We start from the raw sequence: 72,089 nt of genomic DNA, 5'->3' as shown, positions 1-72,089 counted from the left end.
TAATTATCGTGACAATATCGATAGAGGTATTTGGTCAAAATATCCTGATGTTTGATTTTGTCCATATCACCCAGCCCTCCTTGTGGTTAATATATCCATTTCATCATCTCAACCCCTTGCACAAATACTGTATTTCTTTGTCATTTAGCATTGGCAAGTCAGTTTCCATTATTTATTTAAAATGTAATTAGAGGATAAGCCCTTTGAGATGAAGCATCTCGTTTTCGATGGGGTCCTCGAGCACAATACACAAGAAAATAATCCAACAACAACACAGCACGGGAAAAAAACAAAGAACATCAACAAGGACATACACATAAGGGCACTCCCACCATCTCAAACCAAACTACATCAGATCAGTTACCACCAGTATAATCTAAAACAAAGTAGGCTAAATTGAAATATTGAAAATAAAAATAAAAATCAATAAAGATGCCAAAATCAGTGTTTTGATCATAAGCAAGGTCTCAATACTTGTGGTTTGGTAACTATATTATTTAATTTCTGTTTCGTGTGTAAACTACATGTTACCCACTCCAAAGGGAGGGAAATGGCATCAACTGATTGGTGAAATGAGACACGTGATGATTCTTATCTCCTGTCCCGCTAAAAGTAGCCTACTAAAGTGACAAAGTTCAGTGCTTGTTTATGAATCACAGTTCTGCAGCCAAACAGCAACCTCCTTATAGTACTGTAGTAGTCAGTGGTGGAAAAAGTACAAAAATTCTTTACTTAAGTAAAAGTACCAATACTGCAATATAGAAATACTCTGTTACAAGTAAAAGTCCAGTATTAAACATTGACTTGAGTAAAAGTACAAAAGTATTGGCATCAAAATGTACTTAAAGTACCAAAAGTAAAAGTACAAAAATATTTGAAAATAGCAGCTCTACAAGCTCACAATACATCATGATGCAGCGTTGTGAGCTTGTAGATCGGCTATTTTCAAATAGCCTATGTATAAAATAGGGCTAAAGTGGTAAATGTATCTTTTCATAATATCATAATTTATATCTGTAAAGTAGCTAGTAACTAAAGTTTTCAAATAATTGTTGTGGAGTAAAAGTAGAATGTTTGCCTCTGAGATGTAGTGGAGTAGAAGTAAAAGTATTGGAAGTTGGAAATACTCAAGTAAAGTACAAATACCTCACAATTGTACTTAAGTACAGTACTTAAGTAAATATACTTAGGTACTTTCCACCACTGCTGGTAGTTTGTGTTAAACTGTACAGAAGTTCCTGCATGGATTTATGTTGAGTTGTGAACCCTTATCAAAAACACTTATGATTGATTGATGATTGATTGATTATTTTATTTTTGTGTCCTGTACACAAGTGCCCAACGCTTATGTTTGTATTAAAAATACAAATTAGTCTACATTTTGTCCATTGATGTGCCGTGGCAGGCCTGTCACTCTGGTTCAATAAAACCCTAAAGTCCAGTTTATAGACGACATACACAGAAATTACCTTTCACATGCGCAAGGCATCTTTATTGACAAACAAGGGAGATTCCCTCTATACTATGTGAATAAAAGAACAGCAAATTAATGATAAAACAAAATACGACCTGATATTTTACGAAGGCAATTCGTTCCACATCTAGGTCTGCATGCAAACAAGCGTTCGGTTGAGCGCCTGGAGAATTCTGAAGTTCTTATCTATTACATTCAGTATATCAACGCTGTGGCTATCAAGGCCTGTCTTCTGACTGCACTCTATAAAGTAAAGGTTGACGGCCCAAGGTTCCACAATGGACCATCAACCCCTCCTTGGGTACGAATTTAGTACCCACAACAACACAAGATTAAAATCTAAACAGTACTTTATAGCAATTATCATCTAGCATAACATATTTCATGTTTTTAAAAAATCAGGTCCCATTTTCTCTTTTTGAGTCATGTGAGCCGAGGAAAACCCTTTTCTTTGAAGGGGAAACTCTGAACTAGGCTGGGGCAGTCCCAAACCTACCATCTGGACATGAGCTCTTATTGGGGACAATTACATCATTTGATTCCATATTGCATTGCTAAACTTAGGGTCCCTCAGTGGGGCATTCCCACTGAGTTTTCCTTTACAAGCAACTATTCTAACATGTGTAATATATATATATATTTTTTAAAAAATCATTTATCTTGTTCTCTGTGTGCATTTTTGGTTTCTTCTCCAATTCCTCTGGTTGAGGTGGTCACTTTTCCGAGCCCGGAGGAGGAGGTTCCGACAGAGCCCAAGACTAGGCCCCCCCCTCCCCCAACCCATCCAGTGCCATTAACAAATGTACTTGGCACTGAATGAGCTAAGAGACGGAGGTCCCACTCCCGAGCCCCCGGGTCCGTACCCTCCTGGGGCCTGAGACCGGAGCCCCCCGTATTATACACAGGGGCCCCAACCCCCAAGCGCCAGTCAGATCCGTACCCTCCTTGAGGTCGAAAGTCGGGGCGTAGATATTGTGCAGGGGTGTTCTTCGTCAAGTTCAGCATGGGGGCCCTGGTGGCGCTACGCTACAATGTTTAGGGGGTGTGAATTGGGATTCTTCTGTATCTGCTCTCTTCACTTGCCATGTGCGAAGGGCAACACAGCCTATACTTAATGTGCCTAAAGCTGCCAGGGAGATCGCTACGATCAGATTACGTCCCCCAACATTACTATCAAAATCAAAAATCAAAATTTGTTGGACAACATGGTTGTTGGGTCTTGGGAAGCTCTCTCTTTTTGGTTTCTTATTCTTTCTTCTGGCGGAGAGTGACATTGGTACTAGTCAAATTAATTGTGTAGTGTCCCTCCTTTATATAAAAAAAATGTGTAGTATATATTGTCTAGTGGCAAGTCTTTCACTTAGGTCTTTGGTCCGTATTATGCTTTGGACTTTAATTATACTATCTCGACTATCGACTGTATTTGTACTATTATACTATCTAATTTGTGGCGTGCTTGTGTGTGAGAGTGTGTGCGTGTCACTGTCTCTCCTTCCTTACACTTAAGTGTCTCTGTAATGGTCACTCTGCCATAGGTCTAAGCACATTCATTTAACAAAAATTAACGGCAACACTTTGACATGAAAGTTTCTACAAGTCACTTTAGTATAGTCACTTAACATTAAGGCTACTATGTCACTTAATATGAATCTGCTATCATACTATTTCCCTCCTTGACCTGACACCCGGCAGGGCACACAGCATAGGAATGTGCAGAGGCCAGGGTGCCACCCTCCTTTACCTAACTAAATGTGACTAAATGAAAAATGGTTCAAAGACTTATCTACAATTATTCAATCAAAGTGATACTGGGTTGCAGTTAAAGTTAACAAGTTAGTTAATTTTCATTCACCTTTTTTTGACATACACAACAACACATATCTTTGTGTGCAACATGTAATTGGAAACACAACAAAACAACTTTCCTGTGCTTTATGCACAGGTCAATTGACATTATTCTCGGGCTGTACAAAATTGTACAATTCTCTTCTGCAACCCATGACCTGTTTCAGAGAAATGGAAGGTTAACGACAGCAAAATTGTATACGTCTCTCCTGCAAGCAGTCGACCTGTTTTAGAGAAATGGAAGGTTAACGACAGCATAAACAACTTTAATCACACCTTGGTCAATCAGTGGTCTCATGGTAATTGAAATAACCGTTAGGTCAATGATGAGCAAGATATTTGGATACATTTTACACTGCTCGGTTGCTGATGTAAAGTATGACCTCTTTTGAAGGTAGTGTAGTTTTCAGCCAGTCCACCGCAACTGGCAACAAGCTGCAAAGCAAATGTCAGCAATGTATGTAATCACTTGACCACTCTGCACCCAAAACCCGGCATGTTCTCATAATGTACACCAAACGCACTGACCATTAACATGAGAGGGAGATATGCTGAGCAGCACACACAAACACCTCACTTCGCTGTATGTGAATCAAATCAAGGCAGAGCACAGAAGGAGCCAACACGCACACAGCCCCGAAGTGTGCACCCTTCTGAGGCCATGGACCGTGCAGCTACCCCCGTGGTCATAAATGTTCTGCTAAGCGCGTCCAACGTGCTTGTGAGTCCCTCGACAACACAGCCTAACTTAAATGCAACAGAACTCCCTACATCAACTACCTTTCAATTCACGTAACTAATTTAGATAGGCATTTATGATATTTTGGTATCTTGTAAGAGCCTAAATGTCCCCAGTAGGTATGATATCTATTGTTTATGTTATAAACTTATCTTGCTATGGTTCACCCTGTCCACCCTGCCACAGTGTGATCAATTTATCGCTCCAACAATCCATACTCTCCTAATGTTGGAATGCACACTATTTATGTTTCTCTTCGCTTAAATAACTTTATTACTCTGCCATTCATGTAACATAAAAATAATGAACACTTAACCCTGCCCTATTTTAGCTATAGCCAGACAATAATTCTCATTTCAATACAGCCTTTGCTTAATTATTTTCACAACTCTGAGGTTCCCTTGTGCACTTCAGTCTCGTTCATCTGTGCCTGTCTTGTTGACACAGCCACTGAATTGGGTGAGACAGCTGAACTGTAAACATCTTGATAAGAAAGGACATCTATTGCACAGTGTCGATATGGAAAAACTAGAGCTGCTCGCCACTAAAATCATCTTAATGTCCTCCCTTAATTTTTCCTACATGTATTGTCTTTATTCAAAAACTATAATATGTTCACACTTATAACTTAATTAGTCGTTACATGTGCCTTCATAGTTTCAGATTGAGACGTGCATGCCTCTGAAAAGCATGTGGAAATATTTTAAATGACGACGCTATTCATTAACATCACTCACTTAATTTATTATCAATTCACTTATATTGGAGTACTAGCACTCATTTAAGACTTGATTGATGTTTCCGTTCAGTTAACTAATTTGACATTATTAATTGATGAATAGGAAAAGATATATAGTTTGATTGTGGCATTCTATTTAACACTACACAACAGTTTATCGCGTCAATTTGGTTGTTTTGTCCGCCATTTCAAATATGTTAGTCTACGATGTCACTACACATAAGATGTAATATTAATTTACTAGTGGGGCACTATTATTTTTTGATCTTTTGAAGCTTCAATCTATGCAGAATCAAGGTTACTCTATAATGTATTAGTGCAACTCCTATGTGTCAAAACGTGTATGTCTAATAAGTATCATGTTTCACACTTCTCTAGTGCCTGTTATTTGTAAAAAATAAAAATAAAAATAAAAAATAGAATAGAAAATGTATTTGTTTACACATGTCGAGGCCCCAACAACAACGATTAGCAGTAAGTCAACCTTGCTTCATATATTCCACTCCTTGCTTAGAAAGTGTGTCCTTCACCATGGCATAGTAGTTCCAGTGTCTGTAACAGATAAAAGTTTGTAAAAAGTCATGCAAGCTTTCCCAAGGCTTGCTCTCTGGTCGCCATAAGTGTCACCGGAAGTGAGTCTCGTGAACACTGCAGTTTGCAATGTTGGTGCCCCTCTGCATCAGCATGTCGATCAGACTGCATTATATCGTGGTCTTTCACATGTCTCTTTCAGTTTTCATTCAATGCACTTCAAGTGCATGTTTCCAGTTCATAGAACGAAAATGACCGTCCGCCAAACATTGTTGCAGTCCTCGAATGTGAAACAAACCCACTTCTAAAGTCTGAGATAGTAGTTAAAAAAAAAAAAAAGATATATACTATATATATATGTAATGATAGTGTAAAATAATTGCAGATACTGTGTATGTGAGACCATAAGTTAATTTCTCTTTTGATAACAGTGTACTGTAAGTGGCACACTCACTATCGTGCACCATGCCTAATATGTATTTCTCATTCTAAATTATCTCCATTGAAGTGTCCTGGCCTTCCATTGCATGCACTGTCACTTGTTTGGTCTATCACAACTAATGTTTGCACTATCTGGACTCCAGAATGCGTCTCGCCACCAAGAGAGACTACTGGCCCTGGCACGGAAAGAAATGATGAGGTGTTCATTCAATGCCTAAGTAGGGTATCAATACTTAGAAGCTTTTGGGCTTTCTGTCATTTGCTTACATTCTTAAAATTATTATTATTATTATTATTATTATTATTATTATTACACTTATTATATATATATGTATTTATTTGAAACCAAAAACTCTACTATCTTATTACTGGTCAACTTGGCGTAATTTTATATATAGTTTTGTTTGTCTAGAATCACTTCTGCTGGCTGGTCCTCCTATGAAAGTAAACACTGACTTGTTGTACACCATAATTAATTTTAGCGAAAATATAATTACACAATATAGTTGCCCCATACCTAAAAATACAGATTAATTTGAATATTATGTATGCAAGCTACTGTTTTCTTTAATTCTGCAGAATTCTCTGAAGAAACTAATTTATTTGAACGTAATTTCTCTCACTTCACCTCTGACCTCGCTTCTCTTTTTTTCTTCTTCTTCTTATTTTCTTTTTTAAATAACTGACTCCATTTTTCTAATTCACAGGTTAAATCACTTAATTTCAGACTGCTCATAACTTTAACAAAAATAACAGATCTACTTGCTTGTAGAAGTATTAAGGATATAAACTGGATTGGTCACAGTACCTTATTTCTGCATTTATTTTATTATTTTACAGAGAATTTAGTTGATCTACACACTTATGTTGGGTCACTAATTTCAACCAGATTTACTTCCACTGTCCATGACTACATTTTAGCTGGGAGCATTCACATGAAAAAAAAACATTTGTTTTCCTTTTCCACTGACAGTGTTGTGGGAATCTTATCAGTGTGTGTGTGCCACTGCTACAGGCAGCTGGTAATGGGTGAAGGTCACAGCGCCTTCCTTCCCCCCCATTCTTTCAACTGTCTATTTTAACAGATTTAAAGAATAAGCAATTTCTCTCCCTCAATGCATGGCTCAACAGCCTTTTGTAATTCATGAACTGAAATTATCTCCTATTTTTTTCTTTTTTTTTCCCTTTAACTCTGAAAGTACTAGTCAACCTGACGTTGGATAACTGCAGTATGTAAATGCTCAGGGGTATAGGCTTCAATATAACTCAAAAATTTTTAAATCAGCAAAAAAAGAGCAGTAGTAGGTGTCTTGGATGCACCTTACGTGAATGTGGGGTATATCTGAGTCTCTTTCTCCTCCCCCTGGAAAATATTCCCCTAGTGTCTCAGTCCTCAGGCCTTCACGCCGTTCACTCAGAAGTAAATCACTGTGCCCCACTGAGTCAGACTCAAAATGGTACGCAGCCATGCACTTGTGAATGCACCACAGTAACCAGAATCAGTAGTACTCTACAAGGCCACCCCAAGCAGAACTATATGATTTGTGTTCAACCCAATTACATATATGGACCCAGGAACGGCAACGATCAAGGGGCACATATGAAAAATGTTGAACCACGGTCCTAATGTATAAAGTGGGTGCGCCTGTCATTCATACGCTCACAATTCCTAATGCATTCACCTCTAACACTTACCCCAAATTGGGACACACATACAGCTGCAGCAGGCACACGGTCAGTCACCACTTGTCAGGCATTCAATGTAAAAACCAGTTGGGGATGTGTCCGGTGGCGTAACGAACATATACAGAACGGACCAGCAGTCTGTGTGCAGCACACCTCCTGCTTACAGTAGATACAAACATGTACACTTAACAATGACACAATATACCAACATTGTTACATACAAGACAAAACAAACAAACAGGACTTACAGAGACCTTCATTCATTCGGATGACATACATATAACATACATATAAAGACACATATTTTTTGGGGGGGGGGTGGTTTTTTTTTTTTTTTTTTTTTTAAAGCTTCACTACAAGCCTTAACAGTATAATATTGCACCTCGGTCGCAGTGCATATATTTTTTTTTTAAAACTTCACTGTAAGTCTAGACCTTCACTCGGTCGCAGTGTATATATTTTTTTTAAAGACTTCACTGTAAGTCTAGACCTTCACTCGGTCGCATACAAGACAAAACAAACAAACAAACAAACACAAACAACGACATATAACGAGACAACTTAGGCTACACGCTATCTTCTCCCATGTACCCGGCGTGGTTTGCGGTTTAGAGATCCTAGTAAAGGCCACTTAGTGTATTGTCTCAGTAAACTATTGGATCATAGAATACAGAGAGACAGTGTAGTGTCTCAGTAAACTATTGGACCACAGAATACAGAGAAACAGTGTAGTGTCTCAGTAAACTATTGGACCACAGAATACAGAGAAACAATGTAGTGTCTCAGTAAACTATTGGACCACAGAATACAGAGAAACAGTGTAGTGTCTCAGTAAACTATTAGTACATTATGACAATTGTAAGGATATATTCATGCAGGCACACAGACAAACCCCCTACATCTAGTGTAAAACTAATATTAGATAAATTCACCCGCACCGAAAACCAAAGCGTGAAAAAGTGGTATTTCGAGGTACAACAAAAATAAATCCATATATTTATATATATAGCCATGCATTGCTCGAACACCCAAGTTGAATCGTGGGTTATTCTAGAGGCCTTGACATGAATATATATATAAATAAAGACAAATAACTGATAGTAACAGCTGATAGTTAAACATCCGTGTAAAAAAAAAAAAAAACGTCGGGGTGTCTCCGGTGGTCTCATAAACATATACAGAGACAGTTGCTGGGAGGATCAACTCGGTCCACCCAGCCACGCTAACAGGACATCATGGGGTATAGGAAGTACAGAGCCTAAGTATTGAACACAAAGGTCATTCAATCTGCTGTTCAGTGGTGACTTCACATGTATGCAATCATATTTACACATTGTCTTTAATAATTGACCTAAATTTGGTATAATACAATTCACATATAGCACCGCGTGTACCCTTCCTGGGGCCCCAAGGAATTGTAGCACATAGTGTATGGGCGAATTGTTATTTGGATCTTATGGATCCAGCGGTCGTCTGGACTGGACAGGGTCACGGTCGGGGTCACCAGCTGATGTGCCGTGGCAGGCCTGTCACTCTGGTTCAATAAAACCCTAAAGTCCAGTTTATAGACGACATACACAGAAATTACCTTTCACATGCGCAAGGCATCTTTATTGACAAACAAGGGAGATTCCCTCTATACTATGTGAATAAAAGAACAGCAAATTAATGATAAAACAAAATACGACCTGATATTTTACGAAGGCAATTCGTTCCACATCTAGGTCTGCATGCAAACAAGCGTTCGGTTGAGCGCCTGGAGAATTCTGAAGTTCTTATCTATTACATTCAGTATATCAACGCTGTGGCTATCAAGCCTGTCTTCTGACTGCACTCTATAAAGTAAAGGTTGACGGCCCAAGGTTCCACAATGGACCATCACCATAAAGCCTATAATAAGAAGGTGATTCTTTGATTTCATTGAACTTTGTATTATAATTTTTTTACATTGTAGAGTCACACACTGTCAAGGAAACTCTAGTATAAAGTCGTCTGAAATACTTTTTTAATGACTTTTAGCTGTAGACATTTGATCACACTGGTTTAAAGGATTTCAGTTCATTGATAATGACGCCTGTCAGTTTGAGTTTCGAAACTCTAACTGACAGGCCTCATTTGACACTGATCAGAACTACAAGATAGCCTATTATTCTAAATGAATTAGAACAGATTTCTGCTAAGTTACCTCTACCTCTAGTACTTATCTTGATTCTTGATACAAAACTTTAATAGATTTTTCTGTTGTAATTAACATTACCAGTCCAGATGCGTCTCTCAGCTCCAGTCCAGTTCATATATTTTCTTGTCTTCATGCAAAAACGCGCCGACTTGACGTCCCAATTCAGCGACAACCCTCTTCTCTGCCCACGTCACTTACACTTTAGCCATGGATCCAAGGCGGTCATCTGTCACGACCGTCATGGATGAACTTCAACCTGGTGTTTGCACGTTCTCCCTTTTTGGCCCGTACATCTACTTAAACGTTCAGATTCCAAATATAAAGTGCTTACCTGATGGCCATGGATGTTTTAATTATGTACGGGCTCCCAAAAGTACCCGTATCTTCCGTATTGTTAAATATATATATTTTTTTAAATCCAATCGGTGGTCATTTTCTCATAGAGTTATAATGTATCAGAGTGCAATACACCTCCCAACCAATAGGGTCGCGTAGTTGAAAATTCGGAGAAAATGGCCACCAATCGGATTAAAATGCTTTTTATTGAACAATACGGAAGATACAGGTACTTCTGGGGGTCCGTACATAATTATAACATCTGTGGCCACGGGGTCAGCACGTTGTATTTGAAATCTGAACGTTTATGTAAATGGTGAAAGTGCAAATACAAAGTTGAAGTTCATCCATGACAGTCATTGCGAACGCAGCGGAAGGAGGCGCGCCGAAGGCGCGCCTCCGCGCAAGTGGAGCTTACTATGAAACCGTGCTCGGGTTGTGTCTCCGTATCTCCGTATCTCTGTGTGCGTGTCTCTGTATCTCTGTGTGCAGTATGTGGCTCAAATCCTCAGCCCTGTGTGCAGCCAAGTAAATGTCCAATATAGACGTACCATACATCAAATGAAAGGTCTTTGAAAACTGAACACACCTGTCAAGGTTGCGTTTAAGCCCGCCCCTTCCCCCGGAAGCCACGCCCCGGAGAAGGCTCCTAAAAACTCCCCATTGAAACCCCATGTTAAATGAAAAGTGCCCGAATCGCTCCCAAACTTTTTCTACCCCCCCTAAGTGGGGGTCTACGAACAAATACTTTGGGCTCGGATTTTGGCTCCGCCCCCCGGAAGTGGGTGAAACAGGCACTTCAAACACTTTGTTGAATTGTTCAAAAACATTCAACGTTTTTTTTTTGTGAATTTGTATTTTTCTAAGATGCTCCTTTTAACGCAGATTTTTTTTAATTTATTTTGTATTTTTTTATTGGTTACTTTTTTTTAAATATTTTTTTTCATAATTTTTTTTATTTTTTTGCGTTCGCTTACCGCGTTCGCGCGTCTTACTTGTGATATGACAGTCATGATTCTGGGCCAGGTCTACTAGTACTTATCCTTATCCAAAGCGTCTGCCCACGTTACACTTTAACCTGCCGGGTCAACAAACCATCCATAGATGTCGCTGTTGACAAATAAAGCGTTCACTGTGTGTGTGTGTGTGTGTGTGTGTGTGTGTGTGTGTGTGTGTGTGTGTGTGTGTGTGTGTGTGTGTGTGTGTGTGTGTGTGTGTGTGTGTGCGTGTGTGTGTGTGTGTGTGTGTGCATCACTCTGTCCCGGGCAATCTTTTTTTAAATGTTTTAATAGGGTTTTTTTTTTTCAGAGTTATCATCATATTCAGCATTTCACATAAAGTGGTTGGGGCTTTACAAGATAGAAGTCATGACAATATGATGATAATAATCATCATCATAATCAATCACCTTGAAGTGCGATGGCAGTGTGGGTTGCTTCCATTCTAAAAGTATTAGTCTTGCAAGCAGGGTTGTGAACGGCATGGTATCTAGCATTATTTTATTTAAATGAGTATTGGTGGGTGCTAGTCCAAAGAGTGGACCTAAACCTTAAGTTTTCCTGTTTTTAATCTCCTATCGAACATTTCCTACCCTCTGTGTAGCCTACATAGGTGTAAATATTCTCGCTGTATGTCCTTGTCTCCTATATGGATACATGCTACGTGCTTTATACATGATTAGTGTTTCTGCGTTTTTTGATTTGTTTTGATTTGATGTATTGCTTTGTTTTTTTACCACAACTAAGGTTGTGTACAAATGTGCTCTATAAATAAAGTTTGATTGATTGAAAGAGTGAGGCCAATGGGCATGGTTCTATTTGTGTTTCATACATTTCCAAAAATATAGATTTGGAAATAATAGATATAATGAGACATGAGACACTGGAGCATTTGAGCATTGTAAGTGTTGCCGGAGCAACCTTGAACATGGAGTTGGAGACATAAAGGTGTTACATGCATGCTTGCAACAAAGTTTAGAGTTGACTTTTTATGTATTAGTTTCAGTAATCAGTAGTGTATGTATGAATTGTGAAGTGGTGGATGCAAAAAGGAAGCAACCAAACAATTTAAGAGAGAGAGAGAGAGAGAGAGAGAGAGAGAGAGAGAGAGAGAGAGAGAGAGAGAGAGAGAGAGAGAGAACTCCCTGAGCAGACTCTGCTTAAATAGGGGGAGAAGGCCAGAAAAACACTCCCTTCTCAGATGGCCAGCATTTCACTGACGTGCCCCAAAATGGACACTGCTGGAAACAAACAGACATCGGCCATTAGACAATCCACCAATGTGAATAGGAAACAGAAAGAGATAGATAAGAGAAAGAAGAGAGCAGTAGGGACCCGTCACAAAGGGGACATAACACAGATGCTTCTTTTTACCTGAGACAGTGACCGTGATGAGTAACACCAGTGGATGGTTCAGCTGCCCACCAACCAGGATTCACTAACGCAGTGACAAGAACTGTCAATGTTTTTTGTTGTTGTTTTTTTTGTTTTTGTTTTTCAAAAATCAAAAGGTGATGCATGCATGACTTGAACCAGTGTCTCTGTCCATCCAGAGGGTCCATCATCATCATCATCATCCCGTCTTTACATATTATTTCCTCACACACTTCTTTTTGTTCTTTCTGTACTTGTCTTCATTAGGCAATGCCAGGGCCGCCATCTCTCTAAACATATTATCAGACTTCCAATCAATGTCTTTTACAAACTTGAAATCGGGCTCGGCTTGAGGTGATGGAGGTGAAGTGTTGATGATGTTTGTATCTCTTGCCATCTTTGATTTGCCAAAGAAACGCCTTTTCTCCCTCTTCCAATAACTGGCTGTAATGCATGGCCGCCCTTGTGCACCTCACCGTCTCTGTACTCTGACTCTGCACTCTGTCCAGCGACCCAGAGGGCATGCTGATGTATGAAGCTTTTGACCGTTTCCTTTGTGTGCGCTGGGACACTGGGTGGGATATTTGTCTCTGTGGTGGGCGCTCTTCCAGCATTGCCCACATACAGTGCAGGGTCAGGCATACACCTTCTCACTGGCATCAGATGAGGTTGGTAACTCCTTCCTTCATCTTCCTCATTAGTCTTCTTAGACCTGTACTTCAGGTCCACCAGTTTCTGACAAATGTAATCTTTTGCTAACATGAAGTAGGGCTGGGCTTGAGGTGATGGAGGTGGAGTGCTAATAATGTTTGCATCACTTGTCCTCTTTGATTTGCCACGGAATCGCTTCTTTGCCCCCCTCAGGAAACGGGCTGTTTTTCCTGCCCTCCCCTCCCTGGCTCCAGGCGTGGTGTTAGTGGTGGTGGACAGCTGAGTGGATGGCACAAGCTCTGACACGTCCTCAAACCCGGACACGTAGTCTTCCGCACTGCACTGTCTCGATCCTGGAGCAGCGTCTGTGCTGTGCTGTGCCTGCGCTGCCGTGACGTGCCTTCTCCCAGCGTCCATATACAGTGCAGGGTCGGTGAGACACTTCCTCACAGGCTGAAGCTCATTATTCCTCTTGGCCCTGCACTTCAGGTCTACTAGTTTCTGACAGATGTAATCCTTTACCAACTTTAAGTGGAACTTGTGTCTGTCAGAGTGGGGGGTGGCAGATGGTTGAGTCTCCTCTGAGGTGAAGGTTCCTGCAGACATTGGTTCATCCTGGGCTTGAGGCAACTGAGGCGGAGTGCTGATGATGTTGGCATCGCTCGTCCCCTTTGATTTGCCAAAGACACGCTTCTTCCCCCGGCTTAGTAAACGGGCTGTTTTTTTCTTCACCCCCCTCAGGAAATGTGCAGTTTTTCCTGTCCCCCTCTCACTCAATCCAGGTGTGCCGTTGGTGGCGGTGTGTGACTGGACAAACAAATGCTTCTTCACCCTCCTCTGGAAACAAGCCGTTTTTCTCTTCACCTCCCTCAGGAAATGGACTGATTTTCCTGTCCTCTCCTCACTGGATCCAGGCATCGAGTTAGTGGCGGAGGAAAGCTCATGCACGGTTGATGCTACAAGCGCGGACACTTCCTCATAATCGGGCATGTTCACTCCTGCAATGCGCTCTCTAGATCCTGGAGCAGCGTCTGTGTTGTTCTCCAGTTTAATCTCCAAAGTGAAGGTCTCCACAGGCGTAGTCAAATTGAAGGTCTCCACAGGCATAGTTTCAGGCCATTCCGTGAGACTGTGACCTTTATGCACCTGACGGTCCTGGTACTCCACAGGCATAGTTTCGGGCCATTCTGTGAAACTATGGCCCTTATGCACCTGACCGCCCGGGTACTTGTCTTCATCAGGTGTCAGGGTTGCGTCCGCTTTAAACTTACTCTGGGCCTTCCTATCAGTGTTAGACTGCAAATCTGTTTTCTGTCTGAAAGACACTCTCTTCCAGGGTAATTTCCTGATCTTCTCCATTATTTGCTTCCTCTTCCTCCAGCCAGGGCTGCCTCCTTTGTTGACTTCATCTCTTTCTTGAAAAGCATGCTTTCCATCGGCCCAAAGGTGCAGCTCCGTTTTCAATAAATAAATGAACTCCTTCAAATGTCATCACTGAGACACCATATACTGTACTGTATATGGAGTGGAACAGTTACGTCACTAGGAGTTCTATGTCTGTTTTGTCATAGCCCATAGCAACAGTTCTAATCTTCTATTCTAATTTTCTCTCAATGAAAATTATGGCAAATAAAAAGATTTTAATTTAAAACACTTCTAGGGTAATTTTAACATCTATTCTCGCATTTGTGTGCACGCCACACAGTTTTTAAATTGCTTGATTCAATATTTGAATATTAGATTTTCATTTTAGCAGAAACGCCTCCTCCTACAGTAGGCCTATATTGAACTTCAAACTTAATTTGAACCATATTAAACTGAAACTGAAGACACGTCCCTGGTTCTGGTGACTCCTATTGTCTTTGTATTTTTCATTTTCTAAAAGTAAAAATAAAAAAGTAATTGAAAAAAGACGGCGCCCTCATACATTACAAAGACAATATTAGTCACCAAAAGCAGGGGCGTGTGTTTTCAATGAGTCTAACATGGTTAAAATGGAGTTTGAAGTTCAATGGGTTTATATACTAGGACTGTCTGATAACATTTATAGCAAAATCCATATCAAAATATTGAATCAAGCAACTTTAAAACTGTCTGGGGTGCACAAACAATTTCTACATCAGAGTAGATGTAAGTCTTGAACATTTTCACTATTACGTCAAATCTTATTTAATTTTCTTTAAGAGGACACTCTGCAACTCTGTGATTCTGACAGGAAGACACTAGAGGGAAAGGGTATATATTTACTCAACTCTCAACAGAGATTCCCATTCTCGAATGGGGACCACGGCGTGTAAACAGCGATGCTATCAGGTGCCAAAACTGTTGACAAAGATGCCGTATTTGACGAGTGGGGATGATACTGTGTTGTAGCCTACTATGACGACATATTCATGACACCAAGTATCTCCATACATAGGTAGCGACACAGGCAGACAGACAAACAAAGATATCTCTATATATGGGCATTAAATGGGACACACTGACAGACAGATACAGAGATTATTGGGTTTTCAGAATTTCCACCTTAAACGAAATATATATTACATTTACATTTGAACAAAATAGTCATTAATCAGCTATTTCTGTAACAACAATGTTTTAGTCGGGACAGGAGATAATCTGCATTCATTGTCCTGTTTTACTACTCGACAGACACGTCCTTCTGTTGGTGTTTTAAGACAGCCTGTACAAGTGAACATGAACATGTGAACACACACTACATGTAAGAATTTTAACACAAACTGTCCTTCCCTAAAAAAAAAAGCAGTTCTTCACAGCTCCATTACTCAGCCTCCCAATGTGACCTCTATCCAATCACAACTCTCACCTCGTTACTCATGTTTGAACTCAGTTAGCGGACAGTGAAAGAGCAGGGTTGAGGGTTTCAGGAACCTCATTAGTGCCTTGCTCATCAGCCTCCACCTGCCAGTGAACTTCCTCTGGTTCTCTCCCTTTCCCTGGCCACATTAGCCAGCACTAGCTCTTCATTCCCTACTTGCAGGAGTGGGCAATCCACCGGTTCCCTGCTTAGATCCATGGCCTCAGATTTAGAGCTGCTGATCCTCATCCCAGTCACATTACATTACATTATTACATTACAGTCATTTAGCAGACGCTTTTATCCAAAGCGACTTACAATAAGTGTATTCAACATAGGTAGGGAACGAAAACTACTAATCACCAGAAGTCTTTAGTGCATTTTCTGCAAAAACAAGCAACCAAGAGTATACCTAGCGCTAAGGTAAAAGTGCAATATATCAGCTACCTATTTCCTTAAACAGATGAGACAAAATAGCTAAATCAAATGAGCATGAGCTAAAACAAATAAGTGTATCGACTAAACAAGATCCATCACACTGAATATTACAATGGCAATGGCCCCACCTAGTGACCAACCTTGTTACCACATTATTAGTATGAGTAGATGTCACATTCTACATTACCTTAAAGCCAGAGTTATACTTTGTTGCGAGCTGGTGTCGCGAAAATAGCTTATCTACAAGTTTGTTGTGAGCCTGTAGATCTGCTATTCTCAGTGCTTGACACCATAACAAAGTATAAATCAGGCATTACCTTCTCATGAGACCCCTGCAATAGAGGGACTTAGATCACACTATGTGAGCGGAGAGTGCTGTGTCATTTTGTCTAGAGGAGGAGCATCTTTTTTATGTTTTATACAGTAGTGGAAAGTAACTAAACTATGTACATTTACTCAAGTACAATTTTGAGGCACTTTTACTTTACTTGACTATTTCCATGTTTCGATACTTTATGCTACTCCGCTACATCTCAGAGGCGAATATTGTACTTTTTACTCCACTGCAATTACAAGAAATTTGTACTTTGGGTTGATGCCAATACTTAATATGTACTTTAACTCAATAACATTTTACTTGTGAGTATTTGTATACTGTGGTATTGCAAAAAGAAATTACTAGAGTACTTCTTCCACCACTGGTTTTAGGTCCAATCCAACTTTATTTATAAAGCACATTTTAAAACAACAGAGTTGACCAAAGTGCTGTACAGTTGGTTAAAATAAAAACAAATAAAAGCATAAAATGTAAACCCAATTAAAACACAATTAAACATAGGTACGAACAACTCTCAATCTAGGTTACCTAGGTTTTTAAAAACAGGTAGTGTAGGGGCCAGCCTGACATAATGGGGTAGCTCGTTCCACAGTTTGGGGACTACAACTGAGAAGGCTCGCTCCCCTCTGTGCTTAAGACTCGTCTTAGGGACGACAAGCAGCAACTGGTCAGCTGACCTCAGTGATCTTGAAGGGACAGAAAAGCAGAGATATAACGGGCACTAATCCATTTAAAGATTTAAAAACAAACAATAACATCTTAAAATGGATTCTAAAACACACTGGGACGCCAATGGAGGGAGGCCAGAATTGGGGTGATATTTTCTCGCTTTCGAGTTCCCGCTAAAAGGTGTGTGGCAGCATTTTGGACTAGCTGAAGGCAAGAAAGGGAAGCTTGACTAATGCCAGTATAGAGGGCATTACAGTAGGCCTAGTCAAGGCGAGTAGTAATAAAATGTATAACCTTTTCAAAGTCACTAAAAGATAAAAAGGACTTGACCTTGGATAAAAGCCGTAATTGGAAGAAGACTGATTTAAAACTGTTTTAACAGTATCTATCTGCTTTAAATTTACTTTCACTGTCCATTATGACACCAAGGTTAGTTACGTTGGGCTTTACATAGGGCGTCAGGGGGCCCAAGTCAAGTTGAGGGTCCAAAGATCATGACCCGTTTTCCCTTTGTTAAAATGTAAAACGTTTAAAGCCATCCAGGCTTTGATGTCCTCGAGACACTCCAGCAGTGGCTTCAATAAAGTAGCATCATCTCTCTTCAGAGGCAGATACAAATTGGGAGTTGAAATACAATAATTTCACTTCCTGCTACCAGCTGTATGTGTGCCGTCGGAACAATGGACCATCGGACTAATGGCATGGCACCGTGCACTGACAACATGGGCATATACTGTAGGTACCTTACTGCAAATGGTTTTAGATGTGCGACTCACAATAGTGCTGATTGCACATTACATCATTATTTCAATTTGAATAAATCCTTTTTACAGCTGGATTTATTGTGTAAACATGGTGAGCAACATGTTAAAATAGATAGATAAATAGACAGACAGGTCAGAAGGCACTTGAGAACAAACAGTACGCAGAGTTTTGTCAGAGCATGTAAGTAGCAGAGGCTCTTCGTTCAACAGTAGTCTCGCATTGCCAGACAATCGGAGATCTCTGCCTACCGATATGCCTGTGACATCTAAATTCACTGTGTTTGCTAAGAGTGGGTGGAAACAATTTGGAGATTTAAAAGCCAGATGTATCAGTACGTGGAAATCTACGATTGTCTGGCAACGCAAGAGTATATACAGTATAGCAGGCAAGGCCCTGTCCCCTTATGAATTCAGGGTGCAGGAAAGCCCAGGCAGCACACTTTGAAAATGTGACATAATGACATGAGAAATAAGTGCAACATTTGAATCAACTGAAATAGGTAGACAGAGTTGTAGTTATTTGGTAAAAGACACATTTGCTTTGTCATTCAATACAAAAGCTCAACAAACCCATCCTTTGGCCTGAGTGAGCAGTAAAACCAAGTTAGCCGTGACAAGGACTTCAACGGTACAGATTAAAACATACCGTAACATACCGTTCACGAGTACAGACCACGCCTTCAAACCAAACATTGTTTAACATTCTTTATTTAGAAAAGAAGGAGATGGACCTGTCGGGAAAGGAATTGGTTATGCATGGCTTAGGAGATGGAGGGAAGGAAGGGAAGGAAGGGAAGGGAAGGAGGGTGGGAAGGAAGGGAGGCTTTAGGGGTGGGGATGTAGGAGTGGAGATGGAGGAGGAGATGATGTGTAGACAGGGAGGTGATGAGGAATGGGGTGAGGATGAGGGAGTGAAGACAAGGGGTACGATTTATCTAGTGAGGAGGGTAAGTGAAGGATGTAAGGTGTGAGGATGGTGAGAGGATGGCTAGGGTGAGGTGAGCTGGAGGGAGTGAGAACAGAGGAAGGGGAGGTGGGGATGAAGGGGCATGTGAAGCCTGGATAAGGGGCGCAAATGGGAGTGTGGGACGGAGGGCGTCGTAGCCCTGGGAAGGGATGAAGGACGGGGCCCAGTGGGGGCGCGGCCCTGGGGGAGGGAAGGGAGAAGCCCTGGTGGGGGGAGGAAGGGCGTAGCCCTGGTGGGGGAGGAAGGGTGTAGCCCTGATGAGGGGTGGAAGGGCGTGCGAAGCCCTGAGGGGGGAGGCATAACCATGTGGCTCCAGGGGGGGTGGAGACCTGAGTATTTGGCTTAGGGTCTGAGGAGATAGGCGTCCGTCTTGGCAGTAATCTGTGGACGCACCATCACTCGAGACCCCGTCTGGAACCTGAAGACTAGGACAGATCGGAGAGTACAGAAGAAAGGGTAGGGAGGGAGGGGTGCGAAGAACAATGCACGAATGGCAGGCGGACCTGGCAGGTTTAAATACCCTCACTTATTGGCAGAAGGGGTGGAGTTCAGGGTGGAGAGCAATTAGTTACCATGGCATCGGTGCCACTGTGAGTGGCAAGGGTGGAGCTATGATCGGTTACCGTGGCGGATAAGTCGAGGGAGGAGTTGCCTCGGTTACCATGGTGATCGATGAAGCTTGTAACCTAGAGAGTGAGCTAGGAATGGAAATAGATCATGGGAGTAGAGTGAGGGGCAAGGTTAGTACTGTAACAATCTCATTGTTTGAAGGCGTAGTCTTCCTCCTGAACATACATTGTACCAACTCCATTTCACGAGTACAGACCACGCCTTCAAACCAAACATTGTTTAAAGGTATAGTAGGCAACATTAAGCCTATATTTGAAAAATACCTCTATATATATATTTTGCATTTTTTCCCCTCTATCAGCCACTATATAATGATGCTGGGGTGTTTTCCTGCATTGAAAAACACTCCTCTTTCTGAAATCCGTATTTTCCCTACTATTTAGGTTACACATCCGGGTATCCGGTGCGTAAATTCACGCACGCATGTGCGCATCCGTGCGCGTCCGTGCCCGTGTGAACTTTTTACTTTCGGTTTTAAAATGCTCTCAAACTTCGTTTTTTTAGGCACATAATTTACTTTTCAAAAAGCGTTTGGATAGAATTTAGTTGTTTAACTTCATATATGTGGTCAATTTGTCATGAAAGAGCCTATTTAAAAATAAAAATTCGGAGAACCGGCAGGGGTGGGCAGTTCCTTGAATTGTATCCGTATAAAGCACCCTATATTCGGCATGGACGGTTTAGAAGCCTCCTTAACTCTATGGAAGTCCTCCCTGCGACACCCCCTGGTGGTCGGGGAAACGAACTGCAGGAGTTTTTTTCATTGTTTATCTCAGAATCGCCTACAATCCCTTTAACATTCTTTATTTAGAAAAGAAGGAGATGGACCTGTCGGGAAAGGAATTGGTTATGCATGGCTTAGGAGATGGAGGGAAGGAAGGGAAGGAAGGGAAGGGAAGGAGGGTGGGAAGGAAGGGAGGCTTTAGGGGTGGGGATGTAGGAGTGGAGATGGAGGAGGAGATGATGTGTAGACAGGGAGGTGATGAGGAATGGGGTGAGGATGAGGGAGTGAAGACAAGGGGTACGATTTATCTAGTGAGGAGGGTAAGTGAAGGATGTAAGGTGTGAGGATGGTGAGAGGATGGCTAGGGTGAGGTGAGCTGGAGGGAGTGAGAACAGAGGAAGGGGAGGTGGGGATGAAGGGGCATGTGAAGCCTGGATAAGGGGCGCAAATGGGAGTGTGGGACGGAGGGCGTCGTAGCCCTGGGAAGGGATGAAGGACGGGGCCCAGTGGGGGCGCGGCCCTGGGGGAGGGAAGGGAGAAGCCCTGGTGGGGGGAGGAAGGGCGTAGCCCTGGTGGGGGAGGAAGGGTGTAGCCCTGATGAGGGGTGGAAGGGCGTGCGAAGCCCTGAGGGGGGAGGCATAACCATGTGGCTCCAGGGGGGGTGGAGACCTGAGTATTTGGCTTAGGGTCTGAGGAGATAGGCGTCCGTCTTGGCAGTAATCTGTGGACGCACCATCACTCGAGACCCCAAAAGAGAAAGCATAATTAGTCATTAATTAGAACATTTACTGGACCATGGATATGTGTGGCGTTCCTAAGGTCTTGGACATTGGTTCTAAAATACGTGTGTATGCTTGAGAAGTCCAACGCCCGTTGGTGCCTCTTCTGGATGCGGTAGAAGCAGCACCGATTCGGAATGAATGGCCGGAGAAGTTACCTACGGGGTATCCGGCTTTGGTAGGAGTGAGAGGGACGAAGGGCGTAGCCCTGGGGAGGGAGGAAGGGCGAAGCCCTGATGAGGTTGAGGAACCGGTGACGGGTAGCGATGGAACGGGTGTCTGTGTTGAACGGTTCAGTAGGAAGGGCGTGGGAGGAGCGCCTGGTATGGAAGTGATGGACCAAGGGTTCGTAAGGGCTGAGATAGGAGTTGTTTAAACAGATAGATGGGAGTCGTTTGATGTTTTGTTGTATGCTACGTTTTAGCACTAGACATGGGGTGAGGTGCTCCAGTCAGAAGTCAGGTTGTTGCTTGGTTGCTTGGTTGGAAGACTTGCGAAGTATGTTGATCCATCCAGCGAGGATATCGGGAATGTATTGCTGGATGGTAGGGTGAGGAGCACCGATGGAGAGTTTGTTATGGGGTTTGATAGGTAGGTGTGTTTTATGGTCATGGCGTTGACCAGGGATAAGTGACGTAGGGGAAGAGCGTGATGAGGTATGGGGACAGAACGGTAGGTTGAAAGTGGAATTGTTGTTGACGATCCGGGGAATCCTTCTGCTGGATACTGTGGTAGGACTGAGAAGGGTGAGCTTTGTTGGAGATTAGGTTGGCTGTCTGAGTGTATAGAACAGAGCGGCTGGTCAATATAGGAGCCCAAAAGAAGCCGCGACAATGGTCTGATGGATTCGAACGGTACGTGTAATCGAATGGCTTTAACTGGGTAGTCGATTCTTGTAATTGAATGGCATCTTCGGCTACTTTTTTAGCAATCAATGATCTTTGCATCCTCTTCAGCTGACTCCTCTGTAGATGGATGAATGAACAGAGGGTGAAGGGATGGAGGGAGGCGCTCTGTGCCGAGGGAGGGAGGAACGAGCGGAGGAAGGGAGGGAGGCACGCTGTGCCGATCCGAGGGAGGGAGGGGAGGTGGAAGGGAGGGATGGAGGGGGAGGCACGCAATGCCGATTCAATGGAGGGAGGCACGCAATGCCGATCCAACGGAGGGAGGCACGCAATGCCGATTCGAGGGAGGGAGGAAGGGAGGGATGGAGGGAGGCACGCTGTGCCGATCCGAGGGAGGAGGAGGCGCACGGCGCCGGTCCGAAGGAGGAGGAGGTGCAAGGAGCCGGTGGAGGGAGGAGGAGGCGCACGGCGCCGATCCGAGGGAGGAGGTGAAGGGAGACGCATGGCGTCAGGAGGAGGGCGTGCTTTGCCAGTCCGAGGGAGACGCAGGGCGGCGGGAGGAGGCGTGCTGAGCTGGTCTGGGGGAGGAGGCGGCGCGCAACGCCAATCCGAGGGAGGAGGCATATGGCGCCGATCCGAGGGAAGAGACGCTGGTCCGAGGGAGGGCGGGAGGGATGAATTGGTGGGAGGAGGGGTGAATGATGGATGGAGGGGAGGGATGGATGGATGAAGGCTGCATGGGACCAGCTTGATGTTGACTTGATGTAGGCCAACGTGTGCTCTGAAGTTGAACTGCGGTTGCAGGGACAGACATCTGATGGGGATTTGGTGCAGGCGGTCTCTGGCAGCCGTAGTGGTGTTACTGCTGTGGCAGTGCCGAGTTGTGCTGGATTGGCGCAGATGCTCTTGGGGCAGCCATGATGGACGTCGCTACTGCGTGACGATCCTGGGGCTGTGGAAGGTCCCGTCGTTGCCGGGTAGGGGTGGAAGCCATGTGATGATGACTGCTGTGGCTGCTGTGCTGGGTAGAAGGGCAGCAAGAGCTCGAGGCCAAGAGCGTATGGTGGCATCTGTACAGCGGCTGCAGAGAGAAAAGGGGGGGGGGGGTGACACACAAGGGTGGGGTGGGAGGGAAGAAAAGAGGAGGTTGCTCCGAATGCCCATGACCGTTTGGGGGGCATCTGAGTGGGGGGTGAAGGTGCTAGCCGGCCCGGTGCAAAACACCGGCTGACTAGCGGCCTCGGGGACGGAAGCAGGGGAGAGACAGGGTTAGAGGGAGGTTGGATGATTGTGCAAGGGGTGGGATGACAGTGAAGCCTGCGACAACGGGGATGAAAACCTTTGCCAGGAGGTTTGGTAAGACGGGGGGAGGGATGGGGTAAAGGGGGATAAAAGGAGGGAAGGGAGGGGGGGAGGGAGCAGGCACAGGGGGTGAGGGGAATGCATGGAGTAGTGAAAAACGGCCTGGTCTGCTGGACCGAGGCGGTTAATAGGTATAGCGGATTAGCAATGGCTAAATGTGAGTAGCAATAGTGACTGACTACAAGCCGAGTGGTAGAGTAGTATAGCATTAAATGCTAGCATGAGAATGGATGGGAGGGAGGATGGGAGGGCTGCACGATTATGGCCAGAATGATGATCAACAGTTGTCGAGGACAATATTGAGATCCTGATTATTCATTCATTTTAGTGACATTAGTTTTATTGGTCTGTCACGAAACATAACACAACTTTCACGTAAATTCCTCGTACATTCCTGCTCATGTACACATTTTTAAGCTCAGTGTGTCATACATTTAAATGTCAATAATCAGAAATGTTGGTTTAATTGTGGGAGTTAATCGTGATTACGATTCAATTCGATTAATTGTGCAGCCCTAGGGGAAAGTAGGATTAAATGTAGGGATGAATGAGGGGCTGAATGAATGGAGGATAGAAGGATGGGTGAAAGGATGAGTTAATGATGGGGAAATGGTGGCGAGACAAGATGGAGGGATGATGGGAGGATAGATAGAAGGATTGGTGGAAGGAATGAATGAATGAATGTATAGCCGATTGCTTCGTATCATAGCCACAATAAATCAGCTTGTTATTGTATTCAATCCTTCCAACATCGTACGAATAAATGGTTGTGTATGAATGTTTGTCGATGGCAAACAAATTCTTCATTCAAGCTGAATAGGTTCTTAAATGAGGGTGGACCTGAGGTACTGAGGTACTACAAGAGTAGTGGAATAAGTGTAAACATGTTTTACTGTTATGATTAATAGTAACATGTCGTGATTATCTTTGTATAAACTTGATTAGCACAATTATTGGAGCAATGCTTGTTGCCGTTATGCTGTTATAGTAACATCAAACTGACTTTTGATGCAAGTATTTCGTAGCAAATCTATTGTAAGTAGTGGGAGATGTCAGGCTAAATAGAAGGATGTTTAAGTGATGGAAAAAAGAGGGGCTGGAAGGGTAGATGGAAGTGGAGTGGGGAGGAATGGATGGATGAATGGATAAAGGATAAAGTGGGGGGGTGAAACAATAAAATAGATAAGAAGGGGTGATCAGGCATGATCAGACAGCATAGTGAAAACAAATAACACGCAGGGCAGTATGAAGTGTTAAATATGAATTGCATGGGTAGGCTACTAAGCCTGCAGGAGGGGAAACGTTTGGTATTGTCAGGATGTTGGAGTAGACTTAACTTTTGTGTGTTGTTGCGTTGGTGGAACGGGAAAATCATTTGCCGCGGGCTCGGCGCAGGGCAGCTCTAGACCTGAGTGTGGCGTCACCGAAGAGCAGCGAGGGTCCTGTGGAGTGAGCCGGTTTTGAAGAGGTGAAGCGGCAGGGAGAGAAAATGAATTCTCCGGTCGCGGTGGTGTCTGTATCCCGCGACGTTGGTGGGTGGCGTTGTGAAGTACAACCGGGAAGTGCCGTGACTCGCGGCCCGCGAGACGGCATGGACCGGGTCGCTGACGTTCTCATTTCCAAATGCAACGTTGGTGGGTGGCGCAATGCACACGGATAGCATCGCTGGAGTACGGGAACGCCGTGGCCGTGGGTGGCGTCTTTCTGATGTTGCACCGAAGGAGGAAGAATGCTGATGTGGTCCACGGTACGTGATGAATAATTACTTTATGATCGATCGGCGATTTGGCGGAGAAACACGTTAGGAAGCGGCTTGTGTGCGACTGAAGTCGCAGATTGCTTGAGGGAGTCGTTCTTCTACGTGCGAAGAACAATGCACGAATGGCAGGCGGACCTGGCAGGTTTAAATACCCTCACTTATTGGCAGAAGGGGTGGAGTTCAGGGTGGAGAGCGATTAGTTACCATGGCATCGGTGCCACTGTGAGTGGCAAGGGTGGAGCTATGATCGGTTACCGTGGCGGATAAGTCGAGGGAGGAGTTGCCTCGGTTACCATGGTGATCGATGAAGCTTGTAACCTAGAGAGTGAGCTAGGAATGGAAATAGATCATGGGAGTAGAGTGAGGGGCAAGGTTAGTACTGTAACAATCTCATTGTTTGAAGGCGTAGTCTTCCTCCTGAACATACATTGTACCAACTCCATTAACGGCAGCCCCAGCTGGAGTGTTCACAGTCAGAGACATAACGTATGTGCATCCATAACAATTATTGTCATTGGTTCAATAACTTACAATCTCATTCATCAAATCATCATCATCCATCAATCCAACAGCCCTTCACCCTTTCCGGGTTCCGTCAGAACCAGAAGTCCGGACTGGTTAGGTCAGACAGAGTATATGACAGCCAAAATGTGAACCTTCACTGGTCGGTGCCATCATGAGGTTCATCCTCTGTCCTTTTCACTGGTCTGTGCCATCATGAGGTTCACCCTCTGTCCTTTCACTGGTCTGTGCCATTATGAGGTTCATCCTCTGAGCTCACAAAGAAGCAGACCTGCCGCGGCGAGGGGCTGGGTGTGCGGGAGGAGGTGCTTGGCTGGTGTTCGGAGGAGGAGATCAAGTCTGGGGTGTCCCAGTAGTTGTGGAGGTCCAGGGAGGAGAGAGCCGGGACATTATTTGCCTCTACACGTCTGTCCTCCAGGGAAGGGGGCAGGCTCAGGTTCTTCCTTAGGCATTGCTCACTATAAAGGATCAATCAAATGGAGTCTTGCTGGAGTGTGCTTGCAATACTTGCAACAACACCATTTTAACCCGTTTAAGGGCCGATTCTACAAATGCCTTCTAAATAAGTAGTTCTCACACTTTCAAGATTTTTCAAAAATGTTCAAAAATAGCAGATGTACAAGCTCGCAGCGTGGCACAAAGTGACACGCTGTGAACTTGTATATCTGCTATTTTTTAATAGCCAACGCTGGTTTTCAGTGATTTAAACCAAGTTATCTTGCTTAATGTTAGTACCTGTTGTCGACTGCTCTCTCCTTTCCAGGTCTGTCTGTACACGTCCCCAGCCACCCCAAACATCCAAAGCACATCAGCTGGCACCTCTGGGATCCACTCCACCAACCTGGGTCAGAGCAGAGCATTTACTGTCAGTTCACCACAGGTGCAAGTCAACACCTTTAAGTGTTGGCCACTAGAGGGAGACTATGCTCATTAACTTGATTGATTGAATACTTCATTAGCAGTTTGCCAACAAAAGCACAGGAAAGTTCAATACAAGGTCTGCTAAGAGGATTTTAAACCCAAGAAAGCCTATGGCTTGTTTCCATTGTACTCAATTCATCGAAACATTAATGACAGACAAATATACACTACGCAAAACATCATATAAACAGTTTGAAAACAACAAAAATATGTACAGTAAACAGTTCGAGGGGGGGGGCAGTTTCGAATTGCAGCCACCTGTAAGTGCTCTTTTAGAGCGATTTTGAAGGAGAGTAGGGATTCACACTCCTTTACGACGGCGGTCCACATTTCTGTGGCACAGGAGAACGAATTGAACCTATTGTTAGAGCCAAATCTGGGTTGGACGTGATTAGTGGAGCTCCCTCTGCACTGGTAGTCAGTTTGGCCTTGTAGAGTTGTGGTGTAAATACAGCACTGTTTGTTTGACTGCAACACCAGCGTCCCTCGTTACAGACTTGGCTTTTGAGTATGGGCAATGTGTGTGTGTGTAACGTGGATGTTAGCTCTGTTTACAAAGTAATCTGCACAGTGATATATCACTGTCTGTCTATTGTCAGATTATGTTCTCAAACGAGTGTTAATGTTTTGCATCACCATTACTATGACTACTGTGTACAGCCTAGTTACTGTATTTGGCAGATTAACTGAATTGGATTCTGACCGGTGGGGTTACGTTTACCTCTGGGCTACAGAGTAGGCCGACTGTACAGGAGTGAACCCTATTGAGAATTACCGAGCCATTGAAAACGGAACGCTCGTCCCAAAACACCCCATTTTTTTCACGGACCGGGGCCGCCAGTGTAGACCCGGGGCAGGGTGTTTTAGGACGACGGTTCTTCTTCTATTACATTTCTGAATGGAGAGAGGTGCGCGTCTCTGCGCAATGGAGAGAAGGACGGCCGATGTTTCCTTTTTGCTTGATATTGTTTGATGGCGATACAATCATGACTGATACACATGAAAGAAGAGTAGACCCTTCACAGCTAATAGAGAATTTTTAATTTTAAGAATCGGTTCAGATTTGAATGAGTATGGCTATAGTTAAATGTGAAGCTCTTTCTGCTATAAATATGCATTCATGCGTTCTGGGCGCCTGTCGGCGGCCAAACCGGTTTTCAAATGGTCCTCATTTACAATTCGGCCGATTGCAAATGAGCCTCATTTGAAAACAAAGGCGACTTGCTGTGGTTGGCTACAACAGAAGAGGGTGAGGGGCTGCTAATGTTGTTTTTGTGGTTTTTTTCCCCTGGCGGATCTTGCCCCTACACAGGGCCAAGCAGGGTTTACAGACTGGCCAGTCTGTAAACCCATACGGTCATTGGGTCCAGCAAGGCCGTGGCCCGGGCCACGGCCTTGCTGGAACCAATGACCGTATGCCTCTGGGTATAAGGTATTACATTTCTCTGGACCAAGAGTTGCTTGGTCCAGGCCAGGGTGGTGACTCACTGCACTTTCTAATAATGTCCCCACAACACACATGCTCCCTTTTACCATGAATTATATAAACATGGATTCCAGCAAGCACAACATTGCACAAAGAGATAGTCTTACAACACAGTGAAGGAACCTACTCAAGTAGGATCGAAGTTCACTACACCACCTTAGTAATCTTATGTAACCAAATGGACTTTTGAGGTTATTAAAATACACTACTGACTACGTACGCCAGTTGGAATTTCACCAACCACCAATTAAGGCTTTAACTTAAGAAAAGGAGGTTCGTAACAGAGCTTTGGAAGAACTGGGTAGGGAGGCTCAGGGAAGACACCAGGTTAAAGTTGACATTTTATTCATATCAAGTTAAAACAGTGCATTAGGCCACATTAATAAATTAGTCATGGTCTTCCTCAATAAATTACCATTTCATTGTTGACTCAATAAACACAAATTAATACACAGCAAACAAAGCACACAACACTACAAAGGGGGTTTACTGCAATCTCAATGAGACATGGCATATAAAAGGAGGGAGGACCAACATTCTAATAAATAAGTGAGTTTAAAACATTACCAGATAAAACAAATACATTTTTCAGAAACAAGCTAACATTACGTGCACGTAATACCTAAAAACACTTACCACGGGGCGAGCAGAGTGCAGCACGCCTTCGCAGAAAGCTGCCTCACTTAGTTGGTTAACAGTTTTAACCATAAGCATTAGACATTTACAAATCAACCCCATACCATAAAAACATCCCTTGGCAGTCACGCTGGATCCCACTCTGCTCGCTCCATGTTCAGTCTGGCTTTGTGCCAGAACACATTGCTTTTAAAGGGCACTGGCACCACACCCACAAACACCTGCAATCAATGAAACAAGCAATTAGTTGGTCTCAATGACACACCCACACATAGACACCAATACAGGGCACATCAAAACTCCAACCGGTTACATCCACCCCAACTTTTACACAGCCATGTCCTCATGGCTCACAAAAAATAATAAACAAGGCTACAGGATGGTCCTGCTCTCTGGAGGGGCCTCCATTGCTTCTGGTCTGTGACAGTCACATCACACCGACATTGGTCAGACTTGTAAGGGGTCGCCTGGATGATTCCGATACCAGTCCCAGCAGCACACCTTCCTAAAGGACCAGACAGACAGAACAAGCAGGACCTACCAGCAATTTACACTCCCACCAGACCACACAACATTGAATTCCTGCCCACATCATTTATATATATCAAATATATATTGCCCAACACCATCCCCTCAGTCATACCACTCACACCATCCATGGGGAAGCTCCACGCCATCTGCACTCCTACCATGCGTCCCCCCCTTTATGGGGTGGCTGCTCCTCATGGGCGCTTCGACTCAACTTGGGCAGGGACAGGTCCACCGGGTGCCGTATAGGCATGGCCATCGCCTATAGCACCTGAACCTCAGTCCCCCTCACAGCCCAGCCACAGAGGTATTGCAGAAAGGAGTGGCTCCAGAGAAGTGGTCCCTTTGGACCACCTCCAACTTCCTTTAAGGACTGGCAACCAACCCGATCAAGCCTCTTAACGCCCAGTCCCTTGACGGGAAAGCCTGGACCCGCACTGGAGCTGCAGAGGCCAACCGCCTCAGCGGCTCTCTCCCCCTAGATTACACATCTCACACACACAGGGGTAATGGGGCAAAACACATTACTTTGATAAAACCAATTAAAAACATTGCTGGTCTGGCAAAAGAGCAAATTCCACCTTCAGTCTCACCATGATGTTCCTCACCTAGCTCCCACCCAGTGCTCTGTCCTGCCGACTTACGCCAAATGTAACCAAATGGACTTTTGAGGTTATTAAAATACACTACTGACTACGCCAGTTGGAATTTCACCAACAACCAATTAAGGCTTTAACTTAAGAAAAGGAGGTTCGTAACAGAGCTTTGGAAGAACTGGGTAGGGAGGCTCAGGGAAGACACCAGGTTAAAGTTGACATTTTATTCATATCAAGTTAAAACAGTGCATTAGGCCACATTAATAAATTAGTCATGGTCTTCCTCAATAAATTACCATTTCATTGTTGACTCAATAAACACAAATTAATACACAGCAAACAAAGCACACAACACTACAAAGGGGGTTTACTGCAATCTCAATGAGACATGGCATATCAAAGGAGGGAGGACCAACATTCTAATAAATAAGTGGGTTTAAAACATTACCAGATAAAACAAATACATTTTTCAGAAACAAGCTAACATTACATGCACGTAATACCTAAAAACACTTACCACGGGGCGAGCAGAGTGCAGCACGCCTTCGCAGAAAGCTGCCTCACTTAACAGTTAACAGTTTTAACCATAAGCATTAGACATTTACAAATCAACCCCATACCATAAAAACATCCCTTGGCAGTCACGCTGGATCCCACTCTGCTCGCTCCATGTTCAGTCTGGCTTTGTGCCAGAACACATTGCTTTTAAAGGGCACTGGCACCACACCCACAAACACCTGCAATCAATGAAACAAGCAATTAGTTGGTCTCAATGACACACCCACACATAGACACCAATACAGGGCACATCAAAACTCCAACCGGTTACACTTAGTAAACATTTTATATCATCACGGTACACAGTAAATCTGGAGTGTTATTTTAACTCTGAGAGTGAGTGGAAAATGTTTGAATTATGGTCAATGGATTGAGAGCAGTTTGAGAAAAAAAATTCACAGAATAAAACAGTCAGGCAAATGTTTAACCACTTGAACCCTAGCGTCCCTTTTCTGGGGAGGACATTTGATGAAAATAGACTCACACGTTCCTCCACGTGGAGGAACGTGTGAGTGAATCCACGTCATTAGTCTGTCAATGCCAGGCTAGTAACTATGTCCATTTGGCGAGATATCATGCTCTATTGCGCCATTGATTCGAAATTGATGATCCAATGGTCTACTCATTGACTTTACATTGTACAGATAAAAAGCTCTCAAAGTCACTCTTTTAGAACATAAACAAACACAAACAAAGCTGATTCTACCGATATATAACATCACAAAACCCAGTACAGCTTTTTTTAAATACAGTATATAAATAAAAATGTCAACTTCCTGTTGATTTTACTATTTGGAGATCCGGACCAGCGGATCCAGTCCGGGCTTTCTTCCTAATACAATTGGCTAAATCAAGTTGACATTTTGTTTTACAATGCTATGTTATATATTGGCAAAAGCTGCTTTGTTTGCGTTTGTTTATGTGCTAAAAGAGTGATTTTGAGAGCGGTTTCACCATACAATGTAAGTCAATGAGACGACGACAGTATTTTTGGATTATTAATTTCTAATCAACAGCGCAACATTGCAAGATGCCTCGCCAGATGGACTAGTGTTACATCATAACAAGATAACGACACAACCCAAACCTCTCTACCAAAGTGTCCCTGCAATCTGGAACTTATTTTAATGAATAAAATGTTGTTTTAACCAATCTGTATGTTAATACTGCAAAACTAGCACATCTCTGCTGGGGTTGGAGGTTGTCTTCCTACTCTACCACTGTATTCCTCATCCTTGAAAATGTAGGATAAGTCACCAGAATCAAGATCCTAGGTGGTCTAGCCATAGATATAGAAACCTAGATACCTCATTGGCCTCTGCAGTTCATTGGAGCGACTGGTATCTCAATACAAGGCTCTTCCGCAGGGCTGTTTCACTACTGACCAATCACATCGCGTTGACTACTGGCCAATCACAGCGCGTCTAACTGACTAGTTGCTGCGCGAGAGAAAAGACCCGCCCCACCTGCCTCTGATTGGCCAACCGAACGCCCCCTGCTGAAGCAGAAGGAAGTGATAGGCTAGCCCTGCGGAACAAGGAAGCGCGCCCGAGATACGAACGCTTCAGAGCCGAAGGAGGCGTCTACCGTCTACCTTTATATGTCTACATGGGTCTAGCACCTGAGTTATTGGTAAAATGACAGCAGGTGGCGGCCATTTTGGAAAATGGCTGGGATGAAAATCAGCATCTCCAAATCTGAGGCCATGGTTCTCAGCAGGAAACCGGTGGATTGTGCAGTCCGGGTAGGGAATGAGGCTTTGCCCCAGGTGAAGGAGTTTAAGTATCTCGGGGTCTTGTTCACGAGTGAGGGGAGGACGGAGCAGGAGATCAGCCGGAGAATCGGAGCAGCAGGAGCGGTATTGCAGTCGCTGTACCGCACTGTGGTGACGAAAAGAGAGCTGAGCCAGAAGGCAAAGCTCTCGGTCTTCCGAGCAATCTTCGTTCCTACTCTCACCTATGGTCATGAAGTGTGGGTCATGACCGAAAGAATAAGGTCGCGGGTACAAGCGGCCGAAATGAGTTTTCTCAGACGGGTGGCTGGCATCTCCCTTAGAGATAGGGTGAGAAGTTCGGTCACCCGGGAGAGACTCGGAGTAGAGTCGCTGCTCCTTCGCTTGGAAAGGAGCCAGCTTAGGTGGTTCGGGCATCTAGTACGGATGCCTCCCGAGCGTCTCCCTAGGGAGGTCCTCGCTGCACGTCCCACTGGGAGGAGACCCCGGGGCAGACCAAGGACCAGATGGGCGGATTACATCTCCACACTGGCCTGGGAACGCCTCGGGATCCCCCAGGAGGAAGTTGCTAATGTTGCTCAGGAGAGGAAGGTCTGGAGCTCTCTGCTGGAACTGTTGCCCCCGCGACCCGACTCCGGATAAGCGGTTGAAGATGGATGGATGGTTACCACAGGACAAATCTAAATAGTACCACTGTATTCCTCATCCTTGAAAATGTAGGATTAGTCACCAGAATAAAGATCCTCGGTGGTCTAGAACCTGAGTTATTGGTAAAATAACAGCAGATGGAGGCCATTTTGGAAAATGGCTGCCATGGTTACCACAGGACAAATCTGCGATGGCCCTATAGCCAAAAAAAATCCATATGGCATGCCCTAACTGTGTGCCAAATTTCATGCTTTTATCGTAAAGTGCACGATTCCATCAAAATATGGCCCGAAACGCCCGGACTATAATGAGTTATTGGATTGCAGCTTTAATAAGGGCTTGCGTTATGACACTCCTACAGTAACTCCCTACCTTGGGTTCAGGTGGGAAGAGGGCCTTGCTGAGGCGGTACATGTTCCCCATGTTCATCTGGATGCTGGTGTTGGTGAAGCGAAGCTCGTGGAAGCTGGTGGAGTCACGGGGACAGATGTCACTCTCCCCAGAGAATGGAGAGACTGGGGGAGGTTGTCGCTGATCCCACCGTCCACATAGCGCTGGGGAGGGAGAGACGGGGAATAAGAAACAATTGGAGGGACAGATTGGATTTGGTCCATCCATGCACAACTTTGCACAAGCTGTGGATTATTTTGCCATCACATATTTTGGATCTCTTTTGTCACGAGAGTCAAGGGGATAAACAGGGGGCAAAACAAGTGGGAAAAACAAGTGGGAAAAACAAGTATTGTGATATTTGTGTTCAAATATTTTGGCTTATTCACACATTTTGGGGCAGGATTTCTTAAGGCTGGATAAACACCCCTATAGGCTAGGACATTTCAACATTTATTAACAAGAATCGGTAGGGACCCAGGCAGACAGACAAACAAAGAGATCTCTATATATGGGTATTAAATGGGACACAGACAGACAGATACAGAGATTATTGGGTTTTCAGATCCAACAGAATTCCCACTCAGCACAACACACCCTCGGGTCATCATCGATATGCCAATTTTGAGGACGGAGCTCGAGTTCAGCATGACACACACACACACACACACACACACACACACACACACACGATTCCGTGCATTTATAGATAGATAAAAATAACAAGCACCCCTATTGGTCTATTGGTTAAATTAAAACATAATTGTTTTCGTCCACAGACAAAAAAAAAAACTGCTTGTTTATTCTTAAGGCATCACTGGGTAAACTGCCAACTTCTCTTTCTATGCACTTTGGAGATGGAATGAGCTGAAAAATATGACTTAAGCACTATTTATGAACCACCTTAAATGAAACATGTATTACATTTACATTTGAGCAAAATAGTCATTAATCAGCTATTTCTGTACCAACAATGCTTTAGTCGGGACAGGAGATAATCTGCATTCATTGTCCTGTTTTACTACTCGACAGACATGTCCTTCTGTTGGTGTTTGTAAAACAGCCTGTACACGTGAACATGTACATGTGAACACACACTACATGTAAGAATGTTAACACAAACTGTCCCTTCCCTAAAAAAGCAGTTCTTCACAGCTCCATTACTCAGCCTCCCAATGTGACCTCTATCCAATCACAACTCTCACCTCGTTACTCATGTTTGAACTCAGTTAGCGGACAGTGAAAGAGCAGGGTTGAGGGTTTCAGGAACCTCATTAGTGCCTTGCTCATCAGCCTCCCACCTGCCGGTGACCTTCCTAATCCTCTGGTTCTCTCCCTTTCCCTGGCCACATTAGCCAGCACTAGCACTTCATTCCCTACTTGGAGGAGTGGGCAATCCACCGGTTCCCTGCTTAGATCCATGGCCTCAGATTTAGAGGTGCTGATCCTCATCCCAGTCACTTCACACTCGGCTGCAAACAATTCCAGTGAGTGCTGAAGGTCAGAGACCAATGATGCCTTCATCACCATAATCATCTTCTAAAAGCAGTGATGCAAGGCAAGCAGTCCTCAGCCCACTGAAAAGTATACCCTCCCCTCCACGCCTCGAAATCCTGTCCATGAATATCACAAACAGGATAGGTGACACGGTGCAGCCAATGGCGGAGGACAATCCCCACTGGGAGTGAGCCATTTGGACTATTGGATCAGATCACATTTTCTCTAGTCATTTCTATTTTTTCTTTATTTATTTTTCATTTATTTTGAACAACTGGTCGTAATTTTCATTTTCTCCCAATTTAGTAATTACCGGTTCCCATGTGTAGGCTACTGAGGTCCCTGTTGCTGCCAACCTCCACTGCTGATCTGTGGCAGTTGGCTGTAGACAACTGAGTGGTGAACAACCAGGCCAGCTGTCTCTGAACTATTACACTGAATATTACGATGGCAATGGCCCCACCTAGTGACCAACCTTGTTACCACATTATTAGTATGAGTAGATGTCACATTCCACATTACCTTACGCGAAAATAGCTTATCTACAAGTTTGTTGTGAGCCTGTAGATCTTCTATTCTCAGTGCTTGACACCATAACCAAGTATAAATCAGGCATTACCTTCTCATGAGACCCCTGCAATAGAGGGACTTAGATCACACTATGTGAGCGGAGAGTGCTGTGTCATTTTGTCTAGAGGAGGAGCATCTTTTTTATGTTTTATACAGTAGTGGAAAGTAACTAAACTATGTAACTAAACTATGACTATTTCCATGTTTCGATACTTTATGCTACTCCGCTACATCTCAGAGGTGAATATTGTACTTTTTACTCCACTGCAATTACAAGAAAATTGTACTTTGATCTTGGTACTTTGGGTTGATGCCAATACTTAATATGTACTTTAACTCAATAACATTTTACTTGTGAGTATTTGTATACTGTGGTATTGCTATAAAAAAAAGTAGTTCTTCCACCACTGGTTTTAGGTCCAATCCAACTTTATTTATAAAGCATTTTAAAACAACAGAGTTGACCAAAGTGCTGTACAGTTGGTTAAAATAAAAACAAATAAAAGCATAAAATGTAAACCCAATTAAAACCCAATTAAACATAGGTACGAACAACTCTTAATCTAGGTTACCTAGGTTTTTAAAAACAGGTAGTGTAGGGGCCAGCCTGACATGATGGGGTAGCTCGTTCCACAGTTTGGGGGCTACAACTGAGAAGGCTCACTCCCCCCTGTGCTTAAGACTCGTCTTAGGGACGACAAGCAGTAACTTGGGACATACAGTATAGGTTAAGAAAAGCAGAGATATAACGGGCACTAATCCATTTAAAGATTTAAAAACAAACTAACATCTTAAAATGGATTCTAAAACGCACTGGGATGCCAATGGAGGGAGGCCAGAATTGGGGTGATATTTTTCTCGCTTTCGAGTTCCCGCTAAAAGGTGTGTGGCAGCATTTTGGACTAGCTGAAGGCAAGAAAGGGAAGCTTGACTAATGCCAGTATAGAGGGCATTACAGTAGGCCTAGTCAAGGCGAGTGGTAATAAAATGTATAACCAAGTCATTAAAAGATAAAAAGGACTTGACCTCGGATAAAAGCCGTAATTGGAAGAAGGCTGATTTTAAAACTGTTTTAACAGTATTTATCTGCTTTAAATTTACTTTCACTGTCCATTATGACACCAAGGTTAGTTACGTCGGGCTTCACATAGGGCTTCAGGGGGCCCAAGTCAAGTTGAGGGTCCAAAGATCATGACCCGTTTTCCCTTTGTTAAAATGTAAAACGTTTAAAGCCATCCAGGCTTTGATGTCCTCGAGACACTCCAGCAGTGGCTTCAATAAAGTAGCATCATCTCTCTTCAGAGGCAGATACAAATTGGGAGTTGAAATACAATAATTTCACTTGATGCTACCAGCTGTATGTGTGCCGTCGGAACAATGGGCCATCGGACTAATGGCATGGCACCGTGCACTGACAACATGGGCATATACTGTAGGTACCTTACTGCAAATGGTTTTAGATGTGCGACTCACAATAGTGCTGATTGCACATTACATCATTATTTCAATTTGAATAAATCATTTTTGCAGCTGGATTTATTGTGTAAACATGGTGAGCAACATGTTAAAATAGATAGATAAATAGACAGACAGGTCAGAAGGCACTTGAGAACAAACAGTACGCTGAGTTTTGTCAGATCATGTAAGTAGCAGAGGCTCTTCGTTCAACAGTAGTCTCGCATTGCCAGACATCTCTGCCTATCGATATGCCTTTGACATCTAAATTCACTGTGTTTGCTAAGAGTGGGTGGAAACAATTTGGAGATTTAAAAGCCAGATGTATCAGTACGTGGAAATCTACGATTGTCTGGCAACGCAAGAGTATATACAGTATAGCAGGCAAGGCCCTGTCCCCTTATGAATTCAGGGTGCAGGAAAGCCCAGGCAGCACAAATTCACACTTTGAAAATGTCACATAATGACATGAGAAATAAGTGCAACATTTGAATCAACTGAAATAGGTAGACAGAGTTGTAGTTATTTGGTAAAAAGTAGACACATTTGCTCTGTCATTCAATACAAAAGCTCAACAAACCCATCCTTTGGCCTGAGTGAGCAGTAAAACCAAGTTAGCCGTGACAAGGACTTCAACGGTACAGATTAAAACATACCGTAACATACCGTAACGGCAGCCCCAGCTGGAGTGTTCAAAGTCAGAGACATAACGTATGTGCATCCATAACAATTATTGTCATTGGTTCAATAACGTACAATCTCATTCATCAAATCATCATCATCCATCAATCCAACAGCCCTTCACCCTTTCCGGGTTCCGTCAGAACCAGAAGTCCGGACTGGTTAGGTCAGACAGAGTATATGACAGCCAAAATGTGAACCTTCACTGGTCGGTGCCATCATGAGGTTCATCCTCTGTCCTTTTCACTGGTCTGTGCCATCATGAGGTTCCCCCTCTGTCCTTTCACTGGTCTGTGCCATTATGAGGTTCATCCTCTGAGCTCACAAAGAAGCAGACCTGCCGCGGCGAGGGGCTGGGTGTGCGGGAGGAGGTGATTGGCTGGTGTTCGGAGGAGGAGACCAAGTCTGGGGTGTCCCAGTAGTTGCTGTGGAGGTCCAGGGAGGAGAGAGCCGGGACATTATTTGCCTCTACGCGTCTGTCCTCCAGGGAAGGGGGCAGGCTCAGGTTCTTCCTTAGGCATTGCTCACTAGAAAGGATCAATCAAATGGAGTCTTGTTTGTCCACATTTATTTAGAACAGTATTTAAATATATATATGTGGCTACAGAAAAGATAAGACAGTGAGGAAGTGTGCTTAGTTGCAATACTTGCGACAACACCATTTTAAGCCATTAAGACCTGAGGCCGATTCTACAAATGCCTTCTAAATAAGTAGTTCTCACACTTTCAAGATTTTTCTAAAATGTTCAAAAATGATCGGATGTACAAGCTCGCAGCGTTGCACAAAGTGACGCGCTGTGAACTCATATATCTGCTATTTCTTTATAGCCAACGCTGTTTTTCATTGATTTAAACCAAGTTATCTTGCTTAATGTTAGTACCTGTTGTTGACTGCTCTTTCTCCTTTCCAGGTCTGTCTGTACACGTCCCCAGCCACCCCACACATCCAACGCACATCAGCTGGCACCTCTGGGATCCATTCCACCAACCTGGGTCAGACCAGAGCATTTACTGTCAGTTCACCACAGGTGCAAGTCAACACCTTTAAGTGTTGGCCACTAGAGGGAGACTACAGTATGCTCATTAACTTGATTGATTGATTGAATACTTTATTAGCAGTTTGCCAACAAAAGCACAGGAAAGTACAGTCCAATACAATGTCTGCTAAGAGGATTTTAAACCCAAGAAAGCCTATGGCTTGTTTCCATTGGGGTCCTTGGTACTCAATTCATTGAAACATTAAAGGTAGGTAAGTGATATTTTTCGTCAAAACAAAACGTTTTTTGTTAAAAGGTTAAAGCACTATAGTCTGATAGTAATCATTGCTATAGAGTGTTTACTCAGTAACAGGGGTCTCCCTGTCTCTCCAGCTCTTTAATAAACAGAAAATACATTTTCAGGTAGGTGACAAAACTGCAGCCAATCAGGAGAGAATACCCATTTATCAGCTTAATTTTTATAGTGTTCCAGTTCCAATTGTGTCTGCTCATCTATCTCTTTGTGTCATCACTTCCAATTTCACCTGACTGAGTTTTCTATCCTGATTGGATAAAATGTGTATCCCGACCTGAAAATGCAATTTCTGTTTAATAAAGAGCTGGAGAGACATGGAGACTCCTGTTACTGAACAAACACTGTATACAGTAGCAATGAGTACTATCGGAATATAGAGCTATTTAACACTTATTTTAACAAATAAAAATCACTTACCCTACCTTTAATGACAGACAAATATACACTACTACGCAAAACATCATATAAACAGTTTGAAAACAAAAACAAAATATGTACAGTAAACAGTTCGAGGGGGGGGGGGGCAGTTGTTTACAGGGGCCAGTTTCGAATTGCAGCCACCTGTAAGTGCTCTTTTAGAGCGATTTTGAAGGAGAGTAGGGATTCACACTCCTTTACGACTGTTGGTAGTGCGGTCCACATTTCTGTGGCATAGCAGGAGAACGAATTGAACCCATTGTTAGAGCCAAATCTGGGTTGGACGTGATTAGTGGAGCTCCCTCTGCACTGGTAGTCAGTTTGGCCTTGTAGAGTTGTGGTGTAAAAACAGCACTGTTTGTTTGACTGCAACACCAGCGTCCCTCGTTACAGACTTGGCTTTTGAGTATGGGCAATGTGTTGTGTGTGTGTGTGTGTGTGTGTGTGCAGCCTGATCTCCAGAGATTACCGTAACATTGCACGGAACGAGTGCACTTCATTCCGTGTATAGCCGCCTCGGAACTCCCGAATTGCGTGCATATGTACGGCGAGTCCCACGGTGGGCGTAACCAGTCGCAACCCGGAAAAACCCGGAAGCAGAGCAGTCCCCACAAAAAAAATTACGATTCTGTGCCTATCGGTACATAACTCAAACGGCGCTGAGTAGGCACAGGCGAACGTCCCACCGTTCAGGACGGCAACTCGGTCGCCTTAGCTCCCTCGGTGGTCCTTCACGGGGTGACAGTTCGCCTGTGACTGCGCGCCTCCGAAATGGTTTTGTCACAAAGGGAGCGCCGTACCATATGCACGCAATTCGGGAGTTCCGAGGCGGCTATCCACGGAATGAAGTGCACTCGTTCCGTGCAATGTTACGGTAATCTCTGGAGATCGGGTTGGTGTGTGTGTGTGTGTGTGTGTGTGTGTGTGTGTGTGTGTGTGTGTGTGTGTGTGTGTGTGTGTGTGTGTGTGTGTGTGTGGGAGGACTGTAACGTGGATGTTAGCTCTGTTTACAAAGTAATCTGCACAGTTATATATATATATATATATATATATATATACTGTCTGTCTATTGTCAGATTATGTTCTCAAACGAGTGTTAATGTTTTGCATCACCATTACTATGACTACTGTGTACAGCCTAGTTACTGTATTTGGCAGATTAACTGAATTGGATTCTGATCGGTGGGATTACGCTTACCTCTGGGCTACAGAGTAGGCTGACTGTACAGGAAGTGTGTAAGGCATGAGCATGTATGAGGCCACTCTCATTGGCAGCAGCTCGGAGACCTTAGAATACAGGCCAGTCTTATCTTGGCACGCCTCACAGAGCACTGAAAGAAACAAAGACAACTTGACATTTCACTAACAACACATGTTACTTTTATTAACAGATTATAGAGTGACATTCGTGCCAGCTGAGAAGAAATAAAGCATTGTTTTTAAACCGTCACACAACAGTGCTGCTTCCAAATGAAAACATCAAGCTGTGTGACATACAACGCATTGCGTTGTTAGCTTTAAAGTCAGTTCTGGTCGGCAAGTGTGACACCATCATGCAATGGAGCATAAATTAAGTTTAAGATGACTGCATACCTTTCTTCATAGGCGTTGGCAGGACCATCTGCTGGTCCAACCACCAGTGTTGTTTATTCAGTAGATTGAGTCTCCGCAGCAACCATTCTTTCCTGGTTTCAGGATGCTCGAAGCAGCAGGTCGCCGTGGCCTCGGTTAACGCACTGTCAGCCGTAGGACTCTCCGTTCTCAACAGGTCTGCCAGCGCAAACATGACATCAGCAACACATTCCAAAGGTTGTACTATTATGACAATATATTGACAAGAAACCAGACGCAATAAAACTTTGACACTGATAACCAATGTCATACTTATTCATATAATACCGTGGACCTTCCCGTGGAAGAACGTGTGAGTGAATCCACGTCATCAGTCTGGCAATGCCAGGCTAGGGCGATATGGCTTCTAATCAATATCACGATTATTTCAAACTTTTGCCTCAATTACGATTAATGAATGATTTATTTATTTTTTGGGTTTGTGTGTGAAAATAGCAGATCTACAAGCTCACAACATGCCACGTTAATTTGTAAGCCTGTATGACGGCTATTTCCACAATTTGAGTGCGCCACCATTGTACAACAAATGGTTAATAAGACCAAATGGTTAATTGATTTTTTCCATGTCGATTAGTTGATATGATATATAATACAATGAAGACATACATTAGGTCGGTAATTGGTCTCGATATTTTCGGTTAATTGCCCAGCCCTAAAATTACATGATAATTATTTCAATGTCAGTTTAGCAACATAGTAAGACTCACTGTTTTCTTCTAGGAAGCGTAGAGCATCCTTGTACCCACTCTGACACATATCTGCCATTACCTGTCAAAAGACATGATAATATGAAAGAAATGTCACAATCACATACATGTAACCCAGCCATCCCTATTTTGGGAAGATCTTCAAAACAATTCATAAATGTTTTCCCTTTTTATTTAAAATGTTAAAATAGCGTTAATTTTCAATCTACAAGCTCTACAGCCACAATGTGATGTGTTGTGAGCTTGTAGGTTGGGTATTTTTGATTTTTTTTAATACAGCAAAGTACAGTATATAGGGCTTGCAAAACATTCACATATTGTCAACATATTTGTAATCGGTTACTTTCTTAGGGCAGGGTCTGCATATTATTTAATAGTAAGTCTTGAGTATTTGGGGTTCACGCGTGCTGGACATTTGGCTTATGGGAGGCTAGTGCTGAGGTCGCTGCCCAGCACAGCTATATTCTGTAACAGAATATGACCATTTGAATAAGCCTTTAAGTATTCTTTGTAATGCTTCATTCACAGAAGTGTTTGATAGTAAGTCTATTAATTACATAATACAGTGTATTATGTAATTAATAGACTTACTATCAAACACTTACTATCAAATACACATATCATGCTATTGATTTATGACTTTAGCTATACTGTCACCACTACCAATATTATGACATCCCATTCATTGCATAACTGCTTACTGACTAAAAAGAAAGCACTGGCATAATTACAGGCCCCATATTGAGTAAGAGTCTTGGCTTGGCTTCGTAGGTTAAAATATTGCGCACTGTTATATGACTACTCTTAAATGTGTGCCAATACAGTAGACAATAATAATAAATATGTCAGTAAAGTGCTTGTGAAGTTGGTTTAGAGTTACTGGTGAGTGGATTATTGGTATTTTTTACATTGTATGTGTTTTGAGTTTTAATGTGTGGTATAAGCAGTGGCGTATGGTAAATTCTAATGTTGACCGCTTAACCCCCCCTGCTATAAATATGCATCCATGCGTTCTGGGCGCCTGTCGGCGGCCAAACCGGTTTTCAAATGGTCCTCATTTACAATTCGCCCGATTGCAAATGAGCCTCACTTGAAAACAAAGGCGACTTGCTGTGGTTGGCTACAACAGAAGAGGGTGAGGGGCTGATAATGTTGTTATGTTGATTTTTTGTTTTGTTTTTCCCCTGGCGGATCTTGCCCCTAAACAGGGGCAAGCAGGGTTTACAGACCGGGCCACGGCCTCGTTGTCCCCAATGACCGTACGCCTCTGGGTATTACATTTCTCTGTACCAAGAGTTGCTTGGTCCAGGCCAGGGTGGTGACTCACTGCACTTTCTAATAATGTCCCCACAACACATGCTCCCTTGCACCATGAATTATATAACCATGGATTCCAGCAAGCACAACATTCCACCAGTCACACGTGAGGAAAGAGATAGTCTTACAACACAGTGAAGGAACCTACTCACGTAGGATCGAAGTTCACTACACATCTTAGTAAACATTTTATATCATCACGGTACACAGTAAATCTGGAGTGTTATTTTAACTCTGAGAGTGGAAAATGTTTGAATTATGGTCAATGGATTGAGAGCAGTTTGAGAAAAAAATGTCACAGAATAAAACACAGTCACGCAAATGTTTAACCACTTGAACCCTAGCGTCCCTTTTCTGGGGAGGACATTTGGCGAAAATAGTAGTAATAAAAATAGTAATAAAATAGTAATAAACTAATATCACACGTTCCTCCACGTGGAGGAACGTGTGAGTGAATCCACGTCATTAGTCTGTCAATGCCAGGCTAGTAACTATGTCCATTTGGCGAGATATCATGCTCTATCGCGCCGTTGATTAGAAATTGGTGATCCAAAAATGGTCTACCCATTGACTTTACATTGTACAGATAAAAAGCTCTCAAAGTCACTCTTTTAGAACATAAACAAACACAAACAAAGCTGATTCTACTGATATATAACATCACAAAACCCAGTACAGCTTTTTTTAAATACAGTATATAAATAAAAATGTCAACTTCCTGTTGATTTTACTATTTGAAGATCCGGACCATGCAGCGGATCCGGTCCGGGTTTTCTTCCTAATAAAAATGGCTAAATCAAGTTGACATTTTGTTTTACAATGCTATGTTATATATTGGCAAAAGCTGCTTTGTTTGCGTTTGTTTATGTGCTAAAAGAGTGATTTTGAGAGCTGTTTCACCATACAATGTAAGTCAACGAGGAGGCGACAGTATTTTTGGATTATTAATTTCTAATCAACAGCGCAACGTGGCAAGATGCCTCGCCAGATGGACTAGTGTTACATCATAACAAGATAACGACACAACCCAAACCTCTCTACCAAAGTGTCCCTGCAATCCGGAACTTATTTTAAAGAATACAATGTTGTTTTAACCAATCTGTATGTTAATACTGTAAAACTAGCACATCTCTGCAGTGGTTGGAGGTTGTCTCCCTACTCTCCCATGCTAGACATGTTAGACCCTGGTATAGGGGAAGACGACTACTGGCTGACACAACTAGTATGCCTCATCAAGCAGAGTGGTAGTAATTTCTCTCTCACGCAGGAGACTCGGGTTTGAATCCCAGGTAGGATATAATGAGAGTTATTGGATTGCAGCTTTAATAAGGGCTTGCATTATGACACTCCTACAGTAACTCCCTACCTTGATTTCAGGTGGGAAGAGGGCCTTGCTGAGGCGGTACATGTTCCCCATGTTCATCTGGATGCTGCTGTTGCTGAAGCGAAGCTCGTGGAAGCTGGTGGAGTTGTCGCGGGGACATATGTCACTCTCCCCCGAGAACGGAGAGATGGAGATGGTGTTCTTCAGCTCCGACTGGGGGAGGTTGTCGCTGATCCCACCGTCCACATAGCGCTGGGGAGGGAGAGACGGGGAATAAGAAACAATTGGAGGGACAGATTGGATTTGGTCCATCCATGCACAACTTTGCACAAGCTGCTGATTATTTTGCCATCACATATTTTGGATCTCTTTTGTCACGAGAGTCAAGGGGATAAACAGGGGGCAAAACAAGTGGGAAAAACAAGTAATCAAATATCTTGGCTTATTCACACATTTTGGGGCAGGATTTCTTAAGGCTGGATAAACACCCCTAGGCTAGGACATTTCAACATTTATTAACAAGAATCGAGTACCTTACCATGAACCCAACATTAACAAGAATCGAGTACCTCACCTAGTGAACCCAACATTAACTTCTTTGCGGACAGAGTCACATACATTTTAGTTTTTTCTCTTCATTTTTGTTTTGTTGTCACATTATTGTGTAATGACACGATGTTGGCAACTTTCAAGGTCAGGTTCCACATCTTAACATGAATACATTAAGGCTTTGCTATTTAATACCCTTAGAAATTCATAGAAAGCTTATTTCTTAATTGAAGAATAAAATATACTTAATTGCCAATTCTAAAATCCTTCAGTCTCGGGGCAGAGAAGCTGGCAGAGGACATAATGGAAATAAAATACTACTTCTGTGTCCTAATTTAATTGAAACACCAACAAACTATGATAGAATGGAAGATAACACCCTCAACAAGTGTGCACTGGGCTGACTACCATCCATAAATATAAGATTGAGACATTGTTTGTCTATTCCTTTGAGTATCTGTCCAGAGCACTGATATTGTACACAATTACATGTATGTACAAAGTTAATGAGTCATGAACGGTCCGCTCTGAGCCAGCCAGTGATCTTGACACTGAAAAGTACACAATGTACAGAAATGTATACTGTTCCTTGTATAGGAGGAGAAAGAGCAGTGTAGTGATGGTGGGGTAGTGTGTCTAAAAGGCCAACTGACAGTCTGACTCATGGGGGGACTCTTTGAACAAGTTATATTTGGATTTTAACCACTTAAGCCCTACAGTAACACTTTGTTGTGTCAATATTTTGCCCCAAATAGGGACACCGGGCTAAGACGTCCCGTGTTCTTAACATTGAACTTTGACACCAATCATCAGGCAAGCCAGGACAACAACAGTGTCTATTCAGAGTACGCCCAAACCTGTGAAATATAATTAAGCAACCACAGATACAGCTTCTGTTCGTGAGGATTCAATGTGCCTCTCTGCTCTAGTGATGTCTTTTGACAATGGCACCCTCCCTTCCCGGACTGTGGTCCCTGTATCCTCTGAACGCCGCCTGGCAGATTTAGAACTACATGGCCTGCCAAAAAGAAACTGGGCTACCAGTGGATTACATAGCGTTTCTAAAATAGACTTTCATCTGATATCACTGTCAAAGACAAGTTCACTAGCAGCTAATAAGTCAACGTGATGGTAAAGGTCTTCAAGGACACAGACCACCACAGGACATTCAACCCTCAGACACTTACCACTCCTCGGAAGGACGGGGGAATCAGGCCACAGTAGATGGGGATGAAACAGCTACAGACCAGGGCCTGTGGACAGAACACCTTATTAGACAACACCCATGTCCCCGACATGCTGATAAGAGTTCCAGGGGTCACTGCAATGTTTCATTACACAAGGGCACATTGGGCAATTCAATGACTTTCAATGACAATTTCAAGGACTGCACTAGTGCCCTGGAATGTGTCACAATGAATTCAACAAATGAGTTATCTAACTCGAACTCTTGTCAACCAATGCGTGACGATTTCACAAGCATGGATACATTGCATGATCAAGAGACTGCGGGTTTGTACTAGAAGTTTAACGAATCCATCTGACTTGCTGTCATGTTTACAAATTGACACATGTAAACATGATTATGATTCATAATAATAATACAACTCTTTTTTAACTAGTATCTATTTATTATTTTGCTAGTAGTACTACTACTATTACGACTGCTACTACTATTATTACCACTATTATTACTATTACTATCCACACCACAATCGCATGGCTCACCCACCTGCATAAGCTCTTCTTTGGAGTCGAAGTCAGACACCAAGACATTCTGTCCATCAGACACTCGAGTGAGGGACACACACAGCCTCCCGGCGGCCCGAGTGTGTGCGTCGGCGGACAGGTTGCGATCTAGGCCCCCCCTGAGCGTTTTGAGCAGGTTGAAGGAGGGATGGAGAGGGCCCAGATTTCTCTTCCTGGCCTCCTTAGCCACATCTATAACATCCTCGCAGCATGCAGCTAAAGGGTAGCAGATCGGGTGAGATGGGGGGGGGGGGGGGCAGAGAGACAACAGCATGACGTCAGGGAGGGAGACATTACAATAATAATAATACACTTTATTTATAGCACCGTTTTAAACAAAGTTACAAAGTGCTTAACAACTTAAAAACAACTTAACATAAATCATAAACAATAACAGCAATAAAAACAACACACAATAACAGTATCAGTGAAAATAGATGCATTCATTTCTGCCGTTAGGGGGTTAAAAAGGCTTTTTCTTTATGATAAAATGGGTTTTTAATTTAGATTTAAAAATGGTCATGGAGCTAGCAAGCCTGAGGGTCCAATTGGATGCTGTTCCAGAGTCTATAGGGGCCTTGATGGCAAAGGCCCGGTCACCCTTGGTCACCAGCCTAGACTTAGGAACATTCTAGTAGGCAGCCGAATCAGAGGACCCCCACATTACTGTGAAGATCAATCAACAGCAAACAAATACATTCTGCAAGGTGCCTCTGTGACAACTGATAACGCCATCGGATCCATATTTTCATGATCCTGCATGAGTCAGTGACCGACTGAGGTCATTATGACCTATTCTGGTGTCATTGGTTCATAAGCATATAGGTTGATATTCTCTGATCCACTGCACATATCCAATAGGCTACACTGCAATGACACAGTAGGCTATGATCCGTCTTTAACTCTTTATCTTTGCTTATTATTCATGTGCGAGAAGGTTCAAACTCCCCACTGGCCAGTCAAATCTTTCCAGGGCAAGGACATGTTCGGTGTTTCTTTTTCTTTCTTTTTTTTTATAAAACAGAAAAGCAGAGAGCAACCTGTTAATTGTTCATTGGTTGTCATTGCTGGATCTCAACTTTGATTGTGCCAAACATTTACAGAAACATTTATTGTATCTTTCTGTTGCATATAACATTTAATGTAGCCTATAGCTATGATTATAATTGAACAAAACGGTCCTTTACTGCTGCATATATAATACCAGCCTTGATACAAGACTGTCATATATTATGACACGATGACCGTCTTGATCCCAGGCTAATATATGACTAGCCTTGGCCTTGGATCTTGTATTTTATTGAGGCTGACTTTTACTTTCGTATCTCAAATGTCAGAATCGATAAAAAAGACATCTATGGAAGTCATGATCCAAGGCTTAATATAAGGCTAGACTCTGGACAGGATAGGTGGGCACTATAGGGACATCTGGGAACCTTGATGTAAAATTGGCTATTTCGTCCAAAATGTTAAAATATTTAATATTTGAAAAATGGTCTTCAGTAATGTAAAGTATACATGATGTGTTAACATGCAGGTATATCATTATCAGACTTCATTTTATCCTTCAACTTCTTGTTTATGCCCCAGAATGACTGGATATACAGGGTTTGTAGCAATTGTAGAAATATTAGACCTTGATTGTCGAATGTTTAAGCATGTTCTAATCATGTATACCTTACTTTACTTAAAAACATTTTTCAAATATTTGATTTTTTAACATTTTGGACAAAATCACCAATTTTACATCAAGGTGACCAGATGTCCCTGGTGCCCACCTATCCTGTTACCGACTGGACTACCGATATGATCCCACAGATGTCTAACCTTGGATGTATCAAGGCTAGACATCTGTCATGGCTTAGCCTATACTTACATATGGACGCTTGGGTCGCCAGCACCGATGCGGTGAGCGCACCGGCCGAAGCGCCGTAGATCTTGGTGGCCTCTTGGACCAGGTAGGGAGCCTTCTCCAGCAGACAGCTGGCCACCCCGATGTGGTAGATGCCCAGGAAGCCACAGCCGCAGAAGGACAGGCTCCATCCTCCGCTTAGATCGAACATAATATAGACTACAACATGCCCCGGTGGTCCACCGCAGAAGAAAGTTTGGATGAACAAGTTATTACAATGTTATTATTAACCAAACACACAGCGTTATTACACCGTTAATACGCCGTTTCCTTCATGCAATCACAACACTCCTGCTACTCTCTGACAGGAGAAGCGGCGTGTAGTTGTCGCTAAACCCGGCTGACACAAACTCTTCTCTTTCTACCAGGGTCAACTAAAAAGTCTCTAGAGAACAACATGTTTCGTAGCACGCGATTGGCTGATCCACACTGTCAGTCACGACCCCGTTCCCGACGAGAGCCAATCAGCCCGATCTAGCTCTGGTCCATGGCGTTAGAAGGAGTTCTCCTTAACGCTATGTTGTTACTTTTCACCCATTGGCCGCTCACCCCCGGTAGCGCAGCCTCTCGTCTCTAGTCAAAATAAAAAATACACAAACAAAGACGGTTTTAAGATGTTGACAGCCTACTTTCCTTAGTGGGAACACTCTGAGCCCCCCCACCTCACGTCTAAAATACACTTTTTGACCAGAAAAGAAAATAATCAATCGGATGGAATTTTGTTTGAGTTATTCCACTGCGCCCTCTACAGATCTGGTCTATAGAAAAATTCCATTGACCAGATCTGTAGGGGGCGCAGTGAAATAACTAAAACATGTTTCCATCGGGTGAAGTATTTTCTTTTCTGTCCAAAAAGTGTATTTTAGACGTGAGGTGGGGGGCTCCGAGTGTTCCCACTAAGGAAAGTAGACTTTCAACGTCTTAAAACCGTCTTTGTTTTGGTGAGTAGTGAAAGTGTATTATTTATTTACTACAGACGACACGACAGCCTGCGCTACCGGGGGTGTTCAGGGAACGGCTCGAAAGTAACATAGCGTTAAGAGGAGAACTCCTTCTAACGCTATACCCGATCTATACTCGTTAGTACAACAGTGTCACTTGCGAAAAATAACTGATCTACAGGCTAACAAGGCATCGTTTCACGCAGTCGCTTGGACTTGTAGATCAGTTGTTGCTGGACTGATACACAGATGTAGGCTACTGGGGGAGGGGGTGGGCCGGGGGTCATAAGCATTAGCCTACTTCTTTAGAACGTTATATAACGTTTAATGTCACATATTATAATGTTTTTTTCTGTTACACTGGTGCGTTTGGTTTGACATTAATCTCTAAAGCCATTGCAATGTTATTATACAAGGAATAATCTATTATATACTGTTACTTCCAGGGTTTATTCTGCTGTTGTTGCAAATACAAAATAAATATGGACAAGGGCCCCAACAAAAGCCAAAAACGTTTCAGTTAAATGGCTCAACTCATGCATATGCATTTATATTGCATATGCATATTTATTTTTTCATTTCACATAAGTTTGCTTTGTCAAAATTTCAGTACTTTTTAGTGTACATTTATATTTTTGTTGTCTTATTTTCTTATAGGCCTACTTTATGATCTGTTTTTATTTCTATTTTTTGTTGCTTTGTTTTTGTTTTGTTTTTAATATTAATAAATTCAAATTGTATAATGCAAACGGAGAGGTTCTCTTATAAGCCCTTCTGGATTTCTTACCTCACCGGCACAACAATATCTGCCATCTTTATAGGAAATAACTAGTAGGCTACTATGCATATTATCCTGTTGTGCAAATCAAATAAATCAAATATATCTTAGTATTGAAATTGTCTAACAGTCCCTCAGGGCTCAATACTTGTATTTTCAGTTTCCTGTTATTGTGGAGAAAGCTTTTGGTTAAAATAACCGATCGACAAGCTTGTGAGCTTATTGTCGATCTGCTATTTTCAGCGGAAGCTTTCCCCACAATATAGATGCTGGGGTTTAAGTGGTTAAAAAAAGCATCCCTCTTCACACAGAGCACGGGGGACGCGCGTCCTCCAGCTCCATGCATGAGAGTGGTCCTGATGCTGAGGCTGAGGGGGGCGCGCGTTAGAATGACATCACTTCTCTCCTACGCGATTGGCTGAAGGTCAAATCGTTCCCGAGCCCATAATATAGCGTCAAAAAAAAAAAGCAAGGCAAAAACATCCCAAGCAAAAAAGGGCATCGGCGTTGAAAGAATCTTTATGCTAAAGCTCCTATTTGATTTCAGACATCTTTTGGGGTCGGGTGTTCGTTTTGTTGAGGATGGCCGAGAGCGAGGCGGACACGCCAAGCACGCCGATCGAGTTTGAGAGCAAATACTTCGAGTTCGATGGAGTGCGGCTGCCACCCTTCTGCAGGGGGAAGATGGAGGACATCGCCAACTTCTCCCTCAGAAGTAGTGACATATGGATCGTCACCTATCCCAAGTCAGGTATATGAACGCACACACACACACACACACACACACACACACACACACACACACACACACACACACACACACACACACACACACACACACACACACACACACACACGCTGCACGCATTTAAAGTGTGCAGCAGCGGCGTTATCGATGCAAAAGCTAGATGCATGGAGGAAGATGGAAAAGAACAGAATAGCTCTGGTCCATAGCGTCAGAAGGAGTTCTCCTTGAACGTTATGTTACTTTTCAGCCGTTGTCCGCACACCCCTGGTAGCGCAGGCTGTCGTCTTTAGTAAAACAAATATATACACTTTTGCTACTCACCAAAACAAAGACGGTTTTAAGATGTTGAAAGTCTACTTTCCTTAGTGGGAACACTCGGAGCCCCCCACCTCATGTCTAAAATACACTTTTTGGACAGAAAAGAAAATGGAAACATGTTTTAGTTATTTCACTGCGCCCCCTACAGATCTGGTCAATGGAATTTTTTTATCGACCAGATCTGTAGAGGGCGCAGTGGAATAACTAAAACAAAATTCCATCCGGTTGATTATTTTTCTTTTCTGGTCAAAAAGTGTATTTTAGACGTGAGGTGGGGGGCTCCGAGTGGTCCCACTAGGGAAAGTAGGCTTTCAAAATTTTAACACCGTCTTATTTTTGGTGATTAGCAAAAGTGTATTTATTATTTTTACTACAGACGAGAACCTGCGCAGCCTGCGCTACCGGGTGTGTGCGGGCAACGGTTGAACGTAACATAGCGTTAAGGAGAACTCCTTCTGGCGCTATGGACCAGAGCTACGAATAGCTACTTATATCCTAGGTATATATTATAGGCTAGTTTTCACTACCCAAGCTACAGCACACATTACAATGTCCTGATTAGAAATTCCCAGTTGTTTGAAATTGTTACATTGTGTGGACTTATAGATAGAGGCTATACATTTGTAGCCATATGTTGCAGGCCTGCCTCAGCTAAGAAGTGGCCCGAGTTCCGTCGCAAAAACAGACTAATGTCAACAACAGGACTAGAATCGATGGCTACAGGATAGGTGGGCACTAGGGACATCTGGGCACCTCGATGTAAAATTGGTTATTTTGTCCAAAATGTTAAAAAATTGAATGTCTGAAAAATGGTCTTAAAGGGATACTTCACTTTCACATAAAATAAACATTAAAAATATATATTTAAAAAAAATGAAAGAAGTTATGGCAAAATAAAGGCCCCCTCACACATTAGTAGGACACTCTAATGCGTGAGGGGGCCATGAATTTTCCATTACTTTTTTCATTTATTTTTAATATATTTTTTAAATGTTTCCCCGGCCCGAAAGTGAAGTATCCCTTTAAGTAATGTAAAGTTTACATGATGTGAACATGCACGTACATCATTATCAGACTTAAATGTATCCTTCAACTTCTTGTTTATGCCCCAGAATGACTGGTTATACAGGTTTTGTAGCAATTTGTAGCAATTATAGAAATATTAGACCTTAATTGTCGAATGTTTAAGGATGTTCACGTCCTACTTTACTTTAATTACAATTTTTCAGATATATATATATTTTTTTACCATTTTGGACAAAATAGCTAATTTTACATCGAGGTGCCCAGATGTCCCTAGTGCCCACCTATCCTGTTACCAAATCGGTATGCTTAGCCTATTATAATTATCCTGCATACTTCCTGGACTCAATGGTTATCAGAATCAGATCTGGCCAAACCGCCATGCTCTTTAAAGAGAATGAACTTTGTGTTTACATGCAACATAGGCTATTGAGCAGCAGCAGCAGACGTTTGCGGTGCACCATGCAGGACATGCGCACGCACTGATTGATTGTACGTCACGTGTCATGGGTTGGGTCTGGGTCTGGTCATGTGACGAATAGGTGAGAAACTAAATTAAGCTAGAAAACGTGTTCCCCGTTATTATGTATGTATATATCTTTCATTCACTGCTATTATAATAAAAACCCGAGGTGCAATTTAAAGGAGAAGCGGCTTGTTGGGGGGGGGGGCTGCTGCATCCACTTGAATGAAAGGGCATGCAGCTGAGTAGACACACAGACATGTTTACTGCTTTGATCATAAAATGTGAGATGACAGACTGTTATATTAGCCTATACCTTTACAAATTATACACGTAACATCTATCTATCGATCTATCTATCTATATACATATACCTATACCTATACCTATACCTATACCTATACCTATACCTATACATATATATACATATACATATACATATACATACATACATTTGTGGCCAAATTATTTCAAACATACCCAGGCCTCAACTTCAAATTCCTTGCTTTACGACAGTTTGGGATATAAGGTATCCAGTTTGAAAGTCTCTTAAAACTCATTCCATAATCGAGGAGTACAAAAAGCAGTGTTTCCCAGCTTTGGTGTTAACTTAAGGGACCTCAAGAACCTGAGACCCTGTCTGGTAATTACTAGAAAAATGGAAGATATCAGGTAATTATGGAGCATATTAAGATTGCTTTATTGATTGATTGATTGATTGATTGATTGATTGATTGATTGATTGATTGATTGATTGATTGATTGAATACTTTATTAACAGTTTGAAAATAGTACAGAGGTACTTTTTTTCATTTTACAATGATTGTTAAAAGGATAACACAAAAAGCCATAGGGGCTTGCCTCCATTGTGGTCCAGCGTATTCAATTCATCAACACATTTGAAGACATACAATAATATACAATAATAAACAAGACATAATCAACATTAGTAGCAATGAACGTATTTGTACAGTAAACATGAGGGGGGGGGGGGTAATTTCTGGTTTCAGGAAGGAGTTACACTTTTTTATGTTTGTTGGAAGGGCATTCCACATTTTGGTGGCATAGCAGTAGAACGAATTTGACCCCATGTTTGTGCAGAATCTGGGTTACGTGAGATCATCAGTGAGAGATTATAAACCTACAGGACCCAATGCTGCATTCTCCTATAGTGGCCATGGGGTATATAGCTTATTAAAGCAGAAATAAGCCTACATTTAATAGTATTTAACCTTCCAACACTGGCAGGTGTTTACTATAGATCTCATTGTGCTAACACTATTAGCACCATAATACCCACTATGTTGTGTGGGCTTGTGCACAGCAGCTTTTCTGTTATATGATACTGGGAGTAAAGTGTAGAGCCAGCTTCTCTTGTGTGTAGTAGTAGTAAACCATAGCAGTTTAAGATTTGGTGCTGTAAGCACTGACGTTTTGCTGGCATGTTCAAATTTTTCGCTCCATCCAGAGAGGTTTAGCACAAGCTAAATGTTTTTGGAAATCTTTGCTTAGTGGTTGATTGGGGTATGATCTCAATATTAATATTGCAATCACAAAGACCAAGGTCTTTGTGTGAATTTCTAAATACATATATGTATGTTTTTGGTTGGGGAGATATTGTTTTGCAGAAGTCTAACATGGTAACATTTGGTTTATTTAGTTTATAGAGAAAAATGTCGAAATGTTTGATCTGAACATGGACGAACAAGGACATGGATGCTCTTTTCGGCCGAAGTTCAGCATCAGACATCCGAGAGTGTCACTCTGTTGCCAAGTGACACAGAGTAAAAGAGAACACATGGCAGTCCACATGGAGGGGACACTGTAGAGCTGCAATCCCATTGGCTCAGGAATGCCAACCGTGGCCAATTGGGATCATTCAGGGATGCATGGCAAATGATGCTTCTTCCTTAAAATAGCAACACATGTTAAGTAAGACTCATTAAAGATTCATGCAACCGACTAAGGCTTCCTTATTAAGATTTATGAGAAATGGAAGTCGATTTGAACAGGTCTGTCTGAGGAACAGAGACAGCCAGAGAGGTGTGGTGTAGAGGTGCATGTTCACAAGACTATGATGACAGCACGGTTATGACAACTGAGTGTGTTGCCATGAGCTATACACTCAATCATCTCTCTATGCAGTACGACCCTGCCATATGCTGGCAAAATATCCTATATAATGAAGGACACTCTCACACACACACACACACACACACACATAGTCAGCCACACACACACACACACACACACACACACACACACACACACACACACACACACACACACACACACACACACACACACACACACACACACACACACACACACACACACACACACACACACAGTGGTCACGCAGTCTGTTGACAAAACACACCATGTATTACATGCATGTATGCACAGATGAATGCGAACACGTGCACGTACGCACGCACACGCACACATAAACACGCACACAGTCTGGCCCTGAGCTACTGCACCCGTCAGCAGCTGCAGGTTTAATCGCTGGCCTCAATGCAGAGGTGAATACATCTTGCCTGAGGTACAAGCTGTGCACGATTTTTGTGATTACCTCCAAGTGATAATGAATACCATTTAACACAAACTGATGACCCCCCCCCACACACACACACACACACACACACACACAAGTACACGTACACGTACACGTACACGTACACGTACACGTACACGTACACGTACACGCACACGCACACGCACACGCACTCGCACACACACACAATGTAACCATGTAACAGAATCCATTTTAGCTTTCTAGTAACACGGGTACTATCCTCTTACATGCAGTACTACGCTGTAATGTACTACTGGCTGAGTTCACATGTAAATAATATGCTGGCTTGCATCTTGGTCTCCAGTGTTTCCAGTGCAGATATGAAGCCAGAAACACAGCAGAATGTGCCAATGTAGAGATCAAATGCTCTCTCAGAGGGTGAAAGGGAGCTTACTGGTAGATATAAAGTGTTTGTGTCACGGTTCGAGACAGGGAGGTGTAGGACCCAAGTTAAGGACAGAGGCAGAGGATGGGGTAGAGGTAGCTGTAGTATACAACCCTCGTAGACGTATTTATGATTCTGACGTTTTCAATCTACGAGAGTTGTAGGGTTCACGCCCCATGGAGACCTGGACTTTCTGCACTATGCCCTGCAAAGTACTCCAAACGTGTACAAATTGAAAATAAAGCTGCTTACCTCAAAGCCCCAAATGTTAACTACTTCTACGGGGTAGTAGTTTAATGTAATAATCCATATCTTTCAACAAAGAAGTGTTTTAATGCCGTCTGTGGCCGAACGCCATTTTTTCACCCTCGTTTACTTCCTGTTTACATTTAGTGTAATTCCGGGTTTCACCGGATGCGCCCCCTCACTTCCCGTCACTACCGCCCATTGGGAACTTCCGACAGAATCGGCCACAGACGGCATTAAAACACTTCTTTATTGAAATATATGGATTATTACATTAAACTAATACCCCGTAGAAGTAGTTAACATTTGGGGCTTTGAGGTAAGCACCTTTATTTTCAATTTGGACACGTTTGGAGTACTTAGCGGGGCATAGTGCAGAAAGTCCAGGTCTCCATGGGGCGTGAACCCTACAACTCTCGTAGATTGAAAACGTCAGAATCATAAATACGTCTACGAGGGTTATATACTACAGCTAGGGTAGAGGCAGGGCAGATCAAATACAAGGGGTTTATTAACTAAAGCAATGGTTCTCAACCTTTTCAGGCCGACCCCCCACCCTGATAATCGCTTGGAATTGTAGGAGTTCCATTAGAATTAGAATATTAAATTAAAATAGCCGATCTACAAGCTTGTAGATTGGCTACTTTCACAATTTCTTATATTATTTGACAATTTGGCCAATGTTTGACCAGTTTTTATAGTAGGCTATAGTTTGTTGATTACTTTTGATGCAGTAATGGTATTTTTTCCTTCTTTTTTTGAAGTAGTAAAAAGGTCTTAAATTCCTTAAATTGTCACTCAACTGTCATTTGAGGACCCCCCCCAAAATCATGCGGGGACCGACCTGGGGGTCACGACCCATAGGTGGAGAACCACTGAACTAAAAACAGGATGGAACAAACACAGGCACACACAAGGCACTGTGACATTTATTTTTAAACTGACACATTTTATGCAAACACAAGGGCATATAAATAGACAAGGACTAACTAGACACAGGTGAACACAACTGACAATCAACACTGGGATAGTCTGGGGTCTGGGGAACTAAGAGGACACAGGTGGAAACACTGGCAAATCACAGGACTGATTAGACAAGACAGGTATAGATAACTAATGAAAACAGGAAACACTATGAACCATACTACAAAATAAAATGTACACAAGTGTAAAGAAAAACTATACTAAGAAACAAGGAATACAACATCACTTCAAAATGAAAGGAACACAATTGAAAAGTAAAACACAAATTGAAACTAGGAAATAAGGAACATATGAAAACAGCAGAGAGTTTGACTGAGTATAAAATCAAACCGAATTGAAATGCACAATGCAGCATCAAAATAAATGTGCCTCAATTAAGAATTTTAACCGCATTTTACTTCCTGACATCGTATTCAGGATAATGCATGGCGACGCATTGTGAGCTTGTAGATCGGCTATTTTCAAATGGTCAATATACTACTGTATATCGACCATTTGAAAATAGCTGAAGTGGTTAATGTATGTTTTGTAATAATAATCAAAATCTACAAAGTAACTAGTAACTAAAGTTTTCAAATAATTGTAGTGGAGTAAAAGTACAATATTTGCCTCTGAGATGTAGTGGAGTAGAAGTAAAAGTACTGGAAATTGGAAATACTCAAGTAAAGTATAAATACCTCAAAATAGTACAGTACAGTACTTAAGTAAATGCACTTAGTTACTTTCCACCACTGCATCTCACCTACATGTCTCAAAGCCCTGGCTCCACAGTACCTCTCAGGCCTCCTCCATAAACGTACTATGTCACGGAACCTGCGGTCCACAGACTTGGACCTCCTCTCTATCCCCCAAACAAGCAAGCGAACCTTTAGGGACAGAGCATTCTGGGCCCTATTCCCAGGGACATTTGAACAAACCACTAATTAGGGATTTCGGACTAGGCAAGAGGCGTTTCCCCGCAAAATTCGGTATTCTATGACACCCCCCTCACCCGCCAAACACCTGAGCTACCCGTTACATTATGCATAGGTGTGGTTTGGGCGTTACAATGATAAAAACCAATCACCGTGCCAGAAGCCATTGCCTTTAAGAGAAGACTGCGCTAGCCGTCATCCCGATCCAATATATGCTCTAGCCTATCTACCTGTCTGCACTGTTGCCTGGTCTGATTATTATAAGCCACATTGGGCTTGTTTTCCTTCTTTTTTTTTAATTTTATCCAAATACATTTTTATATTAATTTGTAGCCTATTGTGTTCACAATAAGCTTGTCATATTAGTCAGATCCGGAATAGTATATGAAAGCCATTTAAAATATGTATACTATTGGTACACACTGGCTGCTCCCAAATAATTAATTACATCATGTTGCGACAACGCTCCTACGTGGTACACAGACAAACAGTAGCACATGGGTATAATAAATTGGACAGTTTTAGGAAAGGTCTATAGCCTATGTACTCACGTTGGCTGTATTGTTCTATTTCCATCATTCTAATGGATTCCAGGGGTGTGTAAACATCTCTGAAGTTGCTCCATAGTTTCCTCTGAAGTGACGCAGTTAAAGTTAACTTACATCCATATTGTCCCCGTTATCTTTCATCATCCACCTTTGTTCAGTAATCCCGAACAGAGCTAAACTTTAAGTTTACATCAATCAAAGCCTCTCAAACCCAGACACATTGCTGCGATGCGTATGTGCGTCGCCTACATACCCAAAATAACAGACATACAAGCTATCAACGGCGCTGCATCATGTCGTGTCGACAGCTTACAGATCTGTTATTTTGGACAGCATACAATGAGGCGCGCGCGCGCCACGGAGTAGCCTATCACTAAACCAAAAACATTACATTACGTGGTCAACAACATAGCCTACTAGACATGTAACTTGCTTGGAGCTTTTAATGCAGTGGTTCTCAACCTGTGGGTCGAGACCACAATGGAGCACCCAACGCCTGGCGAGCTTGTAGATCTGCTATTTTCACAATATTTATCTGTGGAACCGAGTCAAACAAAATGGGGGGGTCCCCAGTTCAAATATGGTTATTTTGGGGGGTCATGAACGTAGCGTTTACGCGGGGAATATAATAATAATATAGCAGGCTAATATATATAATATAGGCTATAATATAATATTCACCCGCACGTCCCGCAGCATGGGTTTAATGAGACAGCAGCCAAAATGAAAATCACACTATGATCCGATCATCTTATAAAAAATGTAAGTGCTTAAGATTTTAGCCCAAACCCAACGGGACCCGACCCGGCCCGTCGGCACCGGCTGAGCTGGGTCTACGTTTTTTTTACATCCAAATAAATTCACATATTAATTAATTTGTAGCGTAGGCTATTGTGTTCACAATAAGCAACTTGTCATATTAGTCAGATCCCCAAGAGTATATGAAAGCCATTTAAAATAGTTATATATTCCTACACAGCTGATGCCAAATAATTAATCAACAGGGCAGCGCAACGCTAAAGTAGCCTAGGTCAAATCAATCACTGTCTTGTCATGACGCAGCAGTAGAGAGCCCCCTTTAAAGTTTAAACCATAACATGACATAAATAATGGATCTTCAGAGCTTTCTTCATGTCTTTTTCACCTCAAAGTAAATGTTGGATTACTTCTTCAAATGAAAGCACAGGCAGCGGCCAGAAGGTATATTGGATGTGATTTCTCCATTGCAAAAATGATTACGGTTATTCTATGAAACATATATTTCATAGAATAACCATAATCATTTTTAAAATGGTTATGGGGAAGTGTATATATTTATATAGCCCTATTTGCTCCAAGCTGTTTTTTAAATAAAATATAGACTGTTAGGGTAGAATGACTCCTGTTCTTAACGAATTACCAATATTTAATGAGAAATAAGGCTTCTTTAGAAAAATGACTGACGGGCTGGGCTGGGTCTAATTTGTCAATTATTAGTCGAGCCAGGCTGAAATATTTAGGGGATATGAAAGCTCTAGTTAGTAGTTTGAAGTGCTCATGTGGCTAGTTGCTTCTTTTTGTTTTCATAGACCTGCGGACTGCGGTTGCTTATTTCTCTCCAAGGCTGGCAACATGGCTCATGGTCCAACGCACAAAGCCATTGTAGTGTCTGTGTGCACTTGACGGGTGATTTTATAAACCAGCGGGTGCTTTTAGAATCCACTATTTCCCCTCCCCAAGCCGTACCCATGTGTGGGTTGAGAATTTCAATGTGGGGGATATAGCAACAACACGCCCACAGGCACACCTCCATGTGCAAATAACGGCGTCGGCATAATGGTGACGGGTAGAGCAGGTGCTAGAATAACCTATTGGGGCGGCGCAGGTCCATTATCCCGATTTAACGGGGAATTTTTGGCCACAGAATGGGGCCGTCAGTGTGGCTGCCCCCACCCTGTGGAACTCTCTTCCAATGGAGATTCACCATGCTCCAACACTGGACTCTTTTTAGGCTGCCTTGAAAAGACCCATTCTCTCAGGCTTATGGCAAATAGTCGTTTGTTGTTTTGTTTGGTTGTTGGTTGTTCATTGTTTTTGTTGCTCATAAAAGCGTCCTTGGGTTCATGAAAGGCGCTATATAAATTCAAGCTATTATCATTATTAATTTGTTTTCCCGTCTTTCTGTCTCGCCTCATAGGTACCAGTCTATTACAGGAGGTGGTGTATCTTGTGAGCCAGGGAGCAGACCCTGATGAGATTGGCCTCATGAACATTGATGAACAGCTGCCTGTCCTGGAGTATCCCCAGCCTGGCCTAGAGATCATACAGGTAATGTTGCTCTTAAGTGTAATTTATTCCTCGCCGCATGCCGGAAAAAAACATATCACAGCATCACACAGACAACTGTGAAACTTCATCTGCATGCTGAGCCCTGCAACACGGTACACAAACAAGACATCAGCAAATACTGCACTTCTCGTTGTCAAGAAAGGCATGAATGATGTCACATACCAAATAATGTATATGGTTATCAGCTGGAGAGATATCAGCTTCTCTGTGGTGATCATCTTCTATCTCTGCAGGAGCTGACCTCCCCTCGTCTGATCAAAAGCCATCTGCCCTACCGCTTTCTCCCCTCAGCCATGCACAACGGAGAAGCTAAGGTCAGCTCATGGATAATATGGGACATTAGCTGTACAGCTTTGTTCAGCTATTTGATTGATTGATTGATTGATTGATTGATTGAATACTTTATTAGACAAGAATGTAAACAGCACGAGGTACAGTCAGACATTTGAGCTAAAAGGATAACACAAAAAAGTCCTGGGGACTTGTTTCCATTGTGATCCAATATGGCAAAGTTTTAGCTTTCTGTGGGATGTCGTTGGACGCTATTTATACTTCAGGTTATGACAGTGTAACAGAAATCAATGCTGTATTCTGCACTTTGTCAAAATTAGGTTTTCTGAGCTTTGTTGAGAGTGGGTCACGGCAGACACAGTATGATACCATGTACTGTAGCTGTTTTTGGAAAATATCATTGTGAATTTTGATTTTTAACTTATAAACAAGCATGAGTGGCCTACAGTGCAAGTGAAAACATGAAACTCACAATCAACTAAGTACATGTACTCAAGTACTGTGCTTAAGTACAATTTTGAGGTAGTTTTACTTTACTGGAGTATTTCTAATTGTCTATACTTTTACTTTTACTCCACTACAATTATTTGAAAACTTAAGTTAGTAGTTACTTTGCAGTTATACATGATTACATTATAAAACATACATTAACCACTTTAGCCTTATTTTATACCTAGGCTATTTGAAAATAGCCTAGGTGTGAGCTTGTAGATCTGCTATTTTCAAAAGATTTAGTACTTTTACTTTTGGTACTTTAAGTGCATTTTGATACTTTTGTACTTTTACTCAAGTACATTTTGAATTCCGGACTTTTACTTGTAACAGAGTAGTCCTACTTCTACATTGCAGTATTGATACTTTTACTTAAGTAAAACATTTGAGTACTTTTTCCACCACTGATCGGAGGTGCAAGGTTGTACCGTGACTGCATCGCTATCGTGACACGTGTGACATTATTGAGTGATCTAACCATATTGTTGTGTGTTGGGTGTGGTTGCCCTCCAGGTGATCTACATGGCACGTAACCCCAAGGACCTGGTGGTGTCCTACTACCAATTCCACCGCTCACTCAGGACCATGAGCTACCGCGGAACCTTTCAGGAGTTCGCCCGGCGCTTCATGAACGACAAGCGTAAGTTGTGAGGGGACGGGTGTCCTATGGGGCGACATGGAGAACGAGGATGTGATGACCGTTCGTCTGGTGACATTCAATGAACTTCCTTGCTCTGTCAGGATGGCCCTATACAGCACTGTTTTCCCAGGTCGTGGACCAATTTGAATGGGTCGCGAGTAAATACCCTGTGTATTTTTTGGTTGCCTACGTTTTGTTTTTAATTATTATTATTAAAAAAAAAAAAATTTAAATTCTTTTTTGGGGGTTAAAAAAAGTTTAAAACAAATCCAAATGTTTTTTTCAAAATAATCCAATTAAAAAAAAAAACATTAATTAGAGGGAAAAAAACTTGAGTGAAAATAGCCGATCTACAAGCTCACAACACGTCGCATCGTCGTCGACGTGTTGTGAGCTTGCAGATCGGCTATTTTCACTAGTTTGGGAACCACTGCCCTACAGGATGGCCCTACTGCTTGTCTAACTCTCTGTCTGTCTGTCTGTCTGTCTGTCTGTCTGTCTGTCTGTCTGTCTGTCTGTCTGTCTGTCTGTCTGTCTGTCTGTCTGTCTGTCTGTCTGTCTGTCTGTCTGTCTGTCTGTCTGTCTGTCTGTGTGTGTGTGTGTGTGTGTGTCTCTCTCTCTCTCTCTCTCTCTCTCTCTCTCTCTCTCTCTCTCTCTCTCTCTCTCTCTCTCTCTCTCTCTCTCTCTCTCTCTCTCTCTCTCTCTCTCTCTCTCGTAGTGGGATATGGCTCCTGGTTTGAACATGTTCAGGAGTTCTGGGAGCACCGTATGGACTCCAACGTACTCTTCTTAAAATATGAGGACATGTACAAGGTAACTGATGATTTCAATGCTACATCTTAGCCCCTGTTCCCATTGCCTCCTATCTTTTCCCATAACTTCATGTAAGCCTTTGCAGTGGTAATCTACTGCACAGCATAATGGATATGCAGTATACAGTATTAACATTGATAGGGCTTTATCTATCTAACTGAATAACACCCTGCATTAGACATTTGTACATTGGTTGTGTCAGTGTTGATTTCGTCGACTAAAACTAAGACGAAAAATGTTCGTCTACTAGCTTTTTTCACTGACGAAAACTAAATAAAAACTAAGCTATGATGACTAAAACTAAGACTAAATATATTGACAATTTCAACAAATAAAAACTATACTAATATGTTAGTGAGGAACTAGTGGAGAAGAGATCCAGTAGAACTAAAAGACAAGTCATTTTATGTTTGGTTGCGCTCGGTTGTTGCGCTCTGAAAATAGCAGATCTACAAGCTCACAACGCGCCGCGCTGTGAGATCGTCTATTTTCAGCATGCAATCAAGTGTGAAATCAGCCATTGCGACGCCATCAAGGCACCGCCAAAATACATTTTAGTCAACTAAATCAACTGTAGATTTAGCCGACCATAATCTTATGATATTTAGTCGACTAAAACTAGATAAAAACTGAAACATTTCAGACAACTAAAATATGAGTAAAACTAAATGGAATTGTATTCAAAAGGCTATGACTAAAACTAAATCAAAATGTGTTGTCAAAATCAACACTGGTTGTTATGCACATTCACACCTGGATTGGAGTTTAAACAGTTCTATACCTACAGTACTGTAGGTATAGGAAAATAGTCCCTGGAGAAAAGATTGCTTTACGAACATAAATTCATATGTCCATGACTTCTTAACCACACAGCGATGTCCAACCATCAGTTATTCATGTAAGTTTGGTAGCATTTCAGGATAGGAGGATATATATTATGGCTGAAGCAGTTATAGACAATGACGTAAGGTCGTATGGTCCTTTCATCATTTTCTCTGGCTAGATTTTATTTGAATGATTTGTCAATCAGGGCAAGACAGTTGTTAAAAAATAGAAAAAAGGAAACGTGCACGCTCAGCAAACTTTCCCTGCGGGTAAACCCCTTGACCATCACCACCTGACTTATCCATATACTACAACAAATAAACTGGGTCCCTCAAAAAGTACAGCCTGTTCCCAGTTCCACAAGCATAACCCTGCATCTTGCACAGTAAAATCTGGGTCCGCATAGTTCCATTTATACATTCAGTTAAATAATACTCTGTTTTTTACTGTGAGGTTACGTGAGAAGTTACGTGACAGCCAGAACTATCAGTCCTCTCTGTAGGGCGTTCCTGTGGAAAACGTCAGCAGTCCCATAGAACAGCTCAAATCAATGTGTCTGTTTACTTTTCCAAAGGTCCCTTCACGGTACAGTACATACATGACCTTATCGTGTTACATATCTTCCCTTATCGTGTTTACAAGCACATGCATGTCCTACTACTTTATGCATTTCTTAGAAATCACCCAATTTCTCAGGACAGCTTTGTTTGGGCGTTTGTTTGATGTTGTGTACACTCTTGCCTCATATGACAGGTGTCCATGTTAGGAAGAAGAGACACTCAAGAAAAACTGTTTTCTTATACCAATAAGTGGGTCAAGGGTATCAGTTACCTAATAGCTTGTTCCTCTTTTGAGCCGATAGAATAGGCTCAAAAGAGGAACTGTGGCAAATACATATGGTTAAACACACACACAGTGAAATAAATCATGTTTTGTCTATAATACAAGTTTAAAAGCAGAATATAAAAATAATATTGTGGCCCAACAAGGCAGGAAAGGCCTTTCTGAGCAATTAACCTGATATACTGTTGCAACTGTAGTTGAACATGTTGTTCTTATCAAGTCAGGGAACTCTTTGTTCTTTATTTGTGTTCTTCTCTCTTTATGGAGAAGTGGCGGCTATCTCAGTATTACAGAGCAATGTACAGTATGAGGACATGTCACTGTTTACATGCTACCTTTTATCCTCTCCTCTCATCATGCCCTTCCCTCCTTTCCTATGCTCTCACCTCCAATGCTCTTCCCTTCTCTTCTATTCTCTCCTCTCCACTTCATTTTCCTCCTCTCCTCTCCTCTCCTCTCCTCTCCTCTCCTCTCCTCTCCTCTCCTCTCCTCTCCTCTCCTCTCCTCTCCTCTCCTCTCCTCTCCTCTCCTCTCCTCTCCTCTCCTCTCCTCTCCAGGACCTAGGAACATTGGTGGAGCAACTGGCCAGGTTCCTGGGTGTTTCCTGTGACAAGGCACAGTTGGAGGGCATGGTGGAGAGCTGTAACCAGCTTATTGAGCAATGCTGCAGCTCTGAGGCCCTGTCCATCTGCAGGGGTGAGTGGGGGCAAGAGAGGAGGAGAGACGTAAGAAAGAGACAAAGTGAAAACAGAGAGAAAGAGAGGGTGTCGATCGATAGCAGCAGAAACAAAACGAGCACACTCAGCCCATTTAAATACAATGTGCCGGGTGCACGGCTCAAGAAGACTCACAATATGACAAGAACGCGTTTCGGTGTCAAGCCTTCCTCAGCGTGTATCCTAGATACACGTGTATCCTAGATACACAGTGAGGAAGGCTTGACGCTGAAACGTATGCCTGTGCCTTCATTAAAAAGTACCAGAAGGACTTCGGAGTGCTGGCTATTCTTTTCATATTGAGGGTGTTGATAGCACCCTGTTGCATTCTAAGAAAGCTTCTCCAACTCCCAGAGTCATGGAGATGGAGAGAAAAACAAACATGCTCTTTAAAAAAAAGAAAAAAAAGATAAGAAATTGCAAAGGTCAATGGCAACAAAACTCAACAAAGCAACAGTTGGGGGTTGGTTTTGGGGGTGGGGAGTGAGGGAGGCGACAGATATCACTGGGTTTATGGGAGTTATCATAGGACATTGACCTATACACACCATGACCATGGGCCATTAGTAGGACAATGCTTTGTACAGAGAACAGAACACATTGACTGGTAAGTTGATATGGTCCAAATGCCCCAGCCCCCATTCAAACCTCAGATCCTCCTATCATATAGTACATCGTCTGGGCTAAAAATAAGAGTGAGCACAATGCAGGATATGCAGGATCACTGACAATGAATATTGTATACCCTAACCACAGACAGGAAAGGGAGGGAGCGAGAGCCCTGAGACAGAAGCAAACAGCGTATAATTAAATTCACCCAGTGCATTTAAAGATTCAGGCGAGGAGGTGGTTTTCCATGAGCAAAATTCTTTATCTGATTATAACTCTTGATGCTGGTTTGGTTTTACAAGAACTGTGTGTGCCTGAGTACCTCTAACCTTGAATGTGATTTATTTTCTGCATGCCTAGACGCATACATAAACCCATACGTTTTTATACTGCTGAGTGCAGATTGTATATTACTGCTCATGTTCAGTGCCCTAGATTTCTAACCTGTATTGTGCCTAACTCTGTCTTTAACGCTTCAATGAGTTAGAAAATAATCTATCACTCCGTCCTGGGATGTAAGACAATTCTGTCTGATAAATTCTGAGGTAAACAGACCATTGAATAAAATATGATTATGAGCCGATTGTATTGTAAGAGACAATAGATAATAACTACGGTAACTGTAATGTTTGGGGTAGGCTAGTGTAGAAGAATGATGTGTATTTATGTGTATTGTGTTTACACTGCTAAATTAATTGATCACATCCAGTAGATCTTGCAGATAAAGTCAATTTTAACACTCTCAGAATAATAACAGCACCACCATGTGGCTAAATACTGTACAGTCCAGGAGCCAGTAGGTTTGTAGTGTGTGTGTGTGTGTGTGTGTGTGTGTGGCATAATCATAAACATATTCACTCCAAATAGTTGAACTGATTTAGTTAATTCAAATATCCACTGAGCTCAGGGTTTCAACTGGTTGCTCTTGTCTTTGAGTTGTAACTTCTAACATTTGTACGTTTTCATTAAAGAATACGGATATAAGAGTGGTGAAAGACGTTTCAGCAACTATTTATGTTTAATTGTGGGAGTTACTGTGGAATTTAAAGCTCATTTACACGCAAATAATTTTGTGCTGATTGGGATGTATAAAGATTACTAGTACTCATGTCAGTGTACACTGGTTTTACACATCAATATCTCAGAAGTAGGCCTGTGGTATGTTATCTGTATTTTGTCTGTGGAGACCATCTCTTGTTTTACCAATCCCCTTTTTCTTTCTTGTTTTAATTTTCACATAAAACCATGGTCATGGTCAATCAATTATAATTTCTTTGTTGATCTTACTTCATCCCTGTTATGATTTCTTTTTTTGTATAATTTCATCCTGTTTTGCATTTGTTTTTCTCATGTGACCTTTCTTTTAGTGCATGGGAGCCTTCCCTCTGGTCTTGTATAGAGCTAATACGCAGCTCAGAGCTGACAGTTCCAGACAGACCCGCTCTGTCTTGTACATGTCATAAGAGGTGAGTCACAGATAAGTCAGCCTGCGTGAGAAACAATTAACTTTTACATCTCAGGCAGGCATTTAGCGAACACATTTGTCCATATGGTAATTGAAGTATGATTCATACTTTGCCGTATGACAATGTCACTCGCCGAAAATAGATGATCTACAAGTTCAAAATGTGTCGCATTGTGACGCAGTGCTTGTAGATCAGCTATATTCAGAGAGCGACATCGTCGTGTGACAGAGTAGCCTAATACATTAAGCAAGTGAGTGATCAGGTAGGAGTTCAGATCTTGCCCAAACCTCGATACTTCTATAAGGCACATGGTTGCTGTTGATAGAGACACTGGATGTTTTGGGGTTGACCAGACATAGGATAATCACAAGGCCTAACCACTAGGCCAGCACAGTGGAAGGACACTTTTCAGAGGATCATAATGATCAAGGATTATCTTCAATAATTCAAAATTAAGTCACTGAAATGCAGACACACACAGAGGTTTGTGGTGATTTTCAGATTTTTTTCCATTGAGTCGTTCCGATCGTAACTCACTACCCCTTGTGTGCGTGTGTGTGTGTGTGTGTGTGTGTGTGTGTGTGTGTGTGTGTGTGTGCTTCTCCCTGCCAGGTCGTGTGGGTCTGTGGAAGGACATCTTCTCTGTGTCAATGAATGACAAGTTTGATGCTGTGTACAGACAGAAGATGGGAAAGTCTGACCTGACCTTTGACTTTGGCCTGTGAGGAGGGATGGACTCCACCGACCGACCTCAACACAGTCGATACCGCACACGTCCTGCCAAACCACCCCTTCCCAACCGACCCGCAGACACAAACACGTTCGCCTCCGTTTGTCGGCCCCCCAACAGCCCTGACGATCAGTCGATCGACATCTCAATCGGAAGAATCGACGTTCGGCCCGTCGACGCCACCATTAACAAAGACTTACAGTACAGACCAGTTGCAGCCTCTGTCTATGCGGATCAATGTCAGCAAGTCACTGTAATCGCACACCCATGGACGGGTCAGTTGAGAGAAATCAATATTGTGCTTTATCAATCTCCTGCAAATTTTCTCAAACGATACTTACTGTATACCAAACCTCCCTCAAACCCCTACCTCCGCAGTATGTACCCACCACTGCGTATGTGTATGTATTGTACTGTATATATTGAGCGCTTTAGCAAGTCCTATAAGCAGCAGTGGCTCCAGGAAAGTACATGGTGGGTGACTGTGTACTACGTGGTGGGGCCAAACCTGTGCAGAGCACGCTTGTTGTCACGCCTAATTCAACTCAGAAGTACGCTAAGGGGTACAACACATGATTTAGCTCATGGCCGCTTAAGTGTTGGATGAATGTTTGGGTGATTTCCCCTCATAACGCATCGTTCAGATACTGTCGAATTTTACGCTGTCTTTGTCATCAATGCTTGTCACTAGACTTTTGTGTGTGAGCTGTGTCTGTGAGTGCATGCGTCTGTGTGCGTGTGTGTGTGGTGGGTGTGTGTGTGCGTGTGCTAGAGCATGCACATGAGCTTGCCATCGCTGACCGTGAGCCATACCATCCCAGTGAACCCTACATCACCACTGCCGTCTCCAGCGGTTCATGTTTTTCAGGTCAATATGTCTCTGCCACCCCCTCCTCCACCCCTCATCCACCCCAAAGAACTGTCACATTTCAGCTCAGAGGTTTTCCTTTAGGAGAGAGAGGAGTTTTGCTTACTACCAGCATCGTCTGTATTCTACAACACCTTGTTACATCAGCCACACTATGTATTCTTCTCACAGACACTCTTTCAACACAACATTTGTGAGCCTCAAATATACGTTGCCGTATGACGGTGCCGCTCTCCAAAAATGTTACTTGAAAATCAGTTGCTTTCGGCGAAAGGTGCCATCATACAATGCAGTATATCACTTGGGCTTTACAAAACCCAGTATAAGGAGAGAGTTGCATCATTTTTCACCTAGCAGAACATCAACGTCATCCAGAGCCCATTTTTCTTGCCCCTATTACCAGTGGTGGAAGAAGTACTCAAATGTTTTACTTAAGTAAAAGTATCAATACTGCAATGTAGAAATACTCTGTTATTACAAGTAAAAGTTCTGAATAAAAAATTTACATGAGTAAAAGTACAAAAGTATTGGCATCAAAACATACTTAAAGTACAAAAGTAAAAGTAAGAAATGTATATAGGGCTGAAGTGTGTAATGTATGTTTTGATCAAAATAATAAAAATCTACAAAGTAACTAGCATCTAAAGTTTTCAAATAGTCTAATTGTAGTGGAGTAAAAGTATATTATTTGCCTCTGAGGTGTAGTGGAGTAGAAGTAACAGAAAATTGGAAATACTCCAGTAAAGTAAAAAATTGCTCAAAATTGTACTCAGTACTTCAGTAAATGTACTTGGTTACTTTACACCACTGCCTATTGCAACTTTCTTTCCCCTTCCTCCTCCTCGTATTCTTCCTCCTCCATTGCTCTCTTGTTACAAAGTCCCAGACAAACTTACAGGCCTCATAACCCCTCCAAGTCCAATCCTGCTGGACACTTGTGAATGTCTTTATTGAGTGGATGTAAACAACGTCCTCAACGGACATGCGTCACACACAACGTCTTAACCCTGTCACACTGCTCAACTTTTATGACTGCTCATTCTTTCATTGTTCTCTCTCTCTCTCTCTCTCTCTCTCTCTCTCTCTCTCTCTCTCTCTCTCTCTCTCTCTCTCTCTCTCTCTCTCTCTCGTCTCTCTATCTTGTCACTCTGTTTACAACTGTTGGCAAGGCTTCAACTGCCCATCTCTACAGATATATTGTTTTATGGTTTGGTTTTTATATGCTTGTTTATTTTTTCCTACGCATATCGCATTGTATTTTACATGCTTTGCTTGTTGTTTTATTAATAAAGTTGTGTCTTCAGGCAATATATAGGCTTAATTTATTTACTAATTGCAATAAGGTGACCTTGTCAGTGGAATATGCAGGGGAAAGCTTGGCTCCAAGATTATTTCCAGTGGTATTCACAAACACTGCAAAATTGGAACCATTTAGAATGTTTATTGTCAAGCATGAAAAGGACAAACAAATAGTTTAGTTCTGTCTACATAAAGAACAAAAAAAAGTTAGGACTCATCTTGGCTTAATTAAAAGTCCACAGATCAGAGATCATGAGAAGAAGACAATAAAACAATAAAAATCCTTTATTGCAAATACTGAAGTGGAAAAATTAAACACAGTTTTTTGATTGATTGATTGAATACTTAATTAACGATTTGCAAATAGTACAGTCGTACGATTATTCAATGATGCTAAAAGGAGAACACAAAAAGCCCTAACATTGTGGACTGTGTATTCAATTCGTCAAGACTGTGTATTCAACCAGTGTTATACAATAGCGTGTGGAACTGGGAAGCCATATAGAGAGCCGTGCCAAATATATCGCTATGACAACTGCAACACGGTCTGAGCATTCATTCATTCTCCTGCGCCTTTACGCACCAAAGTGAAAGGAGAGGAAGATCCGGACCAGCAGGATACACACAGCACAAGGGTAACTATCACATTCATTTACAATAAGACATTTAAAATTGCCAAAATAGTGACATATGCCATGCAGCTAACGCAGTTACAATATCATCCACTTTATTTCAAGGCTATCTCTTTCTGCTGATATTTCAAGTGAAAGAAGAGAATTGCTCAGAATGTTCATCAGATTAGATTTTTTTTTTCTTCAAAAGTTTAACATTATAAACATCACTTAGCTTCAAGTAGGTCTGGGTTAGCCTACTTGCTTTTGCACAATGTATAGGCTATAGGCCTAATGAACAAACTTTTCTCTAGCATGACAAAAAATTATGTTTGTATAGTCTACTTTGGATTGAAGAGATTAACCTTGAGAGGACTAGAAAGTCATTGTCGATTTATTTGACAATATAATTGACTTTATGTTGAAACCATATTTAACATGGTCAAATAAAAATAAAAACTTTATGAATAATTAGATATATGGCCAGGACTGTTCTCTAAATGAGTACATTTGTTCTCTATACAACACCAATACATTAACGTTGTTATATGATTTAGTACCTTTATTAGAAGGATAAACCCTTTGAGATTCATGCATCATCTAATTTTTGAGGGGACCCGGTCCCTTATTGTTAGTTGTAGTTATAGTGACGCTATATGGCACATGTAGCCAGTGGTGTAAAGTAACTAAGTACATTTACTCAAGTACTGTACTTAAGTACAATTTTGAGGTATTTTTTACTTTACTGGAGTATTTCCAATTTTGTTAATCCAATTGAATTATTTGAAATTCTTTAAGTTACTAGTTACTTTGCAGGTATACATTATTATACTATAAAACATACATTAACCACTTCAGCCCTATTTTATACCTAGGCTATTTGAAAATAGCCGATCTACAAGCTCACAACGCGTTGCATCGCAACACGTTGTGAGCTTGTAGATCTGCTATTTTTTTTTTATTTAGTACTTTTACTTTTGGTAAGTATATTTTGATGCCAATACTTTTGTACTTTTCCTCAAGTAACATTTTGAACACAGGCCTTTTACTTGTAACAGAGTATTTTTATATTGTGGTATTGCTACTTTTACTTAAGTAAAATATCTGAGTAGCCTACTTCTTCCACCACTGCATGTAGCTAATTTGACACCGCTGGAAGAGTGAGATACAATGACATTCTTCAGGTGATGTGACACAGGTGAAATACTGTAAGCTCAGCTGCTTCACGTCACATACTGTAGGCCTACGCAGTGGTGTAAAGAGTACATTTACTCAAGTACTGTACTTAAGTAAAATGTTGAGGTATTTGTACTTTACTTGAGTATTTCCAATTTCCAATACTTTTACTTCTACTCCACTACATCTCAGAGGCAAATATTGTACTTTTACTCCACTACAGTTATTTGAAAACTTTAGTTTCTAGT

At 42.3% G+C, this 72,089-nt stretch overlaps 2 protein-coding genes across 2 annotated transcripts; one reads left to right on the top strand and one right to left on the bottom strand.

Annotated features, from left to right (window-relative positions):
- Window positions 1-35,585: 35,585 nt before the first annotated feature.
- On the bottom strand, window positions 35,586-48,524 carry pnpla3 (patatin-like phospholipase domain containing 3). Its single transcript, XM_080421643.1, has 9 exons — window positions 48,173-48,524; window positions 46,280-46,512; window positions 45,735-45,800; window positions 44,041-44,250; window positions 41,358-41,418; window positions 40,612-40,788; window positions 40,217-40,349; window positions 38,190-38,297; window positions 35,586-37,835 (listed from the first exon to the last, which is right to left on the bottom strand). The coding sequence occupies exons 1-9, from the start codon at window positions 48,357-48,359 to the stop codon at window positions 37,592-37,594; spliced, it is 1,419 nt and encodes a 472-aa protein (XP_080277769.1). The 5' UTR covers window positions 48,360-48,524; the 3' UTR covers window positions 35,586-37,591.
- Window positions 48,525-50,509: 1,985 nt separating this feature from the next.
- Window positions 50,510-67,882, top strand: sult4a1 (sulfotransferase family 4A, member 1; the record flags this gene model as incomplete). Its single annotated transcript, XM_080421453.1, has 7 exons — window positions 50,510-50,678; window positions 60,311-60,441; window positions 60,696-60,776; window positions 61,759-61,885; window positions 62,604-62,698; window positions 64,924-65,062; window positions 67,770-67,882. The coding sequence occupies 7 exons, from the start codon at window positions 50,510-50,512 to the stop codon at window positions 67,880-67,882; spliced, it is 855 nt and encodes a 284-aa protein (XP_080277579.1).
- Window positions 67,883-72,089: the final 4,207 nt, after the last annotated feature.

This window comes from Gymnoscopelus braueri (genome assembly GCF_963280865.1).
Source record: "Gymnoscopelus braueri genome assembly, chromosome: 23".
NCBI classification, from domain to species: domain Eukaryota; kingdom Metazoa; phylum Chordata; class Actinopteri; order Myctophiformes; family Myctophidae; genus Gymnoscopelus; species Gymnoscopelus braueri.
Note: the sequence above shows the minus strand (reverse complement) of the source record. Positions and strands in the feature narration are given on the sequence as shown.

Coding starts and splice junctions, on each gene's coding strand:
- pnpla3 (XM_080421643.1), bottom strand. CDS start 48,359: ATGTTCGATCTAAGCGGAGGATGGAGCCTGTCCTTCTGCGGCTGTGGC. Junction 46,513..48,172: donor GGCGACCCAAGCGTCCATAT/GTAAGTATAGGC, acceptor GCTACCCTTTAG/CTGCATGCTGCGAGGATGTT. Junction 44,251..45,734: donor CCCCGTCCTTCCGAGGAGTG/GTAAGTGTCTGA, acceptor CTCCCTCCCCAG/CGCTATGTGGACGGTGGGAT.